The sequence below is a fragment of the Schistocerca gregaria genome, chromosome 1 (genome assembly GCF_023897955.1).
Source record: "Schistocerca gregaria isolate iqSchGreg1 chromosome 1, iqSchGreg1.2, whole genome shotgun sequence".
Lineage (NCBI taxonomy): Eukaryota > Metazoa > Arthropoda > Insecta > Orthoptera > Acrididae > Schistocerca > Schistocerca gregaria.
In genome coordinates this window covers 1,178,142,681-1,178,214,769 of record NC_064920.1, presented here as the reverse complement: position 1 = coordinate 1,178,214,769, position 72,089 = coordinate 1,178,142,681, and positions in this window count along the sequence as shown.

The window sequence follows — 72,089 nt, the reverse complement described above, 5'->3', positions numbered from 1 at the left end:
ATTGCTATTGCAAACTGTTGTGAGAATACACTTTATCTCTTAGCAACAAAAAACCCTGAGTTAATAACGAGCGTCAGAACGGATACAGGGATCAGTGAACACTGTGTTGTCGTAGCGAGACTGTGTATTGTAACACCCAAACGCTCGAAAAATAAACGAAAAATGTATCTTTTCAAAAAGGCGCATAAACAGTCACCTGACGCGTTTCTGAAATAATCTCCACTCCTTCCATATTGACATTGTAAGTTTAGACCAGATATGACTTGAATTCGAAGAAATAGTACCGACAGCAATTGAAAGATTTAAGCAAATAAATTAACAAATGACAGAGTTGATCCGTCTTGGTACACAAAACGGGTTAGAACATTGTTGCAGAAACAACGAAAAAAGCATGCCAAATTTAAACAGACGCAAAATGTCGAAGAGTAGCGGCCTTTTACAGACGCTCGTAATTTAGCGCGGACATCAGTGCGAGATGTTTACAATAGTTTCCACAACCATACTGTACCTCGGATCCTGGCGGAAAATCCAACGAGTTTCTGGTCGTATGTATAATATGCTAGCGGCAAAACACAATCAATGCCTTCCCTGCGAGATAGCAATGGAGATATTATAGACGACAGTACTACCAAAGCAGAGTTACTAAACAAAGCCATTCGAAATTCCTTCACTAAAGAAGACGATGTAAATATTCCAGAAATCTAATCAAAAACAGCTGCCAACATGAATAACTTACAAGTACATATCCTTGGAGTAGTGAAGCAACTTAAAGCACTAAATACAAGCAAGTGTTCTGGTCCAGACTGTATACAAATTAGATTCCTTTAGGAGTATGCTGGTGCAATAGCTCAATACTTATCTAATACAACCCCTCGCTAGACGAAGGATGCGTCCCCAAAGTCTGGAAATTTGTACAGGTCACACCAATATTCAAGAAAGGTAGTAGGAGTAATTCACTAAATTACAGGTCCCTATCACTGACATCGATATGTTCCAGGATTTTTGAACGTATATTATCTTCGAACATTATGAATTACCTCGAAGAAAATTGTATATTGCCATACAGTCAACACGGATTTAGAAAACGTTGTTCTTGTGAAATACAACTAGCTATTTACACACACCGAGTGTTGTGTGCTATTGACAATGGATTTCAATTCAATTCCGTGTTTCTAGATTTCCAAAAGGCTTTTGACACTGAACCACACAAGCGGCTTGTTGTGAAATTGCATCCTCCTGGAATATCGTCTCAGTTGTGTGACTGGGTTCGTGATTTCCTGTCAGAGTTCGTAGTAACTGACGGAAAGTCATCGAGTAAAGCTGAAGTCATTTTTGGTGTTCACTAGTGCCCTCTGTTATTTCCTAACCATATACACGATTTAGGAGACAATCTGAGTAGTCGTGTTATGTTTTTTTTTTTTTTGCAAATGATGCTCTCGTTTATCGTCTAGTAAAGTCACCAGAAGATCAAAACAAACTGCAAAACGATTTAGGAAAGATACTTGAATGGTACAAAAATTTGTAGTTTAGCCTAAGTAATGAAAAGAGTGAGGTCATCCACATGAGTGCTAAAAGGAATCCGTTATACTTGTTACACGACAAATCAGTCTAACGGCTGTAAATTCGACTAAATATGTAGGAATTACGATTACATACATTTTAAATTTGAAATAACAGGTAGACAATGTCGTGAGGACGGCAAACCAAAGGCTGCGTTTTTCTGGCAGGACACTTGAAAAATGTGACAGATCTACTAAAGAGACCGTTTACAGTACACTTGATCGTCCTCTTTTGCAGTACTGCTGAGCTGTCTGTTATATTTACCAGATAGGATTAACGGAGTACATCCCGAAAGTTAAGCGAAGAGCAGCACGCTTTGTATTATCGCGAAATATGGGAGAGAGTGTCACGGACATGATACAGGATTTGGAATGGACACATTAAAACAAAGGCGTTTTTCGTTGCGGCGGAAACTTCTCACGAAATTCCAATTACGAACTTTCTCCTCCGAATGCTAAAATATTTTATTGACGGTAACCGACATTGGGAGAAACGATCGTCATAATGAAGCAAGGGAGATCAGAGCTCGCACGGAAAGATATAGGGGTTCGTTTTCTCCGAGCGCTGTTCGAGAGTGGTATAATGAGAATGATTGTGAAGGAGGTTCGATGAACCCTCTCTCAGACACTTAAGTGTGGTTTGCAGAGTATCCATGTAGATTTAGATGTTTATCGATCATCGCCAAACCACAACTGAATTCACTTATCCTTTGGATCACGAACGGCCGAAGGCGTATGAACCAGAACGGGACGAAGTGCTTCTCGTGCCGCAACCTGTTTTCGGAACGCATTTTCCGAACCACAGTGCTACCGCATTCATTAAGCTGGCGAATGAAGAACTGTGCGCCGATGTAGCCTGGAGCCACGATAATGATCTCACTTTCGATACTTTGACTCCCGTTTAGGGACTGTTGTGACTGATCACCCTTGTTTTGGCCTCTGTACATTGAGGGTTTTCGAACTTCCGTTTGGGGTGCTATGAGAAATTGTGGCGGCCACCTTGGAACCTTACAGCAAACGTTGTCAATTACGTTGGTGAAACTTGGAATACGTCCGAAACCAGAGGATAGACGTGCCTTCCTTTTGGTTATTCCCGGCTGCAGGGCTGTCTTCTACATCTAGATGATTACTCTGCAATTCACATTTAAGTGCTTGGCAGAGGGTTCATCGAACGACAATCATACTATCTCTCTACGATTCCACTCCCGAACAGCGAGCGGGAAAAACGAACACCTCAACCTTTCTGTTCGAGCTCTGATTTCTCTTATTTTATTTTGATGATCATTCCTACCTATGTAGGTTGGGCTGAACAAAATATTTTCGCATTCGGAAGAGAAAGTTGGTGACTGAAATTTCGTAAAAAGATCTAGCCGCGACGAAAAACGTCTTTGCTGTAATGACTTCCATCCCAATTCGCGTATCATATCTGCCACACTCTCTCCCCTATTACGCGATAATACAAAACGAGCTGCCCTTTTTTGCACCCTTTTGATGTCCTCCGTCAATCCCACCTGGTAAGGATCCCACACCTGGCAGCAATATTCTAACAGAGGACGAACGAGTGTAGTGTAAGCTGTCCCTTTAGTGGACTTGTTGCATTTTCTAAGTGTCCTTCCAATGAAACACAACCTTTGGCTCGCCTTCCCCACAATATTATCTATGTGGTCTTTCCAACTGAAGTTGTTCGTAATTTTAACACCCAGGTACTTAGTTGAATTGACAGCCTTGAGAATTGTACTATTTATCGAGTAATCGAATTACAACGGATTTCTTTTGGAACTCATGTGGATCACCTCACACTTTTCTTTATTTAGCTTCAACTGACACCTGCCACACCATACAGCAATCTTTTCTAAATCGCTTTGCAACTGATACTGGTCTTCATATGACCTTACTAGACGGTAAAGTACAGCATCACATGCGACAATCTAAGAGAACTGCTCAGACTGTCACCCAGGTCATTTATACAGATCAGGAACAGCAGAGATCCCAGGACGCTTCCCTGGGGAACACCTGATATCACTTCAGTTTTACTCGATGATTTTCCGTCTATTACTACGAACTGCGACCTTTCTGACAGGAAATCACGAATCCAGTTACACAACTGAGACAATACCCATAGCTCCGCAGCTTGATTAGAAGTCGCTTGTGAGGAACGGTGTCAAAAGCTTTCTGGAAATCTAGAAATACGGAATCAACCTGAGATCCCCTGTCGATAGCGGCCATTAATTCGTGCGAATAAAGAGCTAGTTGCGTTGCACAAGAATGATGTTTTCTGAAACCGTGCTGATTACGTATCAATAGATCGTTCCCTTCGAGGTGATTCATAATGTTTGAATACAGTATACGCTCCAAAACCCTACTGCAAACCGACGTGAATGATATAAGTCTGTAGTTCGATGGATTACTCCTACTACCCTTCCTAAACACTGGTGCGACCTGCGCAATTTTCCAATCTGTAGGTACAGATCTATCGGTGAGCGAGCGGTTGTATATGATTGCTAAGTAGGGAGCTATTGTATCAGCGTAATCTGAAAGGAACCTAATCGGTATACAATCTGGACCTGAAGACTTGCCCGTATCAAGCGATTTGAGTTGCTTCGCAACCCGTAAGATATCTACTTCTAAGAAACTCATGCTAGCAGCTGTTCGTGTTTCAAATTCTGGAATATTCCATTCGTCTTCCCTGGTGAAGGAGTTTCGGAAAATTGCGTTCAATAACTCCGCTTTAGCGGCACAGTCGTCGGAAACAGTACCACCGGCACTTAAAGTACGATGGCCAGTAGCGCACTTGTTTAGGTTGTGGCTGGGAAGGCCGTGCCCGTTCTGGATGTCGCCGACGCAGACTGGTTCAGACGCCAATAGAAGACGTCGCTCTCCCTGCGGCGCACACTGTGTTACCTTTCTCTGCCTTAATCATCCGTGGCGGGGCTGCCTGCTACGCCCACTCTCAATCAGTCGGCACTGGCGCCGACTCCTCTCGACGACGCGATTCACGTTTTGCTGCTTGAGGCAGTACCAATGGACGATGGTCATCATTACACACAAGCCGTCTGTCTCGACCCCGCGATGTACCGCTCTCCGCTTTTGTGCCGTCTGGCCGCCCGCTATCCGACACGCAAAAACATGTTCGGAAGCAACGGTCGTTGAGGAAATGGAAGTGACAACGCCATGCCGCATCTGATGACTGCCTCCATCGGATGTGTGCACAGGATAACGACCCCCCTTCTGATGTGCTGTCCTGTGACGCCCTGGCCCCGGATGACGCGACACCTCTCCCTGCCTCCATCTACAATCAGCACCCACCGATGAACACAGAACTTCCCCCGGCTGTGTCGGATGCCGTTGCCTCCGTTTCTGTATCTGATGCTACCTGCGGGAGCAGCTCTGATAGTGTTCCACTGAAGCGGCCTGGTGAGACGTGTGTCTCCAGGACAGACCGTCGTCTGATGCTGAGGACGAACGTGCTAGAGATGTACAGAACGATGGAACCCCTTGGTGAGATTGCCCCCACCTCCGCCCACGTCAGAGTGATGTACCCTTTCCTGGGGGCCTAACAGGGCGCTCCATGTGCTTCCCTCATACTGTTCTCCTGGCGGTGAACTTATCACATAGCCACGGTCAATGTCGATACCATTTGCGCACACCACGAACTGGCTTTACTGCATGAAATGCTGTGTGCTGTGGGCACTGCCATTGTCGTCTTTCAGGAGGTGCATGATGTAACTTTTTGAGCTCCCACTGGCTTTCTGCACACGTCTGCCATGCTTCTCCTACAGGCAGTAACTTGCCGATCCTCCTACGTAACGGTATCCTCGCTGATATACACTCCTGGAAATTGGAATAAGAACACCGTGAATTCATGGTCCCAGGAAGGGGAAACTTTATTGACACATTCCTGGGGTCAGATACATCACATGGTCACACTGACAGAACCACAGGCACATAGACACAGTCAACAGAGCATGCACAATGTCGGCACTAGTACAGTGTATATCCACCTTTCGCGGCAATGCAGGCTGCTATTCTCCCATGGAGACGATCGTAGAGATGCTGGATGTAGTCCTGTGGAACGGCTTGCCATGCCATTTCCACCTGGCGCCTCAGTTGGACCAGCGTTCGTGCTGGACGTGCAGACCGCGTGAGACGACGCTTCATCCAGTCCCAAACATGCTCAATGGGGGACAGATCCGGGGATCTCTCTAGCCAGGGTAGTTGACTTACACCTTCTAGAGCACGTTGGGTGGCACGGAATACATGCGGACGTGCATTGTCCTGTTGGAACAGCAAGTTCCCTTGCCGGTCTAGGAATGGTAGAACGATGGGTTCGATGACGGTTTGGATGTACCGTGCACTATTCAGTGTCCCCTCGACGATCACCAGACGTGTACGGCCAGTGTAGGAGATCGCTCCCCACACCATGTTGCCGGGTGTTGGCCCTGTGTGCCTCGGTCATATGCAGTCCTGATTGTGGCGCTCACCTGCACGGCGCCAAACACGCATACGACCATCATTGGCACCAAGGCAGAAGCGATTCTCATCGCTGAAGACGACACGTCTCCATTCGTCCCTCCATTCACGCCTGTCGCGACACCACTGGAGGCGGGCTGCACGATGTTGGGGCGTGAGCGGAAGACGGGCTAACGGTGTGCGGGACCGTAGCCCAGCTTCATGGAGACGGTTGCGAATGGTCCTCGCCGATACCCCAGGAGCAACAGTGTCCCTAATTTGCTGGGAAGTGGCGGTGCGGTCCCCTACGGCACTGCGTAGGATCCTACGGTCTTGGCGTGCATCCGTTTGTCGCTGCGGTCCGGTCCCAGGTCGACGGACACGTGCAACTTCCGCCAACCACTGGCGACAACATCGATGTACTGTGGAGACCTCACGCCCCACGTGTTGAGCATTCGGCTTTACGTCCACCCGGCCTCCCGCATGCCCACTATACGCCCTCGCTCAAAGTCCGTCAACTGCACATACGGTACACGTCCACGCTGTCGCGGCATGCTACCAGTGTTGAAGATTGCGATGGAGCTCCGTACGCCACGGGAAACTGGCTGACACTGACGGCGGCGGTGCACAAATGCTGCGCAGCTAGCGCCATTCGACGGCCAACACCGCGGTTCCTGGTGTGTCCGCTGTGCCGTGCGTGTGATCATTGCTTGTTCAGCCCTCTCGCAGTGTCCGGAGCAAGTGTGGTGGGTCTGACACACCGGTGTCAATGTGTTCTTTTTTCCATTTCCAGGAGTGTAGTTATCTCCCTGATGTCAGGGGTATGTCTCTCAGCGACGTCATGATGATCAACGTCTATGCGCAGTCTAGTTCGGGTTGCTTCTGCGAACATTCCACGTTCTTCTCTCCAGTCACGCCTCTTTTCCTGGGTCCGCAGGATGCATTGACCGTGGGAGGCGACCAACTCTGCCCTGGCGCCCAAAGACCAAATGCCACATCACTCTCCATGCGCGAAACTAGCGCCAATTCCCCAGCACTTCAACTTTGTGGATTCCTGGAAGCATGTTCATGGTGACTGTCCGTGGTTTATGCATTTCACTAGCCATTCTTCCAGTTGTCTCGATCGTGTTACCATCTCCCACGGTATTGTCAATGGGGTGCAGGCTGCTGAAGTCTGACCTGTTGCGTTCTCTCACCATGGTGCATATATCTATGCCATCAATCTCTGCCGCCAAAGCTGTGGCGCGACCGGGGACTATGGAAGCTGAACACGATCCATCATACTTCACCCAATAGCCAGCAGCGGATCGAGACCATGTGGAGAGCTTGTTGTCGATGCTATGATGCACATCAAGGTCCTCTGCGTAATGCCTACCATCCGCAAGTACTTGATTGGGTATGGATATGAGATCGCGGCCTGACGGCTACGAACCCAGGATTTCTTCACCATTCTCCGGTAATGTACTATGATGCCGTATTCACCAGAGCGTCAGGTAATGGTCCATTGTGCAAGGAACAGCTCACATCCCTCTCTCGGCGTCACCTTGAAGGAGCTATGGTCAGGTCGCGCAGAAACGCCTGGTTAGCACAGGAGCGTCCATGTATATACCATGTGATAGCAGAACGGCACCACAGTCAGAGAACTTTGGTTAACGTTTTTACGACTGATGTTGGACGGCGCTCTTAGACAATCAACGCGACACACCATCTCCCCTCAATTCAGATTGTGTTATGCTGTACTCTGCACAACGTCATCATCCTGTCAACGTTACAGCAGTCTACTAGGGAGACAACGGTTCCTAGGGATGCAGAGATAGATATGCTTGCCACTGTCACGGTGGACGAAGTCTTTGATGCTACGCAGGCTATTTCTACGAACAAGTCGCCCAGTCGTAACGCCTCCCCCCTACTATTCATCGGAGATTCCTTCCCCTAATAGCGCTGGTGTGGATGAAAATTTCTCGGAACTTTATATCATCTCTCGTACAGATCCCTGATGGTTTCTTCGGCGATCTTCTCATCTCCATCCACAAGCTTCAGAGGACATCACTGACATGCAATTACTGCCTTTTGACGTTGCTCAACAGCGACAAAGATCTTTACCCAGCTCTTGGCTGCAGACAGCACAGTATGGGGTTTCCCCTGATCAAACGTCTTTGGGAGGTACCAATAACGACCCCTCTGCCATCTGTTAATATAAGAACATATCGCTCTTGCTCACAGTCGTCATGTGCTGGACTTTTGGCAGCTCATGCCTTCAGCCAGGAGTTCTATCGCGTCCACAATATGACACACCCTGACACTACCATCATAGCGTGTCTCAGAGCAATGTCCCGCGTGTCCTGCAATGTCGTCTCATTTCTCCCATCTTGGTCAGTCGTGTGATCTGCCGAGGCTGCAATGTTGTATGCTTTCACCATAGAACTGTTGCTCTGTAGTCTCCATTAATGTCTCTCTGAGATGTCACTCGGTGGCCATTTATTCAGCTACGCTGGATATGCAGACAACCTCGACATCTTTCTTTGTAGCGGTGCTGAAGTCAAGTTGTCACTGGCATGGTTGACCATCTATGGTGAAGACTATAGTAGCTACCTTAAAGTCTGCAAATCGGGCGCCATGGCTAGTGGTGCAGAGATTCCTGGGGGAACGGTGCTACATTGCATGTAGCTGTTACTATCCGATGCTTATCTATCGCTTTCGTAAGTGATGTGTGGTGCACGACTGCCCTCAACTGCCGGAGTCTGCTGTCCCATCTACGAGCTGGGCAGCTACATCATAGTTTACCAGTTTACGATCAGTAGATTTCTGGAACGGGCACAATATGTAAAGCAATCTTTTATGTCACGTATCCCGCACGTGACACAGACTCTTACTATTCCGCTGTGCATTTCCCGCAACATACTAGTGGCACTGGATTCATATAGGTGTGACACGGCTTGCTGTTAGAGGAAAGGTACGAAACCCTCAGCCTCCCGCAGTCGATGGGCCGTTTAGGCCTGTATCATGTCTCTGTCACCTCTCAAATTGTGCTGTAGTGCCATTATCCTACGTACCTTACCAGCCTGTTGCCATAGACCTTTGCACCATGATATCTCTTTCTGTCTCTCCCTCAGCCTCCCTCACTCTCTCTTCATCTTCCTCTCTCTTTCTCTCTCTCTCTTACTCAGTCCCTAGCCATCATTTGAACGTTTCGCCGCCATTCTTTTACTTCCGCCATTTTTTCATGCCAGCGCTCTTGACATCCACGGAGGGGATCTATGGCATTCTTCAGCAGCACAGGCCACCGAATGTGGTTGAGGGAAAACATGCCCAAGTCGACTGGATTGCCGCCTGGATTGCCCTCCCTATCTTGTCACTGATATCCAGTCTGCATGGTACCCTTCGATCAATGGGAAGCAAGTCTGCAGTCACGCCTTCACAGAATTCACCTTGCAAACATTCCGCTGCGTGTCACCTTTGATGTTGTGGACAAGGAGGAGCATCACCTATTGTGCGTATACAGTCTGGAACCGCGCGACCGCTACGGTCGCAGGTTCGAATCCTGCCTCAGGCATCGTGTGTTTTGTCCTTAGGTTAGTTAGGTTTAAGTCGTTCTACGTTCTAGGGGACTGATGACCTCAGAAGTTAAGTCACATAGTGCTCAGAGCCATTTGTTGTGCGTATCGGCGACAAGTATCTGGTTCCGACGACTCCAGATCCGTATCTCCTCGCCTGCTATTCTTTCTGGACTCGGAGTATTTCGCATAAATAAAGAAGAACTCTGTAAAGTGGATCCTTGGATACGAGTTCATTACTTGTTTGCCGACGATGAGGAAAATGTCCTCCATTTTCGGCACTTCCTTAATGAACACCATTATGCAGTTGCCAACAGTCCCAAATACAGACCATTTTTCTCCAATTTGCTTTATAGGATCTTCCTTAACCCACCCCAGAGTTGGAGTGTTACTGCAATGACGAGTTGACCCACGCCTTTTTCTACTTTTAGAACAGGTTATTCTTTGGTCATCGGAGTTTTCTCCGAAAATCTATGCGTCTGGCGACTTTTCGCTCCCTCCTCATTGTGCCATCGGTTTCTTGCTTTTTTCGATGGTATCAATAACGATTTAAAAGAAGGAAAATAAATAAACAAATCATTGATGTTCTTTGTACCTTTCTTCCACGTCCCCCGCTCTTTCCCTGGTTCCTGGGGAGAGGGAACAGAACGTGTGGCGAGACTTCGGGTTGCGACCCTGTCCTCACCCCTCCCTTTAGGAGCCAGGAAGATTCCTTTGGTGAAAAAAAAGTAGTCAGAGCATCTGCCTAGTAAGCAACGGAACCCAAATTAGAATTCCCCTCTGGTACAAATTTTCAGCTGTCTACATTGATGTATATCAGTGCCCACTATACAGCTAAATGGTATTAATCATCTGTGTCTTGATTAATAGTGGTTGTAGGATCAAAATTTTATCTGTTCTTTCTGACATCTCCAAAACAACAGACACTGTATATATACGAAAAGAATATTTAAAAACTATGTGTCTTAACATCTGTGGTCAAAAGTCCCCTAGAACTTAGAACTACTTAAACCTAACTAACCTAAGGACATCACACACATCCATGCCGGAGGCAGGATTCGAACCTGCGACCGTAGCAGTCGCGCGGTTCCGGACTGAGCGCCTAGAATCGCTAGACCACCGCGGCCGGCAATATTTAAAAGAGGTTACGAAATTAAGTGACTGTAATTCATACTTAAACAACGTTGTACGACGAAGCAACGAGGTGAATGATGATAAACCAAGTGCCAAAACTTAATTATAGTAATTTAACTTTACTTACATATTCTACTATTTATTCGTCTTCGATAACTGTATATTAGTTTCGTTTATCTCGTGTCGATTTATCGGTAAAGACGTCCGTATCAGAGGCGTTCTTGCAGTAGCTCTGCTGTTCCCTCAGGAGAAATGTGTAGATGAAAGCTTTAAAAATTTATAAATAATCATATCTAAATCTTCCAGCTGTTGGTAAATAAAGCATAAGCTGATAACTCTGCAGAGCGCGAGAACCTAGACAACAATTTCTGAAGCACGTATTACTTACAGTGGCGAGTGTACAACCGTGTGTCACGTTTACTGCTTCACATCATTTTCTTGGCAACTTTAGTAAACGCGGATTACAACAAGGCATAGGTCACTATGAGCTTGCATATAGAGAAACAATAAGTTACGAAACATCGATAAGAAAAAAAGTTCCTGAGACGTGGGACACACGCTCAAGGATACTTCAACTCAGTAAAGACAAGTCAATAATTACCAATCAAACACAAACTCTGGCTTGTATTTTCCAACAGATTTTATTTAATAATTGCATGACAACAGCAAACTGCTGTTACCCCAGAATAACATACTGTCCATAATTGCCCTAGAATTTTAAATACACTCCTGGAAATTGAAATAAGAACACCGTGAAGTCATTGTCCCAGGAAGGGGAAACTTTATTGACACATTCCTGGGGTCAGATACATTACATGATCACACTGACAGAACCACAGGCACATACACACAGGCAACAGAGCATGCACAATTCCGGCAATAGTACAGGGTATATCCACCTTTCGCAGCAATGCAGGCTGCTATTCTCCCATGGAGACGATCGTAGTGATGCTGGATGTAGTCCTGTGGAACGGCTTGCCATGCCATTTCAACCTGGCGCCTCAGTTGGACCAGCGTTCGTGCTGGACGTGCAGACCGCGTGAGACGACGCTTCATCCAGTCCCAAACATGCTCAATGGGGGACAGATCCGGAGATCTTGCTGGCCAGGGTAGTTGACTTACACCTTCTAGAGCACTTTGGGTGGCACGGGATACATGCGGACGTGCATTGTACTGTTGGAACAGCAAGTTCCCTTGCCGGTCTAGGAATGGTAGAACGATGGGTTCGTTGACGGTATGGATGTACCGTGCACTATTCAGTGTCCCCTCGACGATCACCAGAGGTGTACGGCCAGTGTAGGAGATCACTCCCCACACCATGATGCCGGGTGTTGGCCCTGTGTGCCTCGGTCGTATGAAGTCCTGATTGCGGCACTCACCTGCACGGCGCCAAACACGCATACGACCATCATTGGCACCAAGGCAGAAGCGACTCTCATCGCTAAAGACGACACGTCTCCATTCGTCCCTCCATTCACGCCTGTCGCGACACCACTGGAGGCGGGCTGCACGATGTTGGGGCGTGAGCGGAAGACGGCCTAACGGTGTGCGGGACCGTAGCCCAGCTTCATGGAGACGGTTGCGAATGGTCCTCGCCGATACCCCAGGAGCAACAGTGTCCTTAATTTGCTGGGAAGTGGCGGTGCGATCCCCTACGGCACTCCGTAGGATCCTACGGTCTTGGCGTGCATCCGTGCGTCGCTGCGGTCCGGTCCCAGGTCGACGGGCACGCGCACCTTCCGCCGACCACTGGCGACAACATCGATGTGCTGAGGAGACCTCACGCCCCACGTGTTGAGCAATTCGGCGGTACGTCCACCCGGCCTCCCGCATGCCCACTATACGCCCTCGCTCAAAGTCCGTCAACTGCACATACGGTTCACGTCCACGCTGTCGCGGCATGCTACCAGTGTTAGAGACTGCGATAGAGCTCCGTACGCCACGGCAAACTGGCTGACACTGACGGCGGCGGTGCACAAATGCTGCGCAGCTAGCGCCATTCGACGGCCAACACCGCGGTTCCTGGTGTGTCCGCTGTGCCGTGCGTGTGATCATTGCTTGTTCAGCCCTCTCGCAGTGTCCGGAGCAAGTATGGTGGGTCTGACACACCGGTGTCAATGTGTTCTTTTTTCCATTTCGAGGAGTATAATTCTAAACAGATAAAATGTCTACGGACGTCAAAGCCACCCAAACAATAAGTAATTTTAAAAGCCTCTTTACATAAATCCTAACGTCCATAAAAACAATAAATGGTTTAGTGAGAAAAAATTCCAAAGAAGCAGGACACATTTAAAGCTATAAAACAAGAAACAACCCAAAATTTCTCTTTCTGAATAGATATTAAGAACCCAGTACAATGAAAGGCTTCTTTCAGGTATCACAAAATTTCAGTGACAACTAAAGACACGTCAGAGAGGCACGGAAATTACAACTCAGATCGAGCCTGGATGAAAGCTGGAAGGAACAGTGAAGAAAGAAAGACGAATGACTCTGCGTCACCAGGACCAAGCAATAAAGTACTGAACTAAAATTCGCCGAAGAACTGGAGTGTACTGATAAACACAATGTCAGCGCTATCGGTTATTATTCAAATTGGCCGCCTCCAAGGTGTCGTCGCCCAATAAACGAGCTGCTACAACACACGACGCGAACCGCTGATTACACCACTGAAACGACAACATAAAACCACACAGCACCTGGGCAGGATACAGAATAGCCGCCGGGATTAGCCGAGCGGTATATGGCGCTGCAAAAAAATTGTTCAGATGGCTCTGAGCACTATGGGACTTAACTTCTGAGGTCATCAGTCCCCTAGAACGTAGAACGACTTAAACCCAACTAACCTAAGGACATTTCACGCGTCCATGCCCAAGGCAGGATTCGAACCTGCGACCGTAGCTCATGAAGTCTGTGTAAGAAGTCCCATCTTTAGTTCTTTACTTTGTCAGCTGGTCTACAAGTTCAGTGAGCGTATGCGTTCGCGAGCCTTAATCGATACTAGGTTAATGGTACTGCAGCCTGCTTTAACTTACTCGAATAGCACCAAAACATCTTATATATAATTGTTCGTTCATAGACTCCTATTCTGATGTTCTAGATTTTGTAAAATACTTCTTGAATTTGAAAAAAAATAAATTTTTCTCCCTTCAGCTATTCCGTAGGCATAACACTTCAACTGTATGAATACTAGTTTCCATAGGAGGTAGAATTTCATCTGGCAGCCAGTAGTAAGACGTAAAATGCGAAACCTATACCTGTCTAGTTTTGGAGACCTCTAAATAAATCTGTAACTATTTCGGCCAGTTTATCACGGGGAATCGCATGATACTCGTCTTTAGTTTATAAAAACCACATACCTTGTCGCGGTAGGGCGGCTATCGTGGTTCAACAAAATAGATAGCCGCATCGTAGGTAGAGCCACAATGAAGGGAAACCTGTTGAGAGGCCAGACAGACGTGTAGTTTCCGAAGAGGACCTGCAACATTTTCGCTAGTTACCGTAGCAAAAGTATAGATGATTGACTAATCGGGCATTGTAACATCAGCCAATATGGGCATGCTGTGCACTTACTGTAGCAGTTAAAAGCAAGGGAAACTACAGTTGAAGTTGGTATGCTCTTGGGTAAACTATTCTGCAAATAAAATAGTCCCCTATAGGGACCTCCAGAAAGGAATTGTTGAGGAGAAACAAAACTGGCATTCTACGATTCGGGCGTGGAATGTTCAAATGTTCAAATGTGTGTGAAAGCTTATGGGACGTAACTACTAAGGTCATCAGTCCCAAAGCTTACACTTTACTTAACCTAAATTACCCTAGGGACAAACACACACCCATGCCCGAGGGAGGACTCGGACTTTCGCCGGGAGGGCGTGAAATGTTAGATCCATTAGGTATTATCTGTAAGGTAGGTTAGAAAATTTGAAAAAACGGAAAAGGGTAAGCTGATGTTAGATAAAGGGAGAATTAGCAAACTTCCATGGTGTAGCGAGCCGGAGCGGCCGAGCCGTTCTAGGCGCTTCAGTCTGGAACCGAGGGACCGCTACAGTCGCAGGTTCGAACCCTGCCTCGGGCATGGTTGTGTGTGATGTCCTTAGGTTAGTTAGGTCTAAGTAGTTCTACGCTCCAGGAGACGACCTCAGATGTTAAGTCCCATAGTGCTCAGAGCCATTTGAACCATTTGAGAACATTATAAAGGAAATTATTGAGATAGTTACGGGACAGAAAATTTAATTCTGATGAAGGACTGTAGTTTGAAGGTAAGAATACAAAAAAGTAAAGAAAAAGTAGCTGGAGCATATGGCTTTGGGGAAAGGAATAAAAGAGGAAGCCACCTGGTAGAATTTCTCAAAGAGCGTACCCTGGGTTAAGAGTCGTGAAAGAAGATTGTCTACGTGGAATGGACAGGGAGGCACTGAAATATTTCAGAGTGGTAATAGAATGGTAAGGCAGAGATTTAGGAACCAGGTTTTAAGCTATAAAAAACTTCCGTGGGCATAATTGGACCTGACCATAATTTATTGGTTTTTAACTGTAAATTAAAACTGAAGAAACTGCAGAATGGTAGGAAATTAAGAAGATAGGACCTGGATAAGTTGAAAGAACCAGAGATTGTTGAGATTTTCAGAAACAATATTAGGCAACCATTGTCAAACAGTGTAATGGAATAAGCTAGAAGACGAATTAGTGGTTTGGGAGATGAAAGCAGCAGCAGACGATCAAATAGTTAAAAAGACAAGGCGTAGCCTTGGATATCACAAGAGATATTGAACTTTACTTAGGAAAACTATAAAAGTGCAGCAAATGAAACAGGCGAAAGAAAATACAGGCGTCTTAAAAATAAGACGGACTGAAAGAGCAAAATCGCTAAGCAGGAATGGGTAGAGGGCAAAAGGAGGTTTATAGAAGCATGTCTAACTAGAAGAAAAATAGTGCCCATAGGCCTTTGGAGAAAAGACAAGCAGCTGTATGAATATCAAGAGCTCAAATATAAAATCACTAGTAATCATAGAAGGGAAAGCCGTATTGTTGAAAGAAAAGCGGAAGTAGATGAAGATGAGACGATAGGTATGATACTGCGTAAAAAGAGTTTGACAGAATATTGAAAGACATTGAAAGGCCCTTGGATTAGGGGAAATTCCTTCACATCTACTTATACCCTTGGGAGAGCCTGCTATGATGTCACTATTCCACCCGGTGTGCTAAACTTATCAGACTGGCAAAATACCCTCACAGTTCAAAAAGAATGTCATAGTTCCACTTCCAGAGAAAGCAGTTGCAGACAGATGAGAGTATTACCGAATTAACAATTTAAGAATCGTTTTTGCAAAATACTGCCACTGATTATTTACATCAAAATGTAAAACCTAGTGGTAGCTGGAAAGATCAGTTTGGGTTCTGGAGAAATGTAAGAGCTCAACAGTTGGCAGTTGATGGTTGGAGTGATGACACAGTTACTGCGTGCACCAGTTGTGTTGGCCATGATGCAGCATATATATGTATCGAGATAGCACCCTCAGCATCAATTAAGGGCTGAATATGGCGCACGGATGAGCTGAAACTGGTATTTTAAGGAGAGCTGTAAGTGTTTCATGCTCTTACAATAGTGAACGACCGTGGTCCCCAAGACCTCCGGTCAAAAGGAGGGACAGACTAAAATAAAAAGTAGTAAGCAAAATAACTAATGATGACCGAAGTAGAAGGGATATAAAATTTAGACTGTCATTGATAAGAAACGTGTTGGTGAAGAAGAGAAACATCGAACATAAATCAAAGTGTTAGGAAGTCTTTTCTGAAAGTATTTGTATGGCGTATAGCCACGTATGGAAGTGAAACAGGGACCATAAACAGTTTAGACAAGAAGAGGATAGAAGCTTTCGAAATGTGGTGCTACAGAAGAATGCTGAACATTAGATGGATGGATCGCGTACCCAATGAGGAAGCGCTGAACAGGACTGGGAGGAAAAGAAATTTAAATTTATGGCATAACTTCACCCAAAAAAAGAGATCGGTTGGCAGGTCGCACTCTAAGACCTAAAGGAGTCATCAGTTGAGTGCTGTGTATGTGTGAGTGAGAGGGAGGTGGAAATTTTTGCGGGAGACCAAGAGATGAATATAGCAAGCAGATCCAAATGGATGTAGCTGCAGTAATTATCTGGAGATGAAGAGGCTTCCACACTCTCACAGGAGAGAGCAACATGGAGAGCTGCAGCAAATCAGCCTTCGTGTTGAAGGCCACAACGACAACATTGACGGATAAAGTATTAGGGACTTAAAATATGAGTGGCTGAAACTTGATTACCATATATTCTCTACTAAACATGTCTTATATTGTACTTCAGTATTAGAGGAACGTTACACTCCAAGTCACGCTATCTTTTGCCTAGTAACGGTGTTCTCTTGTCAGAGATTTTCTGCATTGACTGTGCTGACGCGACACCTTAATTAAAATAACATTTGTAGCTGTTGCGGAACTTTGCGTCACGAACTTCTTTGTTAGCAATTTTTGAATACTGAATGAGTTTTCCCTCGCTTCGATTAAAAGAGCGAATAGCATAGCTCCCAAACATAAGTTATTTTTCTAAACTGTATTAAGTAAAGAATATTTTGAACTGCCATAATGGTGATTCGAACGGCCTCTGTATAAATGTAATAAAAGTGATGGAACAGATCCCGGGTTATTGCGCGGAGCACTTTAAGCAGATTTCCACTTTTAATAATAAGCCCTTCTTCGTGTCGTGCCCCTCACAGTCGACAATAGGGTTACAGACCTATGAATTTAGCTGAAAACTGAAATGGTGTTTCAAATAGTCCAATCTGTGTAGACGCTGTTGTATAAGTAATGTGCTTACGTGTGAAGGTAACGACGACTGACTGGTCGCTCGATAAGCCGAGCCCATTAGTGTGTATCCATTCTGGAAATGTCTCCGCTGCAACGTTCATTCTTAAATAATTAACGTCTAAACTTGAGGAAAATGTGTACACATCACACATACCCGCGCACGCACACACAGACACACACACACACATATATATACTCCTGGAAATTGAAATAAGAACACTGTGAATTCATTGTCCCAGGAAGGAGAAACTTTATTGACACATTCCTGGGGTCAGATACATCACATGATCACACTGACAGAACCACAGGCACATACACACAGGCAACAGAGAATGCACAATGGCGGCACTAGTACAGTTTATATCCACCTTTCGCAGCAATGCAGGCTGCTATTGTCCCATGGAGACGATCGTAGAGATGCTGGATGTAGTCCTGTGGAACGGCTTGCCATGCCATTTCCACCTGGCGCCTTAGTTGGACCAGCGTTCGTGCTGGACGTGCAGACCGCGTGACACGACGCTTCATCCAGTCCCAAACATGCTCAATGGGGGACAGATCCGGAGATCTTGCTGGCCAGGGTAGTTGACTTACACCTTCTAGAGCACGTTGGGTGGCACGGGATACATGCGGACGTGCATTGTGCTGTTGGAACAGCAAGTTCCCTTGCCGGTCTAGGAATGGTAGAACGATGGGTTCGATGACGGTTTGGATGTACCGTGCACTATTCAGTGTCCCCTCGACGATCACCAGACGTGTACGGCCAGTGTAGGAGATCGCTCCCCACACCATGATGCCGGGTGTTGGCCCTTCGTGCCTCGGTTGTATGCAGTCCTGATTGTGGCGCTCACCTGCACGGCGGCAAAGACGCATACGACCATCATTGGCACCAAGGCAGAAGCGACTCTCATCTCTGAAGACGACACGTCTCCATTCGTCCCTCCATTCACGCCTGTCGCGACACCACTGGAGGCGGGCTGCACGATGTTGGGGCGTGAGCGGAAGACGGTCTAACGGTGTGCGGGACCGTAGCCCAGCTTCATGGAGACGGTTGCGAATGGTCCTCGCCGATACCCCAGGAGCAACAGTGTCCCTAATTTGCTGGGAAGTGACGGTGCGGTCCCCTACGGCACTGCGTAGGATCCTACGGTCTTGGCGTGCATCCGTGCGTCGCTGCGGTTCGGTCCCAGGTCGACGGGCACGTGCACCTTCCGCCGACCACTGGCGACAACATCGATGTACTGAGGAGACCTCACGCCCCACGTGTTGAGCAATTCGGCGGTACGTCCACCCGTCCTCCCGCATGCCCACTATACGCCCTCGCTCAAAGAACCGTCAACTGCACATACGGTTCACGCCCACGTTGTCGCGGCATGCTACCAGTCTTAAAGACTGCGATGGAGCTCCGTATGCCACGGCAAACTGGCTGACACTGACGGCGGCGGTGCACAAATGCTGCGCAGCTAGCGCCATTCGACGGCCAACACCGCGGTTCCTGGTGTGCCCGCTGTGCCGTGCGTGTGATCATTGCTTGTACAGCCCTCTCGCAGTGTCCGGAGCAAGTATGGTGGGTCTAACACACTGGTGTCAATGTGTATATATATATATATATATATATATATATATATATATATATATATATATATATATATATATATATCATGTAGGACATTGATCACCAGTTTCAATACGCTTCCAAGTCATACGTGGGTATACAATATATAGGTTATATGGGTTGATATGGCTTCTAGGACTGACATTGCGTTACATCGCGTGATTCTAGGAAAGAGTTATCTTGACACCGAATGTAAAACCTCACCTGTTCAAAAGCTTGTTGAGGCCACAGATAAAAACAATCGGGGACCGTAAATCTTGCATCTCCTGACTAATCCGCAAATAAAGCATTTATGCAGGATTTCATTGAAAACGTTCACTCTATGTCCAGTGAAATGCGTTAGCAAGCGAGGAACTGGAAGTGATAAGGTGATGTTATTGTCAATTTCTTTTAGCGCGTGAAATCTTACAAACGCCACCAAGAAGATTGCCAATAATCTCTTAATATTCGAAATTGAAATAATTTTCAATTAAGGTTTGCAATCGTGACATCGATTTTTTGTCTCAAATAAATTCAATAAAGCATAGTGTGCTTTCAGGCCGTAAGAAAACAGACAGAAAAGAATTTCAGTTAACACATGTTCCACAGAAAAATGCAGCAATCATCACTAACATTTAGGCAACACATTAGTTCACGTCTGTGAGTCCTGCAGTCTAACAACCAATGGCAATTATAAAATGTTAAATATGAATTTTATCTAATTCAAAGAATTTTTACTTGAAATAGTTATGCAAAGTGAAAATTACTCGTCGGACATACGTGAAAGCGACCAAATTTGTCAAAGGCAGAGGCAAAGGCAAAGGTTCCGAGTTCGAGGCTTGGTCCGGCACACAGTTTTAATCTGCCAGGAAGTTTCATATCAGTGCGCACTCCATTGCAGAGTAAAAATATCATTCTGGAAACATCCCCCAGGCTGTGGCTAAGCCACGTCTCCGCAGTATCTTTTCTTTCAGGAGTGCTAGTGCTGCAAGGTATGCAGGGGAGCTTCTGTGAAGTCTGGAAGGTAGGTGACGAGGTACTGACAGAACTGAAGCTGTGAGAAAGAGTCGTGAGTCGTACTCGGATAGCTCAGATGGTAGAGCACGTGCCGGCGAAAGGCGAAGGTCCCGAGTTCTAGTCTCGGTCCGGCACACAGTTAGATACATACTACACCTAGGTGATGGTGACTCCAGAGCACTGAAAAATGTTGTACTGTACAAATGTCACAATGTGTTGGATTTCGATATTTTGTGCCTGTGTTGTTAATAAGAGTGATGCAATGTCTCTGCTAATATGCAGGAACTGCGGGTACTATAGCCGTCTTGAAATACGTGAGACGTATTTACCATTGCGAATACGAACAGCCATCAGCTGTATAATTGAATGGTGGGTTCGAGTCCTGGTACGGCACAAATTTTTATTGTCTTTCCATTCCACAGCTGATGGTAGTTCGTATTCGCAACTGCGAATGCATCTTATGTAAAATATGTTGGTCATGTTCAAAAACGAATGGGAGACAAATAAATCCATTCTTTACACATGTACTTTGGATACGCCATATGACAAACTTTACACACTTTGTGTCATACCATGGTGCAAATTCAATCGTGATGGTACCAACCACTCACACCAGCATGGTTTACCTACGGCAATATTAAATGCAATAAAACCAATATTTATGTGTTTAGCAGCTCCTCAACAACTCCTAATGATAGTTACGACTCTCTGAAATGGGAACGATGCGCCAAGACATTTGTTTGCATATCTGCTGTAGAAGTTGTGGCCGAGCGGTTCTAGGCGCTTCAGCCTGGAACCGCGCGACCGCTACGGTTGCAGGTTCGAATCCTGCCTCGGGCATGGATGTGTGTGATGTCTTTAGGTTAGTTAGTTTTAAGTAGTTCTAAGGGCTAGGAGACTGATGACCTCTAATGTTATGTCCCATCGCGGTTAGAGCCATTTGTACCATGTTTTGCTGTAGAAGTTGCAGCTTCTGGCGACTGCTTTGTTTTTAACTGTAGTAATGTTGGCAGACTACGAACTCTGAAGTAGCTAGGATTTGATCCAGGAGCTTTCACATTGTCAGTATTGAAGGAAATCGATAACAGGACAATTTCTGCGGTTGACATTGCTACCCAATTTGAAAATTCAGGGTTACGAAAGAGGACAAGCAAAGAAAAAACTGCTTGAGGATGGAGGGGATTATTCATACGGTTTGCATTAATTCACAAGGATAAGGTAAGTCCTAGCACAAACACTGTCAAATCTTTGAATCACATTTCACTCAGCTTACATTTTGGAAATTTTATGCGCATTTTCCTCACAAACAACTGATCTTAGGGCACTTAAATTTAGCATTCAGCTTGTCGATACTATAGTGAAACATTCTGTGAAAGGAATTTTCATGTAATACAATGGTAAGCCTTTTATACATGACAAAAGACCTAAAATTTGGTGCACTTTCGCATATATTTGGAGAACTGTAGAAATTCAACAAAAGAAGATATAAAAATTTTGATATGTAGATATTTATAATAATGTTACATCAAACTTTGTACAATAAAAACATTAATTTCGTTGTGATAGATTTTTCAGAAAAGGAACATTTGAACTCACTTTATTGCAAAAATGTCAGTATTTTATTATCAAAACCGTATAATGTAAATAAGCATGAAAACTTAGGTGTGTGTATTGCACATATTACATTTATTAACAAATGTGCCAAATTTAGTTACATTGTCTTGAGAACTTCGGAATTTTTTTCAAAGTATTGTAATTTCGCTTACGTTCCCCCTTAGCATAATGCCCACAGTGCTTCAGTTAAAACAGTAAGCACCAAAATTAATCACGAGTACAAAACACACTACACAATGCCAGTACAAATAAAAACCATAAATTACGAACAGGGCTCAGACCCGATATTGAAAGTTAGCGGAGTTGGAAGAAGTTGAATCTGAAACTTAAATCGGGATTAACTCAAACCTAAAACACACAATATAAAGACAGACACAGCACAGTGGGTAGCTGTGAATAGCTGTTCATAGAGTCTGCACACTAAGATACTCACCAAACAAGTCCATCATGTTCTGATAACTACCGCTCAATAATCCCACTCTGACAGAAAGTCCTGTAGCCACAAATAGCAGACACTAGAAGCATCAAAACCATAACTTGAACACATGTACGTAGAAAGTGAAGGACAGTGAAACCAAGAGTAGGCGACAAGACTTTTGACGTCCTCACGTCATTACCTAAGATGGATGTAGCAGGCTTATCTATTTTATGAAGTAGGATAGGCGGCGATCTGTGGTAGATCTGGTGGTAGAGTACAGTGCTCTTTCAGGCACAAATGATTCGGAGCACACCGTTCAGCCGACATTGATAAACATGGTGCTCTGTAGCAGGTGACCCTACGTGTTCCCGTGGTGACCCAACGACAGCGTCAGTTGCGATTGAAGGGGGCATGCGATCATCAAGGTTAGACCGTGAATCAATGGAAGCATGTCACCTGTTCGGATGACTCACATTTCGTCTTACACCAGGTCTGGATACGGCATCACCCAAGCGAATGGCTCTTCGAAACGTGCTTCGCGCCACAGATGCACCTGCTGGGGGCAGTATTATGTTATGGCGGACACTCATCTATGCTGGTAGTCGAAGGCGCCGTCACAGCCGCGTACTGCGTAACGTTATTTCAGCTCGTCTGCTTACCTTCAAGACTGATGTTTCACCGACGGCGTTGGCAGTATAGTTCTCCATGTCGAAAGACAACAATCGTGATTCAATTGTTTGAGGAGCACAGCAGGACATCTGGATATGTTCCCCTCAAGTGAATCCTATGAACACGTCTTCGACTCTATCGGGCGCCAACTCCATGCCCACAAATCACCGACCCGTAATTTGCCGAAACCGTGTGACCTGTACGTAGATAGCAGGGAACACATACCCCTGGCAAATTAATACGGACTTTTCGAATCCATGCCATCCTGAATTGCTGCTGTATTACGTTCCAAAAGCGGACCAATACGCTACTTAGGTTTTGGATAACCGCCGTAAATTGACATAAATTAAGATAGATGTTGTGAATCGAAAGTATTTTCACGTGTATTCAATGGTTTTATTTCACGCAATTATTGTGCTTTCACACGTCTGGTTATGCGTCTTATTTTGATTATGACTGGCGAACAAATTGTTTCTCTATGTTCATTTTCCAATACTGAGTCGAATTATTTCCATTCCAGCAATTCCGAGGGCCTGAATGTATGCAGAAAATTTGTTTCTGGAAAATAAGCATGATTCCACTACCTTATTAGTTGGCGGGTCAGTTTTAACGTAATCGCTTTCGCTGTTTTCTCTATAGGATACACATTGTTTACTTAGTGTAAAAATATGCGGCTTGTTTTAATACAGTGGAATGGACGTCTAATTAGCTATGTTCTTGCCTGCGTAAATTATACGCAAATCGTCGAAGAAGTTCATACGTGACACAATTAACAGAACAGAGAGGCGTTGAAATAAGCCTTATAGTTTGTGCATCAGCTACACCTGCTATAAAAACCTGAGAATTTTTGACACTCTTTACCACCTCTTGATTTGTTATATCCTTAAAAATACTGCTTGACTCTCGTACACAATGAAAACTCATCAGAATGAAGCAACGATCCTAGAATTGTAACTGGTTGTATTTACTATTTAAAGGTCGCCTAACTATACTAAAGGTGTAGGATATAGAGGATCTCAAAACGTACGTCGTATGCAGAATAATTTAATCTGATTAAGTGATAAATCCACAATGTATAGTGCAATGTTCTGAAAACTGTTGCAAAATAAAGAAAATAAATCTAAACTCAGTGGGGTTAACGTACAGTTGGAAGAATCCAGGAAGAGAAATGTGATGGACTTTCACATCTGGCCAGCTGCAAAAGAAAGATCATCATCATCATCATTTAAGACTGATTATGCATTTCAGCGTTCAGTGTGGAACATAGCCCCCTTATAAAATTCCTCCATGATCCCCTATTCAGTACTAACATTGGTGCCTCTTCTGGTGTTAAGCCTATTACTTCAAAATCATTATTAACCGAATACAGGTACCTTCTCCTTGGTCTACCCCGACTCCTCCTACCCTCTACTGCTGAACCCATGAGTCTCTAGGGTAACCTTGCTTCTCCCTTGCGTGTAACATGACCTCACCATCTAAGCCTGTTCGCCCTGACTAAGAAAGATAAACGAGAAAAATATTGAACACACACAACTGATCATAAAAGATGCATAAACAGATGAGTTGAATACCAGCTACCGAGAAGATGTATTGCACTGAGAAAAACTTACATTGTTCAAGTCCATCACGAGAGGACGCCCATCAGCACCAGACAAGAGCCAGGAAGCAAATCCACCATCTTATGGAATGTTCTCTCCAGAAACATCACCATTTCCAAGCTCCACGTGTAGGGCAGACTGAACGCTGCTTCCAGTCCAGTTCCAATAAATGGCTCTGAGCACTATGGGACTTAACTACTGAGGTCATCAGTCCCCTAGAACTTAGAACCACTTAAACGTAACTAACCTAAGGACATCACACACATCCATGCCCGAGGCAGGATTCGAACCAGTGACCGTATCTCCAGCGCGGTTCCATTTTATTCTTGTAAATTTGATCCAGTTAAGTTTCCTGAAGGTAATACTTTTTGTTTGTCTTGTCGTATGTCAGGGACTGGTTCTCGGTAGTAAATGAATTTGTTTCTTTTTTTTTTTTTAAAAAGAAAGAAACCTTAATGTGCTGTTTTCTATCAAGAATTAACCAAACTGCCAAATTGTGAATCTTGATTTTTATTGATTAATTAACCACATTACATCGTTTTGAGACTGGTAAAACGTACTTTGAATTAATTGATGGCTTTAAGTAACCTTCTTTAATTGATTAAATTTTCCTTTTTTGTGAATGGCTACAAACTGTGAATGCTGTTGAACAGTCTTGGAGTCAGGCCCTTCTATGTAAGTGTTTTCCTAGATACTGCTTGGTAGCAGTTTGCCCATTCGAGTTGCGATGGCTGGCTTCTTTGCTCTACTAGATGACATATCCCAGTGTATAGGTTGAGAGTCACTTTGCTGGTTAGTCAGAACAGCCCTTGGTTCCCGTCATGACTGTGTGTAGTTCCTCGTCTACCGCCATAGATTGTAACTAAATCTCATACTGTACGGAGAGGCAGGCACTATCGCTGTACGAGGCACTATCCATCGTGCTCCGCCATTCGGAAACGTCAGAGAACCGTGTCCGCACGTCATGCTACACATCTCAGATAAGTATTATTCCGCTCACTTTCGCGAACTGAATTGTGAACTTCAAAATTTTAATAGCAGGGATATTATAATATAGGTCCAATAAGTATTAAGCGTTGATTAAAACTGAAGGGTGGGAATTTAAGGAGATGGGACCTGGATAAACTAAAAGAACCAGAGGTTGTACGGAGTTTCAAGGAGAGCATAAGGGAGCAATTGACAGGACTGGGGGAAAGAAACACAATAGAAGAAGAATGGCTAGCTTTGAGGGATGAAGTAGTGAAGGCAGCAGAGGATCAAGTAGGTAAAAATACGAGGGCTAGTAGAAATCTTTGGGTAACAAAAGAAATATTGAATTTAATTGATGAAAGGAGAAAATATAAAAATGCAGTAAATGAAGCAGGCAAAAAGGAATACAAACGTCTCAAAAATGACATCGACAGGAAGTGCAAAATGGCTAAGCAGGGATGGCTAGAGGACAAATGTAAGGATGTAGAGGCTTATCTCACTAGGGGTAAGGTAGATAGTGCCTACAGGAAAATTAAAGAGACATTTGGAGAAAAGAGGACCACTTGTATGAATATTAAGAGCTCAGATGGGAACCCAGTTCTAACCAAAGAAGGGAAAGCAGAAAGGTGGAAGGAGTATATAGAGGGTCTATACAAGGGCGATGTACTTGAGGACAATATTATGGAAATGGAAGAGGATGTAGATGAAGATGAAATGGGAGATACGATACTGTGTGAAGAGTTTCACAGAGCACTGAAAGACCTGAGTCGAAACAAGGCCCCGGGAGTAGACAACATTCCATTGGAACTACTGACGGCCTTGGGAGAGCCAGTCCTGACAAAACTCTACCATCTGGTGAGCAAGATGTATGAGACAGGCGAAATACCCTCAGACTTCAAGAAGAATATAATAATTCCAATCCCAAAGAAAGCAGGTGTTGACAGATGTGAAAATTACCGAAATATCACTTTAATAAGTCACAGCTGCAAAATACTAACGCGAATTCTTTACTGACGAATGGAAAAACTAGTAGAAGCCGACCTCGGGGAAGATCAGTTTGGATTCCGTAGAAATTTTGGAACACGTGAGGCAATACTGACCCTATGACTTATCTTAGAAGCTAGATTACGGAAGGGCAAACCTACGTTTCTAGCATTTGTAGACTTAGAGAAAGCTTTTGACAATGTTGACTGGAATACTCTCTTTCAAATTCTGAAGGTGGCAGGGGTAAAATACAGGGAGCGAAAGGCTATTTACAATTTGTGCAGAAACCAGATGGCAGTTATAAGAGTCGAGGGACATGAAAGGGAAGCAGTGTTTGGGAAGGGAGTGAGACAGGGCTGTAGCCTATCCCCGATGTTATTCAATCTGTATATTGAGCAAGCAGTGAAGGAAACAAAAGAAAAATTCGGAGTAGGTATTAAAGTCCATGGAGAAGAATAAAAACTTTGAGGTTCGCCGATGACATCGTAATTCTGTCAGAGACAGCGAAGGACTTGGAAGAGCAGTTGAACGGAATGGATAGTGTCTTGAAAGGAGGATATAAGATGACCATCAACAAAAGCAAAACGAGGATAATGTAATGTAGTCGAATTAAGTCGGGTGATGCTGAGGGAATTAGATTAGGAAGTGAGACACTTAAAGTAGTAAAGGAGTTTTGCTATTTGGGGAGCAAAATAACTGATGATGGTCGAAGCAGAGAGGATATAAAATGTAGACTGGCAATGGCAAGGAAAGCGTTTCTGAAGAAGAGAAATTTGTTAACATCGAGCATAGATTTAAGTGTCAGGAAGTCATTTCTGAAAGTATTTGTATGGAGTGTAGCCTTGTATGGAAGTGAATCATGGACGATAAATAGTTTGGACAAGAAGAGAACAGAAGCTTTCGAAATGTGGTACTACAGAAGAATGCTGAAGATTAGATGGGTAGATCACATAACTAATGAGGAAGTATTGAATCGGATTGGGGAGAAGAGAAGTTTGTGGCACAACTTGACCAGAAGAAGGGATCGATTGGTACGACATGTTCTGAGTCATCAAGGGATCACCAATTTAGTATTGGAGGGCAGCGTGGAGGGTAAAAATCGTAGAGGGAGACCAAGAGATGACTACACTAAGCAGATTCAGAAGGATGTAGGTTGCAGTAGGTACTGGGAGATGAAGAAGCTTGCACAGGATAGAGTAGCATGGAGAGCTGCATCAAACCAGTTTCAGGACTGAAGACCACAACAACAACAACAAGTATTAAGCTGACAATACTGTTGGTTACATTGCTAAGCCAAGATACTGTCCTATTCCAAGTCAAGTAAAACGCACATTCGTCGCAGTGAACAAAGCCCTCGGTCGAAGACAAAGAAAATTAAATGTTACAAGCGCCGAGTGTAAACAGAGAGCAGTAGTATATCAATAGTGTCTACCTTTTAAGTGGATATTCATTAAAATCCACAACGAAATTTTCACTCTGTAGTGGAGTCAGCGGTGATATGAAACTTCCTAGCCGATTAAAACTGTGTGCTGGACCGAGATTCTAAGTCGGGACCTTGACTTTTCACAGACAAGTGCTCTACCAATTGAGCTACCCAAGCACGATGAAGAAACTTGTCCTCACAGCTGTACTTCAGAAACTACCTAGTCTCCTATCTTCCAAACGTTACAGAAGCATATCACCGCACTGTGGCTAAGCCACATCTCTGCAGTATCTCTCTTCCAGAAGTTCTAGTCTTGCAAGGTTCGAAGAAGACCTTCCGTGAGGTTTGGAAAGTAGCTGACGAGGTATTGGCGGAAGTAAAGCCGTGAGGACGGGTCGCGAATCGTGCTTGGGTGGCTCAAATGGTGGCACATTTGCCCACCAAGGGCCCTGGGTTCGAGTGTCGCTTCGGCACAATTTTTTTTCAATCTGCCAGGAAGTTAAAATATTAGGCAGATGGTCCAAACAGTGTACTTTCTCAGGTCAGGAAAACGTCAGAATATAGCCTCCTCTATGATGTGCAGACAGAAGCTCCAATTTAACACACAAACGTGCTCAAGGGAAAACTTTGGTGTCTAAGGGCATCAGTGTCTCTGGCAAGCAGATTAGCGCCAGCAGTTGTCCGCAATGAGCAATTTGGAAAACAGGACTATTGCCGCGGAAATTGGCGGTCGTCCAGAAGACACCCATTTCCTGCTACTCAGACACCATGACAAGCCTTCTCACGACCTTACGGGACTGCCTAACGCTCCGAACCCACTCCATTCTGGTGAGAAATCAAATACTAACCTCGCTCAACAAAACAAACCAAGCAGCGAAGCTTCACTCACTCCTTCTTCAGGCCACGAGTGGTCTACCGGGACCATCCGACCGCCGTGTCATCCTCGGTGGAGGATGCCGATAGGAGGAGCGTGGCGTCAGCACACCACATTCCCGGTCGTAGGATGATATTCTTGACGGAAGCCGCTACTACTCGGTCGAGTAACTCCTCAACGAGGCTGAGTGGACACCGAAAAATGGCAACAGCGCATGGCGGTCACCCATACAAGCGCCGACCACGGCCGACAGCGCTTAGCTTCGGGAATCTCACAGGAACCGCCGTATCCACTGCGGCAAGGACGTCGTCAAGCAGCGAAGTTTCAGAACAAATATTCCAAAACGTCGCAAGGGGTCTTGTTTTTAGGAATATTCTATCTGCTGGAAAATAATCACATATGAACTATAGTTTTGAATCGCGGCAGATTAAAACTGTGTGCCCGATGGAGATTCGAACTCGGTACCTTTGCCTTTCGCGGGCAAGTGCTCTACCACCTGAGCTATCCATGCACGACTCACGACCCCCTCCTCACAATTTTACTTCCACCAGTATCTCGTCTCCTACCTGCACAGAAGTTCTCCTGCGAAACTTGAAGGACTAGCACTACTGGTTGAGTACCTGCGCGCAAGAGGCAAAGGTCCCGAGCTCGAGTCTCGGTCAAGCACACAGTTTTAACCTGCCAGGAAGTTCTAAAACAGCGCACACTCCGCTACAGAGTGAATATTTTATTCTGGAAACTATAGTTTTGTTAATTATTATTTCTTAATTTTTACTTGAGAATAGAGTTCATTATTATTATAAATATGAATGAATAATTATTTGTAACGTTAATTCCTCTCTGAGAAACCATTATCTGTGTTAATTATTTCTTTCCGCTGTAAGGTGCGCAGCCATTGATGATAGCGATTTGTATCGCGTTTTTGTCTGTGTTTTCCTTAGAAAAAAATCAAATGTTTGCTTGATGTAGTCTACATAGTGAGCAATACGAAAGTAAAGTTTAATAAGCATTTCAAATACTTATCTTATTTGCTCTAACAATAGAATGTCTCTATCAATTGTCTGCCGACTTCTTAACAATTATCTCAGCGGCAAATTCATATTACGCAACTCTGCAGACATAAATGCCGAAGGTAATACAAATGTGTAAAAATAAATGTACACCGGTGGTCCCGGATTCAATTTTAATGAAAATAATTCGAATCAGATAGGTTCTTTAAAAACAGTGGTCATAGCACGATCGTTGTAACGAACTTTTCTAGCTGATCTATGGAGCCGAAATTATTTAAGCACGAGTTGCGAAGAATATTGTTTCGGGTAACATACGTCAGTGTTGTGCGCGGCTGATATTCGGAGGTTTTAATGGTCATTTTGCTGAAGATAACTGTTTCCAACATAATCAATAGTTGTATACAAACTGCTGTATGAACTGTGATCTAGTGACACCTACACAACTTAAAGACAACACTTTAACAAGGCGTTAGTTTGGAGTTCTTTAGCAACTTGACCAAATCTTTAGCCAGGAGAAAAATTATTTAGTAATTAATGTAATAAAATAAGATTATCATTTTCATTTACAAATTAATAAAATACCAAACCACCGAATAAAACAGCGAACGCCACAGGCAGTTGCATGTAATTAACATGACGAAATGCAAAATTAGGTTGATGAATAACCTCAACAAACAAAGCAGACAGGAGCTTAGTAAGACGAACTCCTTCACTTGACACAGGTATTACGTAAAGAGATCTTTAAACCCATCTACCTGGTAGATCAGAGCCGAGACACCTGACACCTGACACCTGACAATGTCAGCAGGATTCTGCGGTGAAATACCATGGCCGTGTGTACCTCGCATGCGCCGGAGGTATCTTACACAAGAATCTCAGTATACGATCGTCAATCGTCATCATTTTCTTTGCGCCTTTGTCCCACTTCAACGCGGGGTCGACAGTGTTAATATGGAGTTGGCGATGTCAGAGGATGGCCACATGCCCTTCCTGTCGTCACCCCATACCCCTCGCGGCGGAATGAGTGTACCCCAGCTGTCTGCACTAGTGTAACTATGAAAGAGCGCGAACGTTTTTCAAATGTGTGCGAATCGTGTAAATGAGGCAGGACGTGGGGACCAGACCAGTATTCACCTAGTGGTATGTGGAAAACCACCTAAGAACCACATCAATCGTCGTTAATCCGCCGTGCGGATTCGATACTGGGCCAGGGCGCCTATGTGAGTCCAGGAAGCAGCGCATTAGCGCCCGCGGCTAATCTGGCGAGTAGTGTACCATCGTCAATATAAAACTAAACACGACCAGAAGACACCACATAACATTTCCGGGCTGAGATGCCGTGGTCCATACATAAGGCTCTCCCTTTGATTGCGGTAGGCACCTTTCGAGGGACAATCGACGAACTGCAACTAGAGCACTAGTGATCGCCGTATACAAAAAGGTACGGCCAAACGTTCAGGAAACATTTCTCACACACAAAGAAAGAAAATATGTTATGTGGACATGTGTCCGGAAACGCTTACTTTCCATGTTAGAGCTCATTTTATGACTTCTCTTCAAATCACATTAATCATGGAATGGAAAAATACAGCAACAGAATGTACCAGCGTGACTTCAAACACTTTGTTACAGGAAATGTTCAAAATGTCCTCCGTTAGCGAGGATACATGCATCCACCCTCCGTCGGATGGAATCCCTCATGCGCTGATGCAGCCCTGGAGAATGGCGTATTGTATCATAGCCGTCCACAATACGAGCACGAAGAGTCTCTACATTTGGTACCAGGGTTGGGTAGAAAAGAGCTTTCAAATGCCCCCATAAATGAAAGTCAGGAGGTCAGGAGAGCGTGGAGGCCATGTAATTGGTCCGCCTCTACCAATCCATCCATCGGTCACCGTATCTGTTGTTGAGAAGCTTACGAACACTTCGACTGAAATGTGCAGAAGCTCCATCGTGCATGAACCAGTTGTTGCGTCGTCCTTGTAAAGGCACATGTTCTAGCAGCACAGATAGAGTATCTCCCATGAAATCATGATAACGTGCTCCATTGAGCGTAGGTGGAAGAACTAAAATTAGCTCTAACATGGAAATTAAGCGTTTCCGGACACATGTCCACATAACATCTTTCCTTTATTTGTGTTTGATTGTCACGCTGTTGCTGCAATGTTGACATCCATATCTTCTCCAGCTTAATGCCTTCATCTTTTATATTAAAATTATTGCAGTGTTTGGCAATCTGAATGGCCTCTCTGTACATTCGCGCATAAAAATGCGACGTCTTTACTATGACGGTCGTCTCACTACACTTTATTTCATGATCAACTCCTGAAACACATGTTCCGCCACAACCGATTTATCAAAATGTCCTAGGTGGCAATTTCTTTTATGTTCACCCAGACGAGTGTTGACGCTTCTTTTTGTTGTGCCTATATAGACCTTTCCACAACTGCACGGAAGTTTATAGACACATGGTTAGCTAGAGGATGTCTCTTGCCTTTTGCGGATTTTAAACATACTTTTATTTTCGTAGTGGGTCTGAAAACAGTTTAGTTTGGTATCTATCCTCGTCAGTCCTAGGTGTCAGTCTAGGACGTAGTGCACGATCTATCTCTCTGTGGGAATACCCATTCGTCTTGAAGGTTGCTCTAAGGTGTTCAATCTCATCATCTAAGTGAGCTGGTTCACATACTTTGTGCGCCCTGTCTATTAATGTTTTAATCACCCATCCTCGGAGGGTGGTCTATCGAGTACAGTGCTTGACTCCGACCTTGGAAGTCCTACGTTCGGACCCAGATACGAACAGAAACTTTTCCTTGTTCCAGTCGCTCAGGTCCTCTCATCTTGCCATCGAATTGGGTACCTGGGATTTTTCTCTGGATAAAAGCAGCTGGGGCGATGAGCTCGCCAAATTCCCACCTCTAACCCCCCCCCCCCCCCCCCCCGGCGAATGAAGGGTTGCACTCTGCCTGCTGCCAGACGAGAAGCCGCTCATGGATTGAGGGCAGCAGTCTTAACCTTTTTTAATACGGATGCTACCGTAAATTAGATAAGGAGTGAAAGAAAAATCAGTTACTCCATACTACGGAGCCGCAGTCCCTTGTACTAAAGTATTCGTAAGATATGCCTGAACAACATCCAAAAATGTGTCGATCGAATTTGAGTTCAGCCTGTATAAAATTGTCTCTCCTGGTAAGCACTGAGCTATTTATTGACGATATGAATTAGTTTTACGAGCAGAAACATAACCTTTTGATAATGGACTGATTTGTATCAATTACTCTTTTTAATGGAAAAAGTTTGCTTCTGAAGCCGAGATCGCTAAATGTAATATACTTTACGATGACCCGCTTCGACAGAAGCCTGCTGTCATCATCTGATTTACAAATGTGACAAAGGAGAAATGGCATTTAAAGAGAAATTTAATGATGATCAAAAAGGAAAATTTTCCAGATGTTGGGTAATGTACAATAAATAAATTACATACTTTTAGAAATTTAAAGTGCAAAGTAAGTCAGTCGCTTATCGGGAACGCATTCCACTCATATACGCAGTATTTTGTCAGCAATTAGAAGACACAGTTAGCGCCATATTTGTTACTGAAGTGAATGCGTAAGAGTGGAATGTGTTCCCGCAATGAGATTGATCTGTATGCACGTTAAATTTGAGAGAGTGTGTAATTATTTATAGTGTATTCCCCAACTTCTGGAAAATTTTTCTTTTACAACATTATAAAATTCTCATTTCGTGCCATTTATGCTTCGTTACGTTTGTAGGTCACGTGACAGCAAGCTTCTGTCGAAACCGATCATCATGAATTAATTACTATTTAGCAATTTTGGTTTCAGAAGGAAGTTCTTTGGACTAAATCGAAAGATCGATTGTATTACATAAACATGTGTAGCCTATGTAATTCCACTTTTGTCCTCTTCTGTAAGCAAGAAAATCAACATCATACAAAAATGGTTCAAATGGCTCTGAGCACTATGGGACTCAACTTCTGAGGTCATCAGTCCCCTAGAACCTCGAACTACTTAAACCTAACTAACCTAAGGACATCACACACATCCATGCCCGAGGCAGGATTCAAACCTGCGACCCCAGCAGTCTCGCGGTTCCAGACTGTAGTCAACATCATACGAAACGGCCTTTGCCAGTACTGCGGTTGCTTGCAGTTGAGTATCAAATCAAAGTCATATACAGGAAAAACCATGATTAGCAACTACCTTGCTGAATAATATCGCTAAATCCACGTCGTTTCCAGGAGGTCTATAATACACTCTACGGGCACGCCAGAATTTTGTCACGATGAAAATTAGCGCTAAATCTCCTAGCAGTGGTCTTTTATGACTCGACGAGAGTTAAACTGCGTGAAATGACGAGTTGGGTGATACGATGTTAACGACAACAAAATAATTTTCGTAGAAACTGCAATGATAACTAGCAGCGCTAATACAAATTTTTAATGAACGCGCCGCCTTTTGAAGAGCCGTAATCGCATCGGTGAAAGCGTCCAGCTGTACACGGAGAGAGCCTGTAATTGCCAGCGAAGAGAATAACCTGATTTCTCATTCAGCGTTTCCAGTGCGGCTCTTCACGAATCGCTTTGTGGCTCTAAATGAATCTCGAAAGTGCGGTTGCTGAACCACTTTAATCCCGAACAGCGCCGAATTCCAATAAAAGAGCGCGTCCCTCTTTGTGAAAGGTCAAGAGGGGTCGAACTGTACCGTGACGCCGGAATGCAGATTCCTGCCACTTTTTCTCTTATGTCCTCAATTATTTGTTGGGTGTATTCAATTCTTCGTCTTTCCGTACAGATTTTGCCCTCTTCACTCTACAGCTCCCTCTAATTGTTCCCTGAAGTCTTGAAATACGTCCTATCTCCCTGTTCCCTCTTCCTGTCAGTGTTCTCCATATGTTCCTTTGTTCGTCGTTTCTGCTGAAAACCTTCTTGTGCCTTATCAGTCCATCTATTTTTTTTTTTTGACATCCTTCTGTAGAAGCTCATCTCAGATGCTTCAGTTGTCTTTCTTTCCAGGTTTCCCATAGCTCATTAGTCATTACTATAAAATGCCGTGTTCCAAACGTACATGTTCAAAAATTTCCCCCTTAGATTAAGGCTTATGTTTGAGACTACTCGATTTCTCTTGGCCAGGAATGCCCTCTCTACCTGTGTTAAACTACTTTTTATTTCGTCTTGCTTCGTCCGTCATATGTTTTCTGCTTCCATCGTAGGAATCCTTATCTTCGTCTTCTTCGTGGTTATTGTAGTTAGCAGTTTACAAGGTAGCTTAACACCTCAGGCACCTATGAAGCGAATGAAATATTAATAGTTTTATTTACAAAAAAATGGTTCAAATGGCTCTGACCACTATGGGACTTAACTTCCTGAGGTCATTAGTCCCCTAGAACTTAGAACTACTTAAACCTAAGTAACCAAAGGACATCACACATATCCATGCCCGAATCAGGATTCGAACCTGCGGTCGTAACGGTTGCGCGGTTCCGGACTGAAGCGCCTAGAACCGCTCGGCCACACCGGCCGGCTTTTATTTACAATATGTAAAGATGGAAAGATTGGTATGAATAGCTTTGAAAATGCTATGAGACTTCTGTGGTGCTGTGACAGATAAGTTACAAATTGTCCTGTATACAAACTGGTTCAATTGCTAGCAGCTACAACGAGAGTTCAAAAGTAATGCAAAATCTTTGTTTCTCTACAAATTTCCGTTCAAAAATGTGCAACTTGTTGTGGGACATCGCAGGATATTACCGCTTTAGCCCCTGTAGTTTTCTGAAGTTCCGATAAGTGGAGGTGCCATACATAGCCTTGAAAATGGTTTCTCTAACGAAGGTGCAGTCCAAAGGGAGAGCTGTCACTGAGTTTCCTTTGAGGGCTAATCAGGTCGTCGCAAATATTCATAGACGGAACTGCCTGACAGATTAAAATTGTGTGCCGGACCGAGACTCGAACTCGGGACCTTTACCTTTCGCGGGCAAGAGCTCTACCATCTGAGCTGCCCAAACACGACTCACGCCCCGTCCTGTCAGCTTTACTTCCGCCAGTACCTCGTCTCCTAGTTTCCAAACTTCACAGAAGCTCTCCTGTGAACCTTGCAGATCTAGCACTCCTGGAAGAAAGGATATTGCGGAGACATGGCTTAGCCACAGCCTGGGGGATGTTTCCAGAATGAGATTTTCACTCTGCAGTGGAGTGTGCGCTGATATGAAACTTCCTGGCAAATTAAAACTGTATGCCAGCCCGAGACTCGAACTCTGGAGTTCGAGTCTCGGAGTCTCGGAGTTCGAGTCTCGGTCCGGCAAACAGTTTTAATCTGCCAGGATGGGCAGATGGGTGAAGCATCAGCGTTGCTGAGGACACAGAAGGCTGTACGGCAGGTGCAGGGTGGATGTCCGCGACTGCCATTGCAGTGAGGGATGAGTCACATTCTGTTGATTCTGTTACATGACTCGTAGAGGCGATTTGTGATCCTAGGTGTGAATTTAGGGAACCATCGACTATCGTAGAATAGCGCTTTTAGTCTCTTCGTGAGGAGGATGCACCGAACTGACACAAACTGCTATTTTAAATCATTGAGGAAGGAGCCAACAGCTTGAGAAACTAAGAATTGCTAAAGTTTCAAAAACAAACAGGATTAAATTGGCGGTGACATCTATCACTTTTTTAGCGTAGGCCAGGTTAATGGGACTCAAATTAAGCAGCGTAAAAGACTAAATGGCTAATGAAGTCCGATAAGTTCATTGCTATAAAAAAGTAAAATAATAGTTACTTTTTTTAGAAGCTGGATCTATAACTCTTTCATCCGCTACTGATACACCATAACCTTAAAGTTGGGGGCAGTTCGTACAATGAAATTATTTTTATTTAAGCAAAAATGCTATAGAGCAAAAGAGCCGTCACCTTTTGAGATTAATTTCGTTATGTTGACCGTGTTGTGCCTAACGGAGGTGGCTTATCGGAAGTGAAAGTCAAAATTACGTAAATATTTAAATAGTTACAAACAATTTTTTAGCTATTTACACTGTTCAAAGAATAAAGAAAACGGTCGCCAGCCTAATTAGTCAAGAGAATGAGTAACATTCTTATTGAAGAAATGAAAATAAGTATGAGTAACTTTAATGGACAAACACAACCTATACTTTGCCACACACCAGTGCAATGAACTCTGGACCCTGAATACAGTACGTTCACGTTAAGGTTGGAGCTAACAGATCAGAACAAACTATTTACATAAATATGACAGATAACAAAACATACTATTACCTCGAGGACTTAGTCAAGTTGAATGGTCTCAATAACGTTACCATTAATATTTACTGTAGAATCGTAATTTGGACATAGGTTTAGTATTACTTTTCAAACAAATTTCTATCTGGCATGAAATATGGATGTTGTTCAATTTAGTTACTGCACATAGATTAATTCTCTCACTACCAAACACCTTCCTACTTAAAATGAAAATTAAAAGGAGTTCACTAACATATTACTTCTCGCTGTCCTTTCAATAAAGAAGTTACTGTTTTCATAGATAGTGGATTTTCTGTTACTTGTTACCTAGCATAAGCACAACAGACAAACTGTTGATCTTGTTACAATATTAATATGCACTTTTAATACTCAAGAGGAACCAAATATTGTACAAAATTTGACTTGAGTAGCAAGAGTAATTGAAACTTTCTATAATTAAGTAACTGGGTGCTTTTGATCTACTTTCAATGGAGAGGGGCCCTTGCTCTTTACCACTGTAGCAGCTATCACACTTTCAATACACTAGAGAAACAAGCATGGACATATAACTCTCAAAAGCTGCAGTTCTGAACTTTTACTGCAGTGATACACAAATTTGAGATATTTGTAAGATCCTTTCAACAAACAATATTAATTTTAGCACACTCGATTCTCATATTAATTTTAATATGCCGTCAATAAAGGACACTCGGCAAACACTTTAGCGTGGGAGTGACCATAAGTGGATATGTGACTAAGGATAAATCACGGAAGGTACCACAGTTCAGTCAAATTTTACCTTATATTTGGGTACACTATAACACCCTATGAGCTCATCCTTCACTGTACATTACTATAGTGTTCCATTACAGTGATTGCGCAATGTGGTGGCGATTGAATGTTGGTAGGTGGATTTGCAGGTAGAACTGCTGGACTCTGTCATTTCTTGGTGTCGATGATAGATACCAATTCCAGAATGGTTCCAGCTCTTTTTCCATCCATCCGAGGCATTGGATAGCGTCAGAAAAAGCCTCTCTCAGAACCAGCACAATACACAACTTTTACAAGAGCAGTTGATAGTTTGGTAGTGTAACCTCCCCCTTACTTATCAACCTTTATGACAATGAAAAATTAAACCTCATGTACCTAATGGAAGTTTGGGAAAAGCATTCGTCACCGAAGTTAATCTGTCGGTAAAGAGGGTGGAAAGGGTTACTTCTAAATGAAAGGAAAAATGCAAATGAAACTGGTGGAAATTAATACTGAAAAGGGATAAAGTTAATAAAGAAAGTAAATGTGCGGTAGTTTCGTTAACAATTATCTAGCGTTAATTAGATATTTGAGACTTGGGGAAAATTACGGTCGCCAGTCCCATTGTCAACTACTATAATAACTGAAAATGAAAGATTAATGAACATATAATTAGCACTAAAGGCGTGGCAACTGAATGTTGACACGTGTTGTGAGAAAATTGAATGTTTGTCAGAAGAATAAATTTCTCTACACTCTCTCACTTCGCAAAAGAATTAATAAAACCAGAAAATTGAAAATTAATTGACTGAAATTAATAGTGAACTTTGTTTCGGAAGCACTACGAAATTCAAGAAAATAAGGTTAGTCTTGGGCTACCTCAACAATCATTTCAAAAGCTACTTAAATCTACGCATTTTGAAATAAGAGATTTAGCTTTGAACTTGAATTCAATGATTCTGAACAATTAAAAATAGTAAAATTTAGTAGGTACCAAGTTGAGCTGCAATCACTGGTAACCTAAAATATGGTAACAAAACTAGCACTCTTAATTTCTGCTTGTGTAATCTAAATATTGTAGCCAGCTGTGAATACTTTAACTGAACTTTCAAATTAAAGCAGTGAAATGGAATGATATTACTTTAATGCTGGCATATGAATTTCAACGACACTCGGGTTCATTCCAGAAAAGGAAAGGACCCTGCTTGGTAATGCAATTGGGACAATGAGCAAGAAAGGTTCGTGCTAAGTTGCTGTATTTTAGTGATGGAATAGTTCGAAAAGCTGAGGTCTGCTATACAGTTCTAAAACTTTACATGCTTTTAGTCTTCCTTGTTGGTTGATTGAAGGTTTGCAGTCGTCGATCGGGGAGGTGGCGACAGTCACTCATTGTCAGCAGTCGATGTTTGCAGAAGCTGGATGTTGGCGCACCTTCTTCTCGACACGGTCACCAGCCGAAACGCGTTCTTGATGTGTGCCAGCTAATGCTTTCCGTCCACGACACCGTGTCAGAAACTATCATAGTAAGTCGAGTGCAATTACATGCTGCCAAACCCCGAAAACGCGGCAACTCGTGGGAGCTTCACACAATACAACTGCTCCACCGCCCTACTCCAGCCAGACTCTCTCTGCCCCATGCTGCATGCGGCAGAGTTAACACTACCAAAGATCCTAAACACTTTGGTTCCTCACACGACCTATAGATGTAGTCTTTCGATAGCATAGTTTTCTCTAGTCAGACCCAGCGTAAAAATCCTAATAATATTTACAAAACAAACCAATTATACATCGACATAAATGCATATATATATATACACAAATTGTAAAACAATTACAATATATAAAGACACAGAAATGTCACATCTTCAGGTAACAAATAAAGGAAAAGGATTTATAGTACAATAGATAGAAATAGTAGGAATTGCATTTCCGGCGTTACAGTAGCTCGTCTGGGACTGATTCTTCGTTCGACCTTTTCTACCTAGGCCAACGACAATTTGCGCATGCTACACAGTTCCGTTCCTGAGGGGAACCACAACACCTTTTACATACAAAAAACTAAGAACCCTAAGTGAAGGTGAGCAGTTAACATAACAGCAAACAAATATTTTAAATAAAACAGAACATTTGAATATATTGGTAGTTCTACACAAAATTATTTAATTTTAAAGATAACCAAAGGGATTATATGACAAAGAGAAAACATATAATTTGCTCATATTGTACATATTACAGAGACTACATTTCCGACACTCTAAAAGACATCAAAGTTTCTCAAAGAAAGGAGTATACAATTTTGTGTTATCGATTCAATCAAACACATTTACAGAAGCTCAAAGATGTAACATTAAATAAAAAAAGACGAAATAAATCAGTAGAGGATTAGAGCTATGGTGTTACAGATCTATCTAAAATATGGTTTCAATAGTCAACTCTTGTTTGACATTAGTTTTGTCTTGACTTCAAAAGGAAATTTATATTAAAAAATGTAAACAAAAAAGAGGGATCTTAGTCAGATTAAACAATAGGTAATAGAAATTATTTTTGAAAAAACCAAGCAATTGGCTAGTAAAATTTAAAAGTAGCATTCAGAAAAGGAGAATAAATATGTAGTCTTGAATTACGTGGATGTAGAGCAATCTTGAATGAACTGTGACAGGAGCCCGAACAAAAGTGGACTGACATACTAGAATGCGTATTAAAACACTGAAATATTGCAGTGATAATGGGTAGTTACTAGCCGAAAGGTAGATTTGCTTTCATAAAGCCTGAAAGGAATGGACGACTGATTGTTGTGCTCCATCACTGTAATCATATCGCAGTCACTGTGTGCATTCCACATTCGTAACGGAAGGTAACTTGATGTTTTATACGATATTTTCAGTTCGTGGAACTGAGGAATCTCTGACTGACCTTTGTCCTTTTGCTGTGTGTGTAGGAACAAAATAAGGAGCTTTATCCAAATTTTAAAAAGATTTATTGTATGGAAATAAATATTTAACTACAAAAACATATTGATGATAACTGAGGAGTCGTGAGCCACTTCAAAAGAGTGAGAATACACATGGTCATTTGATGTTTTTTTTAGCTAGGAGCTTATATACTATCGCAATATATCGCCAAAATATTCACGTAAGCCTAATGCTTGCGGTGAAGCGTGCCGACTTCTATTAAGAACCTTGCTTTATAATACTGACATATTGAAACTATCTGTTGAAGACAGAAACAGAGCTTTATAAATAATACAATTTAAATGGTTGAAATGTCTCTGAACACTATGAGACTTAACACCTGAGGTCATCAGTCCCCTAAAACGTAGAACTACTTAAACCTAATAAACCTAAGGACATCACACACATCCATGCCCGAGGCAGGATTCTAACCTGCGACCGTAGCGGTCGCACAGTTCCAGACTGAGGCAACTAGAACCGCTCGGCCACAGCGGCCGGCAATAATGCAAGTGACACCTCTAGCTAGTCATAGTCCTGGCGCACAGTAACATAGTTACCACTTCGTTTCACAAACATCTCGCGAAATTACCGTGACGAGAAAATCAAAGCTACTCGAGCTCATACAGGAGTTTACAGATGTCGTTCTTCCCTGCATCAATCGGTAATGTAACAGGAAAAAAATTGAGGAGAGGGGATTTATCGTGGTACTTACTGAATATGGATGTGGAATAAAAAGTCATTATTTAAGTGCAAAACATGATGGAACTTCAGCACAGATAAATCCTTCAGGAACATTTAAGGTTACGATCAAAGGCTTAATTTATGTTTCATTGTGTCCTCCACAGGACGCAAGACGTACTTCCTAACAATATCAAACTCATCCCACACTTATGAGAGCATGTCTGGCATTTCCGCGTCGACTGCAGTTGTTATGTGGCATCGCAGTTCATTCTGTTTTTGTTGGAAAGGGAGGCACATAGATGGACCCTATCCTCAAAAAAAAAAAAAAAATTAAATATTCACATAACGAAAGATCAGGATAGCTTTGAGGGCAGTGATGCTGTGCAAACAAGCCGATTGTGAAGAAAAGGTTGACGCACAGTTAGAACTGAATTGTCTTGTAACTGAATTGCCCCTGCTGAACGGCAAACCGCCTTGTGTTGCTGTGTTGTGGACGTTTCCTCTCGACTCGCAATGGGCAATGAATGAGCAGCGAGCGTGCCAACTAGCTGCACGAAAAGGACTGGGGTAGTACAGAGATGGTTGGGGACTGGAAGGGTAACGGCACCACAAAATAAAGTATTCTTTAAAATCCACTAAAATCTTTATAATCCAATCCTTGAAGTGCAAAGAGTAAAGAGATAATTAAGAAACAACAAATGCCGCCCACAACGGATTGCCCAAATGAAATTATCGGTTATTTCAAGTACTCAGCAGTTGCAACCAAACAGTTAATCACTCTCTGGCGTTCCTCGTTAACAGGAAATTCAAGAAATAAATTGATTATACTTAGCATCTACAAAATCAACGTAAGCTCAATAAAAGGTGTGATTTACTGTAATCCAATATAATGTAAGGTTACAAGCAGGTACACTACAAACACTTACCAAAGTTACAGGTCAAGAAAAAGTTGTTTTTAGCAACCGCGCAAACTGCTTAACACCCAATATTACAGAACTACCACACCAAGGCCAAAAATTTTCTCACTGGAACTGCTTCTTGTACAGGTATTAAGAAATTCAGTTGATGAAAGCAATAATTGCACTTAACAGTCACACAAACGGCTGCAGGCCCAATGATAAAACACTAACCATGATCAAGCAAAAACAAAATGTTAAAGTATTAAATTTTTATATACAAGGAACAAATAACAGAACAATTATCACACCACCGCCTAGTACGGAAAACAGCAAATGACAAGTACCGTAACACGGACATGATGTAATCAACTTCTTTCCTGTCTTATAAATATAAACCCTTTTCTTACAGATGAATTACAAAATCTGTATAGCGAATGAGTCGACTAAAGCGCTACGTGAAGTCCATGATATATAAGGGTAATCCCAAAAGTAAGGTCTCCTATTGTTTTATACGTACAGAACTCTATTTGTGTGGCAGTTGGCCACACTGTTACGAAGAGTGCTTCACGCGCTGTGTGTAAACATAGGCACGCCGCGCTGAGGCTCTCAGTCTAGGCTTGGCAGCCGTTGAGAATTCAGCTCCCGTTGTATGTTACCGCCATGTGCGAATTGCGCTTAGTTATTCGGCTTTTGAACGCAAAGGGCACTGCGTCGATTGAAATCCATCGCCAATTGGCGGAAGTGTATGGTGAGTCGTGCATGGATGTCAAAAATGTTCGTAAGTGGTGTAGAGAGTTTGCAAATTGTCGGACCGAAATTCACGACTCACAAAGGAGCGGGAAACCTGTCAATTGCTGAGGAGTCAGTGTTGAAGGTTGAGCAAAGCACGCGTGAAGATTGGCGGATAATATGTTCATATGTGTGTGAGTTCCTAAGGGACCAAAGTGTTGAGGTCATCGGTCCCTAGACTTATTCACTACTAAAATTAACTTATGCTAAGAACAACACACACACACCCACGCCCGGTGGGAGGGGCCGCGCTGTCTGTGACATGACGCCTCAAACCGCACGGCCACTTCGCGTGGCTTCGGCGGATCACCCTGGATGATCTCTGCACACTGGTTCCTGAGGTTTCCCGAAGTACCACTCACAGGATTTTAATGGAAACATTGAACTACTGGAAAGTGTGCGCAAGATGGGTGCCACGCATGCTGACAGAGGACCACATGCGGCAACGAGTTGATGCTTCCCGCGCATTTCATCACCGCCTTGCAGACGAACAGGAAAACATTCTGGACTCAGTTGTCACAGGTGACTAAACCTGAGCATACCACTTTACACCTGAGACCAAGCAACAGTCACTCCAGTTCATAACATTCTGAACAGCATAGCGGCGAGCTGGTATGTGGTATGACATGGGAAAACAGAAACTGCCAAAGTGTCTACAAAAAATCTAAAACAAACCCATTAAAGAAATGACTTGACAAGGACTGAAAGCATTAACAGCATAGTAACAAAATAAAACCAATTGAGCAAGTACTAAGGCCCAGACAGTATTCTAGTGGAATGCAAACACCATCAGAAGGGTGATGAACGATGAATAAACACTATTATCATAAAATCCAAAATACTGCATAATACGCAAGGCAGGTAGATTATAGTTTATTTTAACAGTAAGTACCTTGAGCAATGCTTTAATAAAATACAAAACACCTTTCATCTACATCTACATCAATACTCCCTAAACCATCGTGAAGTGCATGGCAGAGGGTACGTCTCATTGCACCAGTTACTAGAGTTTCTGCCCGTTCCTTTCACGTACGGAACGCGGGAAGAATGATTGTCTGAATGCCTCTGTGAGCGCAGTTATTACTCAAAACTTTGTAACCCCAGAAATATATATATGCATTTATGTCGATGTATAATTGGTTTGTTTTGTAAATATTATTTGTATAATTGCGCTGGGTCTTGCCAAGGGAAAACTGTTCTATCGAACGATTACATCGATAGGTCGTGTGGAGAACCAAATTGTTTAGGGTCTTTGGTAGTGTTAACTCTGCCGCTTGGAGCTCAGGCAGAGGAGAGTCGTGCAGGAGAAGGGCGGTGGAGCAGGTGTGTTGAGTGACGCTCCCTCGAGTTGCCACGTTTCAGGGGTTTGGCAGCATGTAATTGCGCTCGACTTGCTATGATAGTTTCTGGCACGGTGTCGCGGACGGGAAACATTAGCTGGCACACATCAAGAGCCTATTTCGCCTGGTGACCGTGTCGAGAAAAAGGCGCGCCAACATCCAGATTCTGCAACAGCGACGGCCGACAATGAGTGACTGTCGCCGTCTCCTCGATAGACGACTTCCAACCTTCAGTCAACCGACAAGGAACACTGGAAGCACGTAAAGTTTTAGAACTGTATGGCAGACCTCAGATTTTCAAAGTATTCCATTAGCATCACTAAAATACAGCAACTTAGCATGAACCTTTGTTGCTCATTGTCCCAATTGCATTACCAAGCAGGGACCCTTCCTTTTCCGGAATGAACCCGAGTGTCATTGAAATTCAAACGCCAGCATTAAAGTAATATTCGATTTCACTGCTTTAATTTCAAAGTTCAGTTAAGGTATTCATAGCTGGCTACAACATTTAGATTACACAAGCACAAAATTAAGAGTGCGAGTTTTGTTAGCATATTTTAGTTTACCTGTGACTGCAGCTCAGCTTGGTATATACTACATTTTACTATTGTTAATTGTTCAGAATCATATAATTCAAGTTCAAAGTTAAATGACTTATTTCTAAATTGCGTAGATTCAAGTAGCTTTGAAGTGATTGTTGAGGTAGCCCAAGACTAACCTTATTTTATTAAATTTCATAGCGCTTCCGAAACAAAGTTCACTATTAATTTCAGTCAATTAATTTTCAATTTTCTGGTTTTATTAATTCTTTTGCTAAATTAAGTCAGAGTGTAGCGAAATCTATTACTTCTGACAAACATTCAGTTTTCACACAACACACGTCAGCCTTCAGTTGCCACGCTTTTAGTGCTAATTATATGCACATTTACCTTTCTTTTTCAGTTATTATAGTAGTTGTCCATAGGACTGGCGACCGTAATTTTCCCCAAATCTCAAATATCTAATTAACGCTAGTTAATTGTTAACGAAACGACCGCACATTTACTTCCTTTATTAACCTTACCCATTTTCAATATTAATTTCCACCAGTTTCATTTGCATTTTTCCTTTCATTTAGATGTAACCTTTTCCTCCCTCTTTACCGACAGATTAACTTCGGTAACGATTGCTTTTCCTAAATTTCCATTAGGTACACGCGGTTTAATTTTTACTGTCATGGCCGGCTGGAGTGGCCGTGAGGTTCTAGGCGCTTCAGACTGGAACCGCGCGACCGCTATGGTCGCAGGTTCGAATCCTGCCTCGGCATGGATGTGTGTGATGTCCTTAGGTTAGTTAGGTTTAAGTAGTTCTAAGTTCTAGGCGACTGATGACCTCAGAGGTCAAGTCGCATAGTGCTCAGAGCCATTTGAAGCTTTTTTTTTTTTTTTTACTGTCATTAAGGTCGATAAGTGAGGGGGAACTTACAACTTATCCTCACGACTCTTATGTGAGTGATACACAGAAGATTGTGGTATATTCGTAGAGTCATCCTTTAAAGCCGGTACCGGAAACTTTGTTAATAAACTTTCTAGGGATAGTTTACGTCAATCTTCAAGAGTCTGCCAATTCAGTTTCTTCAGTATCTCGGTGACAGTCTCCCATGGATCAAACATACCTGTGACCATTCGTGCTGCCATTTTTTGATACGTTCAACATCCCCTGTTAGCCCTATTTGCTGCGGGTCCCACTCACTTGAGCAGTATTCTAGAACCGGTCGCACGAGTGATTTGTAAGCAATCGCCTTTGTAGACTGACTGTACTTCCCCAGTATTCTACCAATAAGCCGACGTCTACCACCTGCTTTACCCACGACTGTTTCTAGGTGATCATTCTATTTCATATCCCTACAAAGTGATACACCGAGGTATTTGTATGAGTTGAGCGATTGCAATTGCGACTCGTCTATATTCTAGTCATTGAATACTAAGTTTTTTCTTTCTGTGAAGCGCGCAGTTTTAAATTTTTGAACATTTCTCAACATATAAAGCAAGTTGTCAATCTTCGGACCACTTTAAAATCTTATCAAGATCTGACTGGGTATTTATGCAGCTTCTTTTAAGACGGTACTTTATTATAGATACCTGCATCATCAGCTAAAAGTCTGAGGTTATTATTAATATTGTCTGCAAGGTCTTTACAACATGAACAACCAGGGTCACAACACACTTCCGTGGGGAACACTCGAAGTTACTAACACATCTTACGATGACTGTCCACCCAAGATAACACGCTACGTTCTTTCTGCCAAAAAGTCGTTAATATAGTCACAAATTTCTCTTTGTACCCCGTATGATCGTACTTTTGACAATAAGCCTAGGACCCGTACTGAGTCAAATGTTTTTCGGAAATCAAGAAATACTGCATCTTCTTGACTGCCTTGATCCAAAGCTTTCAGTATGTCATGTGATAAAAGCGTGAGTTGGGTTTCACATGATCGATGTTTTCGGAATCCTTTCTCGGTCGCATTGAGGAATTCATTCTTTTCAAGATGTCTCATTATGTTTGAGCTCAGAATATGTTCTAAGATTTTACATCAAATCGATGTCAAGGATATTGGACGGCAGTTTTGTTGATCACTTCTACCACCCTTCTTATAGACGGGTATTGCCTGTGCTTTTTTCTTTAAAGAAAACTGGCAAGCATGACACAAAAGGAACAGACAGGTAATATAAAAAGTAATGTAACAGAAAGTAGCTTTTGTACACACTGAAAGTCAGCCACACTACTCAGTAACATGTCGAATAGACACCAAAATTTGACATTTAATGCAAATTGGCCACACATAGCGAATATAGGCCTAGATTCAAACTTCACACCACCACAGAGGATGCATATTCTACATCTACATGACTACTCTGCAATTCACATTTAATTGCTTGGCAGAGGGTTCATCGAACCACAATCATACTATCTCTCTACTATTCCACTCCCGAACAGCGAGCGGTAAAAACGAACACCTAAACCTTTCTGTTCGAGCTCTGATTTCTCTTATTTTATTTTTATGATCATTCCTACCTATGTAGGTTGGGCTCAACAAAATATTTTCGCATTCGGAAGAGAAAGTTGGTGACTGAAATTTCGTAAAAAGGTCTCGCCGCGACGAAAAACGTCTATGCTGTAATGACTTCCATCCCAACTCGTGTATCATATCTGCCACACTCTCTCCCCTATAACGCGATAATACAAAACGAGCTGCCCTTCTTTGCACCCTCTCGATGTCCTCCGTCAATCCCACCTGGTAAGGATCCCACACCGCGCAGCAATATTCTAACAGAGGACGAACGAGTGTAGTGTAAGCTGTCTCTTTAGTGGACTTGTTGCATCTTCTAAGTGTCCTGCCAATGAAACGCAACCTTTGGCTCACCTTCCCGACAATATTATCTATGTGGTCCTTCCAACTGAAGTTGTTAGTAATTTTAACACCCAGGTACTTAGTTGAATTGACAGCCTTGAGAATTGTACTATTTATCGAGTAATCGAATTCCAGCGGATTTCTTTTGGAACTCATGTGGATCATCTCACACTTTTCGTTATTTAGCGTCAACTGCCACCTGACACACCATACAGCAATCTTTTCTAAATCGCTTTGCAGCTGATACTGGTCTTCGGATGACCTTACTAGACGGTAAATTACAGCATCATCTGCGAACAGTCTAAGAGAACTGCTCAGATTGTCACCCAGGTCATTTATATAGATCAGGAACAGTAGAGGTCCCAGGACGCTTCCCTGGGGAACACCTGATATCACTTCAGTTTTACTCGATGATTTGCCGTCTATTACTACGAACTGCGACCTTCCTGACAGGAAATCACGAATCCAGTCGCACAACTCAGACGATACCCCATAGCTCCGCAGCTTGATTAGAAGTCTCTTGTGAGGAACGGTGTCAAAAGCTTTCCGGAAATCTAGAAATACGGAATCAACTTGAGATCCCCTGTCGATAGCGGCCATTACTTCGTGCGAATATAGAGCTAGCTGCGTTGCACAAGAGCGATGTTTTCTGAAGCCATGCTGATTACGTGCCAATAGATCGTTCCCTTCGAGGTGATTCATAATGTTTGAATACAGTATATGCTCCAAAACGCTACTGCAAACCGACGTCAATGATATAGGTCCGTAGTTAAATGGATTACTCCTACTACCCTTCTTGAATTTGTAATGGTTCTTTATTTACGTGACCATTACGGTACTCCAACCCCAGTTCTCGATACCAGTAATATCGTACTACTTTTCTGAGAAGTAACAGACATATTTTTGTGACAATATTCACATTTGGTTTTATTAATGTATAGGTACTCATATGTATCGATATATTAGAGAGATATGGTTCTTGTGTGTATTTGTTTCTGTGAGACTGTCATAATCCTTACTTGTAACCGTTTTGGCGCGAATGCGCACAGAGCAGTCTTTGTTTCACTTTGCAGAAGTTAAGCTGTTATTTCGCTTTGTAAAAGAACAGTCAAGTCTTGTGGTTGGTTAAAGTGGAAATTAAATATAAGAAGATTGATACAAAACTGTTTTCTTGATTATGTGCCGATTAAGAAGAAGTATATGTGAATTTACAAGAAGTTTAATAAAAATGTGGATCGTGAACACCAAGTCAACAATTGTTTCTACCATACCATTGTTCTGATCTGGGATTGTTTGATCATTAAGAATTTCCTGAAGAACGCATTTGTTAGGTCTTCAAATATTGCTAAAATACAGATCTGGACCTTCTATCAGTCAAAGTGGAATCACCCTAGAATCAACAAGATGAGCCATAACAACTTCGACGAAATCTACTAAGGAATCCATCCAAGATAAGTGCAAAATTAATGACTTTTTTACAGTGACTTTATTATTTCCATTCTGACGATACCACCCACAGTCAGTAACTTTGTTGTTGCCGATAAAGTGAACATATGCTGCGTGAGCAACATTATTAATCTGATTTCTAACCTACTTTGCAATTTGTGGTATTGTTGGAAGTTGTTTACACATTTGTTACGAACAAAAGTAACGCTTGTTACCAGCACGCTCCATCATAGTCTACAGTAGGAGCAGGCAACAGTTCGCCGAGCAGGCTCGTTTCCTTCAGCCATCAAGTAGCTGGAAGTTAAATTCCCACCCGGCGTGATGGCGCCAATCACAGGCTAGGCCGCCGCCTTCCTACTATTATCGGCCAAACAGAACGTCCATACTTCCTCGGTAAACGCAGACCTCAAATTGCACTCGCCTGCCAGCCAGTTACGTGCCCATAGCTGGCAGGGCCCTACATCCCGCCTGCCGCAAGCTTACCTGTGGCCTCTTCTAGCCAAGGGTCCTCTGGTCTCTCGTTAACCCGGCGGAGGCAAACACAGGGCAAATACAGTCCACACTGGAACCCCATAGACATAGCGCTTACATTGCACAAAGACCTCTGCCGCTGACGATCACATACCTAGAAAATCACAACTAGGGTCGAGGTCAGAAAATAATGTTTTGTTGTTATTACACACACTCCATCAAATCAAGTACTTGTTGCAGAAGCAGATCCGAGCAAAAGAAAAAACTGCAGAGTATATTTTGTCATCCATGATGGTTCCTCTGATTCAAGAATCAGATAAGTATATAATTTCGAAATTCGCTTTTTCGTGTACATGTATGTATTTAATAAAAAATCATTCCTTTCAGAATAAAAATGTACTAAAATTAATTTTTGTTAGCAAATAGAGGACGGATAGTTACAGAGAGCACCTACCAGGGTAGCCGAGAGCGCTATCGCGCTGCTTCCTGGACTCGGGTAGGTGCGCCGGCGCCGGATCGAATCCGCCGACGGATTAACGACGAGTGCCGATGTGCCGGCCAGCCTAGATGTGGTTTTTAGGCGGTTTTACACATCCCGCTAGGTGAATACCGGGCTGGTCCCCATATTCCACCTCAGTTACACTTAAGCACTATTTCATGGATTACGCTCGACGTAGACAGTTGGGGTACACTAATTCTGTCCCGGGGGTACAGGGTGGCGGCAGGAAGGGCATCCGGCCACCACTTAAACATTAACATGCCAAATCCGATTAACGATGGCTGACTCTGCGTAACTGCGGGACAAGGCTCAAGCGATAAATAGAATAGTTACAGAGTGTGTGGTAATCGAATGAAGACCACAGGGTCAGAAGCAGGTATATCCCCTTTTCGGGTCAAAGTAATTTTGTGCTTCATACATATAGCTTAATTTGTAAAGGGAAATATACAATTTTCTTTCAGGAACGAGAGGTTAGTTACAGTAATATTGACTGAAGCAGAAACTACTGGGCTAAGAAACTGCATCACATTAGCAGCTGAAATTTCTCGATTTTGAATTAGCAAACAGAGAGCTATTTCACTCTTCAGTTGTGTACTATTCTTATACCATACGCTAAGTTCAATGATTTAGCAGCAAACTGGTGCTGCGTTGTTATTAGTGGGTGCTGGTGATCAGCCATAGATTTTTCTTTTATTTCTTTTTTCCTGCAAAATGCTCGGCGCCTATTATTTACCTCTGAACAAGTGTGTCTGTGATACATCTCCATCTACACATCATGCTAAAAGACGTAAATCGTATTGAAGGTTAAAAGATCCAAGTTAGAGCCTGAGAGATGAATCTCCTAAGTAAGGTAGCTAATTTAAGTGTTTGGCAACACTTAAGCACCAGAAAACTCGAAGATAATAACAACTCCTCTGTGCCAAAGCCTGCTACTCTGCGTTAGTGACATTTATGTGCTTTTAATCACTATAAAAATTCTCTTATATCAATTGAAACGGATACGATCACCCAGTATTTACTACAAGAAAATAATCAAAGATTTACTGATACAGTACTCGTGTACGAGGCACTGTGTTTCATTTTCTTTAATTAACCCCCTGCAAAATTTCATGGCATGGACTTGACATGTATTTCTCCTGTTATCTTCAAATAGAGTATAATTGTCAACGCCTTGTTGTTGTGGTCTTCAGTCCAGGCAGTGGTTTGATGCAGCTCTCCATGCTAATATATTACGTACAAGCTGCTTTATCTCCCAGAACGGACTGCAGCCTACATCCTACAAATCTGTTTAGTGTATTCATCTCTTGGTTTCCTTCTACGATCTCTCCCCTCCGCGTTGCCCTGCAATACTAAGTTGGTGATCCCTTGATGCTTCAGAATATGTCCTACCAATCGATCCCTTCTTCTAGTCAAGTTGTCCCACAAATTTCTCTTCTTCCCAATTCTATTCAGTGCCTCCTCATTAGTTATTTGATCTACCCATCTAATCTTCAGCATGCTTCTGTAGGACCACATTTTGAAAGCTTCTATTCTCTTCTTGTGTAAAATATTAATCGTCCACGTTTCACTTCTGTACATGGCTACATTCCATACAAATACTTTCAGATAGACTTGATGATACTTAAATCTATACTCAATGTTAACAAATTTCTCTTCCTCAGAAATGCTTTCCTTGCCATTGTCAGTCTACATTTTATATCCTCTCTACTTCGACCATCATCCGTTATTTTGCTCCTCAAATAGCAAAACTCATTTAGTACTCTAAGCGTCTCATTTCCTAATCTAATACGCTCAGAATCACGCGATTTAATTCGACTACACTCCATTATCCTCGTTTTGCTTTTATTGATGTTCAACTTATATCCTCCTTTCAAGACACTCCCTATTCCGTTCAGCTGCTCTTCTAAGACCTTTGCTGTCTCTGACAGAATTACAATGTCATCGGCGAACCCAAAGTATTCCCTTCTCCATGGACTTTAATTCCTACTCCGAATTTTTCTTTTGTTTCCTTTACTGCTTGTTCAATATAGAGATTGAATAACATCGGGGATAGGCTACAACCCTGTCTCACTCCCTTCCCAACCACTGCTTCCCTTTGATGCCCCTCGACTCTTATAACTGCCATCTGGTTTGTGTACAAATTGTAAATAGTCTTTCGCTCACTGTATTTTCCCCTGCCACCTTCAGAATTTGAGAGAGAGTATTCCAGTCGACATTGTCAAAAGGTTTCTCACAGTCTATAAATGCTAGAAACGTAGGTTTGCCTTTCCTTAAATCTATTTTCTAAGATAAGTCCTAGGGTCAGTACTGCGTCACGTGTTCCAACATTTCTACGGAATCCAAACTGATCTTCCCCGAGGTCGGCTTCTGCCAGTTTCCCCATTCGCCTGTAAAGAATTCGTGTTAGTATTATGCAGCCGTGGCTTATTAAACTGATACTTCGGTAATTTGAACATCTGCCAACTCCTTTTTTGTTTGGGATTGGAATTATTATATTCTTCTTGAAGTCTGAAGGTATTTCGCCTGTCTCATACATCTTGCTCACCAGATAGTAGAGTTTTGTCAGGACTGGCTCTCCCAAGGCTGTCAGTAGTTCTAATGGAATGTTGTGTACTCCCAGGGCCTTGTTGGGACTTAGGTCTTTCAGTGCTCTGTCAAACTCTTCACGCAGTATCATATCTCCCATTTCATCTTCATCTACCTCCTCTTACATTTCCATAATATACTCCTTCCACCTTTCTGCTTTCCCTTCTTTGCTTAGAACTGGATTTCCATCTGAGCTCTTGATATTCATGGAAGTGCTATTCTTTTCTCCAAAGGTCTCTTTAATTTTCTTGCAGGCAGTATCTATCTGACCCCTCCTGAGATCTACATCCTTATATTTGTTTTCTAGCCATCCCTGCTTAGCCGTTTTGCACTTCCTGTCGATCTCATTTTTGAGACGTTTGTATTCCTATTTGTCTGCTTCACTTACTGCATTTTTGTATTTTCTCCTTTCATCAATTCAATTCAGTATCTCTTCTGTTACCCAAGGATTTCTACTAGCCCTCTCCATCTACATATCATGCTACATATCATACTAAAAAAATGTAAATCATATGGAAGGTTAAAAGATGCAAGCAAGAGGCTGAGAGATAAATCTCATATTTAAGGTAGCAAATTTAAGTGTTTGGTAACATTCAACCACTAGAAAACTCAAAGATAATAATTCCTCTATTTCCAAAGCCTGCTACTCTGCGTTAGTGTCATTTATGTGGTTGTAATCAGTATAACAATGCTCTTTTACCAATTGAAACAGATACAATCACCCATTAAATATTTACTACAAAAAATAAAAAATAAAGGAAGGTTTACTGATACAGAATTCGTGTACGAGGCACAGTGTTTCATTTTCTTTAATTGGCCTCTATAAAATTTAATCGCATGGACTTATCCTTTTTTTCAACTGTGATCTTCCAATAAAGTATAATTGTCAGCGTCTTATGTTGTGACGAAACGTTGACTGCAAAATCGCGAGTGTTGATTTCCATGCCTTCATAACGGAACTTAGTAGTATACCTGGGAAAGTGCCGGAGCTGGGATGTTGCAGTTTGAGGCGACGCGCTGTCCGCATCTCATTCGTCACTGGACGTGTGGTGCCGGATCGTCCAGCCGACCTCCGACCCTCGCCGGCGCGGGCAGAGTGCAATTTTTTACGTCGCTATCGGACATTATCGGCTTTTCATTGGCTGGCAGCGGCGCAAATAGTTTCCACGTAATGGCTTCCGGCCATTAAGAGCGGACTGAGGAGTCAGCGCAGGTTAAGTGCTCCGCTCAATAGCGGCGCGGGGGCGGAGGGCCGCGCCGCGCGAGGCGGGACTGCCTGCCTGCAGCTCCGAGGCTGCAGCAGAGGCGGCGCCGCTCTGCGCCCCCGCCACCCCCATCACGGCGCTAGGGGTGCCGGCTACTGCCGGTGCCTGCTGCCAGCGCTGCCGGGTTATTACACCTTACGAGTCTCCGCTACAGTAGTTCGTATTGCGACCGGTCGGTAAATAAAGTGCAGGTGAAGAGTTCACACCAATGTGCATATGCAAATGTTCCTTAAAAATGTTAGTTAAAATTTTGGCTCTCATGTAAGAAACAAGGGATGATTTTCACACTTGGCATAATAGTACACTGTTCCATACCCGCGCATTAGTTATAGTTTTTGAATTAATACTCATGAGTATAGTTTATCCTAGGCAACAAAAATTAGGCTATATATATATATATATATATATATATATATATATATATATATATATATATATATATAGGGTGTTACAAAAAAGTACGACCAAACTTTCAGGAAACATTCCTCACACACAAAGAAAGAAAATATGTTATGTGGACATGTGTCCAGAAACGCTTACTTTCTATGTTAGAGCTCATTTTATTACTTCTCTTCAAATCACATTAATCATGGAATGGAAACACACAGCAACAGAACGTACCAGCGTGACTTCAAACACTTTGTTACAGGATATGTTCAAAATGTCCTCCGTTAGAGAGGATACATGCATCCACCCTCCGTCGCATGTAATCCCTGATGCGCTGATGCAGCCCTAGAGAATGGCGTATTGTATCACAGCCGTCCACAATACGAGCACGAAGAGTCTCTACATTTGGTACCGGGGTTGGGTAGAAAAGAGCTTTCAAATGCCTCCATAAATGAAAGTCAAGAGGGTTGTGGTCAGGAGAGAGTGGAGGCCATGGAATTGGTCCGCCTCTACCAATCCATCGGTTACCGAATCTGTTGTTGAGAAGCGTACGAACACTTCGATTGAAGTGTGCAGGAGCTCCATCGTGCATGAACCACATGTTGTGTCTTACTTGTAAAGGCACATGTTCTAGCTGCACAGGTAGAGCATTCCGTATGAAATCATGATAACGTGCTCCATTGAGCGTGGCTGGAAGAACATTGGGCCCAAGCAAGACATCACCAACCATGCCTGCCCAAACGTTCACAGAAAATCTGTGTCGATGACGTTATTGCACAATTGCGTGCGGGCTCGTCAGCCCACACATCTTGATTGTGAAAATTTACAATTTGATCACGTTGGAATGAAGCCTCCTCCGTAAAGAGAACATTTGCACTGATATGAGGATTGACACGTTGTTGGATGAACCATTCGCAGAAGTGTACCCGTGGAGGCCAATCAGCTGCTGATAGTGCCTGCACACGCTGTAAATGGTACGGAAACAACTGGTGCTCCCGTAGCACTCTCCATGCAGTGACGTGGTCAATGTTACCTTGTGCAGCAGCAACTTCTCTGACGCTGACGTTAGGGTTATCGTCAACTGCACGACGAATTGCCTCGACCATTGCAGGTGTTCTCGTAGTTCTAGGTCTTCCCCAGTCGCGAGTCATAGGCTGGAATGTTTCGTGCTTTCTAAGACGCCGATCAATTGCTTCGAACGTCTTCCTGTCGGGACACCTTCGTTCTGGAAATCTGTCTCGATACAAACGTACCGCGCCACGGCTATTGCCCCGTGCTAATCCATACATCAGATCTGCTAACTCCGAATTTGTAAACATTGCACTGACTGTAAAACCGCGTTCGTGAGAAACATTAATCTTTTGATGCTACGTACTGATGTGCTTGATGCTAGTACTATAGAGTAATGAGTCGCATGTCAACACAAGCACCAAAGTTACCATTACCTTCCTTCAATTGGGCCAACTGGCGGTAAATCGAGGAAGTACAGTACATACTGTCGAAACTAAAATGATCTCTAACATGGAAATTAAGCGTTTCCGGACACATGTCCCCGTAACATCTTTTCTATATTTGTGTGTGAGAAATGTTTCCTGAAAGTTTGGCCGTACCTTTTTGTAACATCATATATATTCATTCTCGAGTCACAAACACACAAATTTAAAGTAGCCATACACATCAATAAATATGTACATGTACTATTGTATATATTGTATTTATATTACATGTGCCCAGTGCTTTGCAACCTCCAAGGTGCTTGGAGTGGCTTGCGGGAGGTCAATCTACTTGCAGGATGTAGGGTACAAAAGGCACTGGAGCATGTGGCAAGTGGTTTCTTCTTGTCCACAATCACAGGACGTATCTTCTGTTATGAAGCCCCTTCTCTTCAGGTTGTCTCTGGATCTTCCAACTCCTGATCGTAATCTGTTTAAAGATTTCCACAGCAGCCAGCTCTCGTTGCGTCCAGGTGGTAGTTCTTCAACTTCTGGCGTCTGCAGGTGAGGCGTCGACCAATTCCATAACTCCAGCCTTGCCTTCTCTGGTGAAATGGTGAGCTTCTCGGATGTTCTCAGGAAGCTCTTTCGCGATCTCAGCCGTTGCTGTGGTGGATTATGTCCTTGCAGTGGTTGGGCACTGTCCTGCTCCATTTTCAGTCTCTCCTTGTTGGCAGCCACTGTTCTGCGTATCCATGGTGACGCTATTCCAGCCAGGCAGTAGAGCTAATCAGTTGGGGTAGGTCTTAAGCAACCTGTGATCAACCTGCAGGTTTCGTTGAAAGCAATGTCTACTGGTCTGGCATGAGATGACCTGTACCAGACTGGAGAAACATATTCAGCAGTAGAAAAGCACAGTGACATTGCAGAACAGCGAATAGCTTGTGGTTGTGATAACACTGTGTCCCCGCTAGTTTGCGAATTAGATTGTTTCGAGCGGAGATTTCCATTTTGGTGTTCTTGCAGTGAGTTTTGAATGTCAGAGGTCTATGTAGAGTGACTCCCAAGTATTTAGGTGCGTGATGATGCTGGAGTTGAATGCCTGACCATGCAATATGAAGCCCACGATTAGCTTCCCTGTTCCTTAAATGAAAGGCACCCACTTGTGTCTTGGAAAGGTTTGGTCTGAGTTGGTTCCGATTGTAGTAGCTTGACAGTGTTCTAAGTGCTGTTGTCACGTTCCTTTCCACTCTTTCAAAACATGAGCTCTTCGTAGCAAGGGCTAGGTCATCTGCATAAAAAAATCTCCTTGTGCCTCGGGTCAATGACTGGTCGTTGGTATAAATGTTGAAGAGAAGTAGAGCCAAGACGCTTCCCTGAGGTAGACCATTTTTCTGCGCTCTCCAGCGACGGCGTTCTTCTTGAAATTCAACAAAAAACCTGCATTTTTGGAGGAGGGTGCTGGGTAGTCTAACGAGGTGGGCAGTCTTGATCGGCGATTTTTATAGTAAAATCAGGTTTTCACGACACAGCTCAATCACTATCTATTGGCGTTGTCCTTTTCTTTCATACAATGAAATTATCACTGGTGAGACGCTTTACAGTTTTACTTTAATTATAGTTTGACTCCGAGCCCCCAATAGAAGTAACGTAAGCTGCTATATATGGAAATTACTCAATCAGTTCGAACAGAACCACAAGTCCCATCGTCCTCTTTGTTCTAGCAGTTTTGGCGCGAAATCACAGATCGCCAAATGTTCACTTACGGCGATGTATACCTCATAATTCGTACTGAAACAAATAATCGTAGCACTTCCAGTTCACCAAACATTTGCATGCACACTTGCACTATTAAACAATATTCTTTGTCGAAAGAAATCGGCGTTAAAAAAATTCTTACTCAAACGACCACAAGAGGCACCCAAAAGTGAGGCTTGCTCGCCACCCACCGGTTTTCCGACTGCCGAACGATAGACCAACGACTGACCCATGGGCAAGATGGCCGCTCGCTTATATAGGCTCGGACGTCTATCCTCCCTGTTTATGCAAATACCAATCTCACCAATTAAGGTTACAAATTTTGATACATACATCCCTCGACAGAAATAAGTACACCATCGGAACCGCGCTAAAAAGTACATCTTATTTACTATGTTACATTAATGTCTAGGGTTATTCATCGGCCGTAAATCAAGTATAAGCTTTTGCAAAATTTTGCCAATTAGCGCGAATTTGTTTGTTTACATCTGTGCTGCAACGTTTTAACGTAGAACTGCATGTAGCACCGTGTTTAGACGTAATCTATAGCGAGCTATACATTGCGCTGCTCAAAATCTTAATATCTATAATAATTAATTAATTGTAGGCGATAAATGTTAATAATAATTTGCAAACAATGAAAACTATTGCAAGTTAAGTGTACAGTATAACTTAACTAGTTTAAAATACGTGTGATGCCACCCAAAGTATTATATAGTGCCGTTCTTTACGTCATTAATTTTCTATTGAATTTTATAAACAACTTTCCATCTACTTTTTGTTTATTGCTCTTTACAGGCTTAATTATTTATGAATCTTAATATATGACTACGGCACTCGGTCCTCTATGACGAAACGTTTTTAATGAGTGCTCGCTCATCTCTGTGTTATTTACTACTTTTATTAGTCTTTCAGTATTCGTGATACTAACCGATTTTGAGGTTACTATAACTGTTGCGTCTCGTGACTTGAAATAAAGAAGGTGCATATTGCTGACCACTATTCACTACCGCATCGTTCTCCACTGTAAGTTCAAATGGTTCAAATGGCTCTGAACACTATGGGACTTAACATCTGTGGTCATCAGTCCCCTACAACTTAGAACTAGTTAAACCTAACTAACCTAAGGACATCACATACATCCATGCCCGAGGCAGGATTCGAACCTTCGACCGTAGCAGTCGCGCGGTTCCCACCGTAAGTAACATAGTTTTCGCGTAGTGCGCGAAAAACCAAACAATGCCCCAAGCTGCGGTCCTCGTGGTCGCCTGGCGGCAGAGACCATCCCACCGACCGTTGCAAATCTCGCGCGGGCGGGCCACGCGCTTCCGCGGATGGCTCACCATGTCGCGCGCTCTCTCTCTGTATAACGGAATCCTCGCATACTAGACCTGTTCATCTAGCGACGGGGATTTGTACCGTCACTATGTAGGCGCACTATATGACGGAAAGTATACGGTCACCGCTATGGTAAAAGTAGGCGGCGAGTGTTGTGTTGTCAGTAGAGAAGCAATAACAGAAAAATGGGTCGGTCATAAGAGCTCAGTGACCTCTAATGTTGAACAGTCACTGGATGTCCATCAAGGACATTAATTTAAGCTATTCAAAGCGCTGCCGAAGTCGAAGCAAAAAGGCGTAGGAACCGTTACAGCTGAAGTACAGCCAGGCAGACCTCAAGCTGATGACGGACAGGGACCGTCGAGCATTGTGTAAGATAGTTGTAGCATTCAGGATGAAGTCAAGGGGGAGAACCGCTCATCATTTCCAAAGTGCTACCAGTATCGCAACTAGCACAGTGACTATTCGTAACATACTGAGACTAGGCATGTGACATTAAGAATTATGCGAGGGTTGCCCAGCCGGCCGCGGTGGTCTAGCGGTTCTAGGCGCTCAGTCCGGAACCGCGCGACTGCTACGGCCGCAGGTTCGAATCCTGCCTCGGGCTTGGATGTGTGTGATGTCCTTAGGTTAGTTACGTCTAAGTAGTTCTAAGTTCTAGGGCACTGATGAATACGGATGTTAAGTCCCATAGTGCTCAGAGCCATTTGAACCATTTTTAGGATTGCCCATAATGGTATGCACCGCATTTTTTTCTCAGCCGAAAACGATACTACGAATTCTAAACGTTACTTATGTATTACTTCAAGCCTCCTGAGTGACCGCGCCAAGTTTCCGTCACGTCCAACACACAGTGTAGCTGCAGGATTGTTTGAAAACGTATGTAGCTCATGTACGTTACAAGCAACATGCCACCACTGAATTTCTCACTGCAGAGAAAGAAACTGGGAATCCACAAACACTCATGTAAGGTCAATGGAGCATCTGCTGTTGACAGAAGTACATTTAATCGCTGCGTAAGGAGAGTGAGGTCATCAGAGGGCGGTTCGGCTGAGCTCCACGATTTGCAGAGGTCGAGAAGATCATTCATGGCTGACACGCCTGACACACCTGACCTAGCCCCCTCGGACTTCCACTTGTTTGGGCCATTAAAGGATGCCATTCGTGGAAGACATTTTCAAGACGTGATTAACACAGCGAAGCACTGGCTCCGTCACCAGGACAAGGATTGGTATCAATGGGGCATACACACCCTTGTTTCGCACTGGAGAAAGGCTATAGAGCGGAATGGAGGTTACATGAAAAAAAAGGATCATCATCATCATCATTTAAGACTGATCATGCCTTTCAGCGTTCAGTCTGGAACATAGCCCCCCTTATAAAATTCCTCCATGATCCCCTATTCAGTGCTAACATTGGTGCCTCTTCTGATGTTAAACCTATTACTTCAAAATCATTCTTAACCGAATCCAGGTACCTTCTCCTTGGTCTGCCCCGACTCCTCCTACCCTCTACTGCTGAAACCATGAGTCTCTTGGGTAACCTTGTTTCTCCCATGCGTGTAACATGACCCCACCATCTGAGCCTGTTCGCCCTGACTGCTACATCTATAGAGTTCATTCCCAGTTTTTCTTTGATGTCCTCATTGTGGACACCCTCCTGCCATTGTTCCCATCTACTAGTACCTGCAATCATCCTAGCTACTTTCATATTCGTAACCTCAACCTTGTTGATAAGGTAACCTGAATCCACCCAGCTTTCGCTCCCATACAACAAAGTTGGTCGAAAGATTGAACGGTGCACAGATAACTTAGTCTTGGTACTCACTTCCTTCTTGCAGAAGAGAGTAGATCGTAGCTTAGCGCTCACTGCATTAGCTTTGCTACACCTCGCTTCCAGTTCTTTCACTATGTTGCCATTCTGTGAGAATATGCATCCTAAGTACTTGAAACCGTCCACCTGTTCTAACTTTGTTACTCCTATTTGGCACTCAATCGGTTTATATTTCTTTTCCACTGACATTACTTTCGTTTTGGAGATGCTAATCTTCATACCATATTTCTTACATTTCTGATCTAGCTCTGAAATATTACTTTGCAAACTTTCAATCGAATCTGCCATCACACCTAAGTCATCTGCATATGCAAGACTGCTTATTTTGTGTTCAGATATCTTAATCTCACCCAGCCAGTCTATTGTTTTCAACATCTGATCCGTAAATAAAATGAACAACAGTGGAGACAGGTTGCAGCCTTGTCTTACCCCTGAAACTACTCTGAACCATGGACACAATTTACCGTCAACTCTTACTGCTGCCTGACTATCCATGTAAAGACCTTTAATTGCTTGCAAAAGTTTGCCTCCTATTCCATAATCTCGTAGAACAGACAATAACTTCCTCCTAGGAAACCGGTCATATGCCTTTTCTAGATCTATAAAGCATAGATACAATTCCCTGTTCCACTCATAACACTTCTCCATTATTTGCTGTAAGCTAAAGATCTAGCCTGACAACCTCTAAGAGGCCTAAACCCACACTGATTTTCATCCAATTGGTCCTCAACTAATAGTCGCACTTTCCTTTCAACAATGCCTCAGAAGATTTTACCCACAACGCTGATTAAAGAGATACCTCTGTAGTTGTTACTATCTTTTCTGTTTCCATGTTTAAAGATTGGTGTGATTACTGCTTTTGTCCAGTCTGATGGAACCTGTCCCGACACCCATGCCATTTCAATTATCCTGTGTAGCCATTTAAGACCTGACATTCCACTGTATTTGATGAGTTCCGACTTAATTTCATTCACCCCAGCTGCTTTATTGCACTGTAATCTATTGACCATTTTCTCCACTTCCTCAAATGTGATCCTATTTCCATCATCATTCCTATCCCATTCTACCTCGAAATCTGAAACATTACTGATCGTATTTTCACCTACATTGAGAAACTCTTCAAAATATTCTCTCCACCTGCCCAAGGCATCCACAGGATTCGGCAGCAGTTTTCCTCACCTGTCCAAAATACTTGACATTTCCTTCTTACCTCCGTTTCGAAGACTGCTAATTACACTCCAAAATGGTTTTCCAGCAGCTTGACCCATAGTCTCCAACCTGTTTCCAGTCTTCCCAAGATTTCTTCTTGGATGCTGCAATTATCTGTTTGGCTTTGTTTCTTTCTTCAACATAACTTTCTCTGTCTACCTGAGTTCTAGTGTGTAGCCATTTTTGATACGCCTTCTTTTTCCTTTTACAGGCTGCCTTGACTGTGTCATTCCACCAATCTGTTTGCTTCATCCTACTTTTACGCACTACTGTTCCAAGACATTCTTTAGCCACTTCTAGTACTGAGTGCCTGTACCTTGTCTATTCCTTTTCCAATGACTGTAATTGACTACATTCAACTAACTGGTACCTTTCTGAGATCGCTGTTATGTACTTGTGATTGATTTCCTTACCCTGAAGTTTCTCCACTCTTATCCTCCTACGTATGGACCTGACCTCGTGCACTTTCAGCCTCACAATCACAATTTCACTGCAGATTAAATAATGATCAGTGTCATCAAAGAATCCCCTGAATACACGTGTGTCCCTCACAGCCTTCCTGAATTCCTGATCTGTTATTATATAGTCAATGACAGATCTGGTTGCCCTGCTTTCCCATGTATGCCGGTGAATGTTCTTATGTTTAAAAAAGCAGTTTGTGATTACTAAGCCTATAATGGGACAGAAATCCAAGAGTTGTTTCCCGTTCCTGTTGGCCTCCATATCCTCTCAAAATTTACCCATAACCTTTTCATATCCTTGTGTTCGATTTCCAATCCTGGCGTTAAAATCACCCATGAGCAGGACACTGTCCTTATCCTTTACTCTAACAACTACTTCACTGAGTGCCTCATGAAAACTATCCATCTTACCTTGATCTGTCCCTTCACAATGCGAATATACTGACACAATCCTAATTTTCTTGCTAGGCACTGTCAAATCTATCCACATCAGTCGTTCGTTTACATACCTTATTGCAACTACGCTGGGTTCCATTTATTTCCTGATGTAAAGCCCTACACCCCATTGTGCTATTCCTGCTTTGACTCCTGACAGGTAGACCTTGTATTCCCCCACTTCCTCTTCTTTCTCACCCCTTACCTGAATGTCACTAACAGCTAAAACGTCCAGCCCCATCTTACTTGCAGCCTCTGCCAGCTCTAACGTCTTCCCAGAGTAGCCCCCATTGATATTAATAGCTCCCCATCTCATTACAATTTGTTTGCCAAGTCGTATCTTAGGAGTCACTGGTTTGTCAGTTAGAGGTGGGACTCCGTCACCTCCAAAAGTCCGAGGCATTTTGCTCTGATTGTTGCCAGCATCATATATAAAGTACCAGAGAAGCAGGTTGCTAGCCTTACTTGCCCCGAGTCCCATTGGGTTTTACCCGTAACGGCTGAGGGACTGGCTGATGGATTTAGTAGTCTTTGCCTTATTAGCACAAAGGTGACCACAAGTCAGAATATGTCCGAGATGCCCAGCCTTATTCCAAAGTAACTGGTATCCCGACTGTCGGGACCACTTACTTGGCCACTCATACGTTGCCCGTGGTTCATGAACTAGGACATGACTACAGGAAACCACACCATGAACCAAAAAAAAGGATGTGTAGATAAAACACCATTTTCTCATGTGTATAATTCTCATTATGTTCAATAAAGAATTGTTGAAGAGAAGACAAGTGCGGTGTATTACTTTCTGTGCAATCCTGGTACATAGCAGACAGTGATACAGCTGTAATCTTTGGACAACACTATGTACCTTTAGCCGTTTTAATATTTTGTTAAATCGGTAATGTATATTTCTTCTGTCTGAATTCATTGCTTTATTTCGATGTTTGGAGACCCATAACTTTTGTGTCATTTTTATTTATCATCATCTGTTATGAAAAACTATCAAGAATTAATTTATTGCTCGAAACTTAAAAAAATGCATTTAGTATACTGTGTTATATATTCTACAGAAATATTATTTGTGCTTAAAAATCAGTGTACGTTACACTCCAGGTTGTCGAAGGAAAGCTAATTGTCTTTGGTTTTTGTCTTCTCTGTTGACTATAGTCCGCTTCACATAGGACGGCGCTTCCGCGCAAAGAGACGGAGCGATAAGGAGGCATGGAGAGGATGAGGTCTGCGTCTGTGTGGCGGCAGAGAGTGGGCACACGAAGTCCGTGTCGCCGAACTGTGTTGCTGTAGACAACAATCACGTTCATTTGCTTTCAGTATATCATATTATACTATCAAATATATGAGGGAATAATACGTTTGAAAACCAATTTCGATCATTCGTCTGTATGAGAGAAATCTTACTTCCGAGCCTTGAGGTTGTGACCACTCTTCCACAGCAATTGTCTATGTTACGTCAGAAGGCGCGAACAGCTGATAGAGCTTTATGAAGACATCAAGAATTTTTACCGAAACAACGATTGTCTAACGACAAGATCATCGAAAATACTTGCAGTAATTGCCATTTATTGTGATTTGGGCTGTATTATAAGTAAAAAGGTAATAAATAACAAAATAAACTTCAAACTGAAACTGAAATCATTACATTTTATTGACAACTGCTTCTACTCCATATAATTTTTTAAATCTGTTTAATGTGTATTTCATTGCTTGCATTGTAGATCACTATGCATAAAAAGGAATTGCTGCTATCAAACACTAGTGCAAAAGACTATCATAAAGGTTGTCAGTATGTTATCATATTTTTCGGTGTCAACAGGCTTATGAGTTTAAACTAACTTTCAACATTAGAGTGGGAGGGACCATTTATGATCCATTGAACAAGCTAACAATTAACCATCTTCTGTAAATAACTCGACGGAATGCTGCCCGATAATGTCTAAAACCACCGATACCTCGACAGGTAACCCTCCCTTTAATTTTAAGGCATTTTCCAACTTACTACAAATTTCCCAAATTTTCCAATTCCTGCCATGACAATGACAGGAGTTTACGTGTCGAAATACTGGAGTTTTTGACGACTTTATCCAGTCTCATTGTCGCAAGTAATACAACAGGCTAGAAAAAGCTTAACTTCTCCTTGGGTAATGTGCTGAACATTATGGTCTGAATACTTCACAGGCCACATATTCCTAATCAATAAAAGCTAGGAATTTCTCATGTACAGTGTATGCAATTGATATGCTCATTAAAACGTTTTTAAGCCTTGAGTCTTTAAAACTAAGAAAGATCATTACTTTACTTTGTTACAAAGCCTACATCGTAATACCATCTGCTATCTGAGCCCATGTCCGAACCATCTGTTTGTAAATTTAGAATGATACGTTCGAGGCTTTTATCGATCTTTACCTCCCTGTAAAAGTCTTATTTTTTTAAACTTTTCAGCAAGACACACATAGTGTGCCCACCCTGAAGGGGGATGCTATCTATTGCTACACGCATAAGCCTTTCGGTGTGTGTTATCTCGAATGTTTTGTTTTTCCCCCCACATAGTTTGTAACCTGTGTGCAAATTAATTCTATCGCATTATACTAACAGTAATACGTTGGTAAACACAATTCTGTGTGACCACATTCACATGCAAGAAAGCCAAATTTGTACATTCTGTCACGTAACTTTTGTAAATTAAAGAGCAGCAGGAGTTCTGCACGAGTCTGGCTCATACTGTCCGGAATATTTTTATTTCTCACCCAGAGCACAATGTCCCCTATCCTGGTGCTCGTACTTGGTCATTTCTCTGTAACAGCTGAATGATAACTGGCACGGTAATTACAATGGCCAACTTCGAAGCTAGGTATGGCAAGAATTGTCCAGTGAATCACTTTTTGAGAGTGATAGCGTTCATTTCCGAATGGCAGTCACTATTGTGTTTCTTACAGCTAAATACAAGTTTACTCTCAGGAATCAAATCAGAAGAAGAGCCAGCATGCAGAGTAATTATCCGAGGACCTTTTCCTAATTAAAACCGCCAGGAGCATCATTCATTTTCCAGCAGTTATTCATGGAATGATTCTGATTCACAAATGTTTTATCAAGGTAATACACTGTAGAACTGACTTCTCCTCTTGTATCGTGTATCTTTATAACGGACGCGCTTCGCGCTGCTTCTGTGTCACTTCTTTCAACTGAAAACTCTCTTCTTAACACATTTAAAACCAATGAATTTTAAAATTCTTTACATTTACATTGCGTTACCTTTGAAGACAAGTTGCGCAGGCACAATTATAACACATTTTTGCAATGCCCGGTATTCCCTTCTTGTATCCCTTTCAGACACAGAGCGCTTTAAAATGTGGTTGTCAAAACCATCTATTTGTGTTACAGGTTTCTTGCGATTTTGATGGTTTTCAGGCGAGGTTTCTATAGCTCCGACACTTTTGTTCACTACGCTCTGTACACTTCTGCTGCCGATATGTGCTTCTGCAGTTCGTTCATGAGTCTCCAAAGTGTCAAAAATAGAAGTATCACTTTCATATTGACATTTGAAGAAGTTATATTGGAGTACATAAACCTGCTCGACTGCTTGTGAAGCATCTACATCTACATGATTACTCTGCAATTCACAATTCTCTACCGTTTCCCTCTCGAACAGTGCGTAGGAAATACGAAGGCTTTTTTCTTTCCTTGGAAGCTCTACCTTCTCTTATTTTATTATGTTTATTATGACGAACATTCCTCCCTAAGTTGAGGGTGCCAACAAAGTATTTTCACACTCTGAGGAGAAAGTTTCTTTGAGCTTCTACGATAAATTCTATCTGCTGTGGTTCCCACATCTGAAAGCAATACTCCAGAAGAGGGAGGAAAAGCATAGTGTAAGTAGTCTTCCCAGCACTTTCTAAGTGTTCTACAAAGAAATCGCAGTCTTTGGTTTGCTTTCTACACAACGTTAACCATATGATAGTTGCATTTAAAGTTATTCGTAATAGTAAATCCCTATGTATTTAGTTGAATTTGCAAGCCTTTAGAATCGTGAGTTTTATCCTGTAAACAGAATTTGGCGAATTCCATTTAGTACTCATGTGGATGACTTCAGACGTCTTATTATTTAGAGTCAATCACCATTTTTCTCACGATACAGATATCTTGTTCACGTCGTTTCCTAATTTGTTTTAATCTCTGATGACTTTATGAGACGGTAAATCACAGCATCATCTGCAAACAGTCTAAGAGAGCTGCTGAGATTGTGTTCTAAACCGTTTATTAGATCAGGAACAGAGGAGCGCCTTCCTTGCAAACGCCAGATATCACTTCTGTTTTACTGGATGATTTTCAGTCGATTACTATATACAGTGATCTTTCTGAGAGAAAATCACGAAACTAGTCACACGAATAAGACGATACTCCATAGGCATTCATTTTAATTAAAGTTACTTGTGAGGAACTCTTCATGTTTAATATGACATCGTCATCTGAAAATCACACTACAACTTTTACAGATTCACACTTACAGCTATACTGCTGCAAGAAAGTAACATCGATATCTGAGTGGATAATTCGATTGTTCTGTGAATGAAACTGCACTGTCGCGAAGTACGGCAACAGCGCAGCATGTGAGAGAGAGTTTCTCGCAGTCCAGTTTGTGACTCGCGGCTTGTCGCTCGAAAAGAGAATGAACCTTATTGGCTGCTAACTGTTAATGGTGGAGGATGCGTAGAACGGCTGAAAATAGGGCCGCCTCCCAACATGACGCAAGCTATAATAGTAGTGGAAAGTCGCATGCGAGCTGTGATGGAGAGAAGCTGATATGTAACTCGTCTCTGATGTACTGCAGTGCGTCATGTTGTTAGGGCATAAGTAATATGGAACATTATATTGTGGTTAATTGAAAGTGAAGAATACATACGAAAATGAGCCTAACTGGTGTTTCAATTTATACATGCTACATTTAGTACCTGTTTGCGGCGTTTTGATTGAGATGCATTCTTGATGACTTTACTAAGTGAAGGACTTACGCCACAGTTATGAGAGCAAAAAAAGATTGACATATTGTTCTAAAACACTTTCAAGATCTAGGAAACGTCTCTGTGAAATCATAACCCGTTTATTTCAGCAGAAAGAGCAACAACAACTTCAGCGACAACTACGACATCGAACAGAAGTTCTCAAACAACTACTATTCACAAAATTCAGTGGTATCGCAAAAAGTTATAGGATACAATGTGCTGCAATTGACCTTAATCAATTCTGTATTTGATAACCACAGACATAATTGTAATTCTACTTTCACTATGTCAGTAGTTAACAATATTTCAATTGTAGATAGGACACAGAGTTCCACTGGAGCAGGGAGTTAAAAAGTATGGGATACAAAGAACGAGCAGCTCCTTATAATTCACATGTTTCTGTAGTCACTGCTAAGCAATGCTTGAAGCGGTCTAAATACCGACGCCATTGGAAGCGAGTTATCCTGAGTGATTAATAACGATATCGTCTGTGGCAGTGTGATGGAAGGATTGGTGTCTAGTGAACTCTCGGATATCATTATCTTTGGTCATGTTTCGTACCAACAGTGAAACGTGGAGGAGAAAGTGTTATAGTATGAGGGTGTGTTCTCGTGGTTAGGATGTGTGAGCACTCTTAACTGATTATCTAGGGCACGTACGGAAAAAGCAAAGGTCGCATGGAAGTAGGTAGGCCTGGTTACCCAGAATAAAATCTTTAACATGTACAAAACCACTATTTTAACCCAGAGACGTATTACAAGGAAATTGGCATTTTATCACTGTTAAAACCGAAATACATAACATTAACAAGATAATAAATATTTTCTTTTTTTTAATCAGATGCACTGCTAACAAAATACCCTTTAAAAGAAAAAATTGCTCGATCCATACTTTTTATTTCAAACTTTGACTTGAATTTACAAGATGCTCTGAACTTAAAACCCAGGATGACCTGACGCAGTGCGAGGATTTTATTTCAATCGAAATTTTGTTACAATAACTCTCAAGTATTAAGTTTCAAGAAACAGCGCTCCTACAATAAAATTTCAAAACAAGTCTTAGTCTCCACGTTAAATTCGATTAGTATAAAAAAGGATCGTAGCTAACCCCTAGTGACTTAAAATCTGACAAGTTTAGATACACCTTTTACTACCCCAAAATTATGTGATTTGAGTAAGTTGAAAAATGAAACATATATAATCGAAGGGAGATTCAACTTCTACAGAACAGGATGCAAAATACTTGTCGCAGGTACTTTATCAATTGTCGTGTCTCAATTAAAGGGAATATCGACTTGACATCGATAAAACTGTTCTTGATACTATAACACACCAAAATTCCTGTTACACAAGCGTAGTGGACAGATCTTTCTAACAAAGCAATTGAGTATAATAAGATAACCTCCAACAACATTTTAACTACAACCTTCAGAAATAGTAAGTATTCTGTCAAATACCAGCAAAAATTTAAACATACTTAAACGTATCGCATTCTATTGCCAAATAAATTTGAGTTTACCGTCCACAGACGTAGGCTAAGTCTGCGGCAAATTAACAATTAATCTGAAAACACGGAGCATATTAGCAGACACTAACACCGCTAGTTACGTCACGATAATATGAGAGCGATCAGGAGTTGACGAGGAATCACCTGCGATCACTATTATGAACTTTAACCGGAAATCCTCACCAAAAAGTTAGATGAAAATGCATAATGCAATGCAGAATTTAAAAAAGGCAAGAAATTTGTTTTGATTATTGAAAAATTGAATTGGATTTACTTTAAGCAAACGATTTTACTTTTAAAATAAGAACAATTACCTATGTACCGAGCCACCAGAAGTCACTCGCTAAGCTAAATACAAAGTGAATAAAATTGCGCGCTCTTAATTTGTGCAGAATCTTTAGTTACTTGTCCTGCCAGTGAAATTTTGCGTTACTTTAAATGAGTGAAATTAATACTCAAAATTACAAATCCTTAAGCCTCTGTTATGTAACACAACAATGAACAGTTATGAGGCAGCAAAATTTAGACTGAAACCGGTCATTAGCAAACAAATAGAAGTGGCAGTAAACAGTTAACCAGTTTTCAGATTTTCATGGTACTCGTTCATTGCATGGAAAGGAAAGTGACTCTGCTTAGTAGTAATGTCTGAGGACAATGACAGCATAGATGCCCTACAATATTTAACTATTGTGGGTTATTATTCAAAAAAGTTAGTCAAAGTTTGTGAAAGATATGCCACTGGGTATGTACTGTACAACATTAGTTATACTCTGTCAGTTAACAGTCTTACGATGTTGCTGCTGCTGCTGGTTGAGAACCACGAGTCGTCTCCAGACCCACGGATAATTAGTAGGCAGGTGACAGTTAGAAATGCAGCTTCCTCCGCCTGTTCACTCCTACCGTGCTCTCAATCCTCGTGAGTTAACTAATTAGGTGCGCCTACAGTGGCGCCAGCATGACTACATACCGCGTCTGCGGAAGTGCCCGACCATAACTTCCGCTTCATGACTCAAGCTGCTCTGCTTCCTCTCTGCTCGCAGCGCGGCACATACTCTCTATACGCAAAGATAAACATCGGCACAGCTACCATAGAGTATAAATATCTATGGAGTGAGCATAACCTACAGCGCCTATTCTCAATATCGAAGCGGGCTAGTCACGCGGTATCGGGACTTCTCTGTTTGTCTGCGATTTGTGGCAACAGCGAAACTTTAATATTACACGTAATCACCTGTTTTTACATATGTTTCTACACTTTTAGTTGTAATAACAGCCATGGTGCAGTATTTTTGTTGCTACGGATGTAAAGAAAAGTACGTGAAAGGAGGATCAGTTAGTTTTCATAGGTACGTACAACAAATCTCTTTATAGCGAATATCATATTAATGTGACGCGCTTTATAGGTTTAAAATCATCGAGACGCGGTATTATAATGTTTTGTATTGTAGATAAAATTTCTGAAATTTTTTATTTTTTGCCCATGTTTTTCCTAGAGAAGTCCTCAGCTCGTGGTCTTGCGGTAGCGTTCTCACTTCCCGCTCACGGGGTCCCGAGTTCGATTTCCGGCGGAGTCAGGGATTTTTCCTGCCTCGAGAGGACTGGGTGTTGTTGTGTCGTCATCATCATCATCATCATCATCATCATCATCATCATCATCATTCATCCCATTGCGGTCTGAGGAAGGCAACGGCAAACCACCTCCACTAGGACCTTCCCTAGTACGGCGGTGCGGGTCTCCCGCATCGTACCCCACGCTCCTCGGAGTATGGGACATCATCATCATCATCATTACGAGAGAAATGCTAGATAAATTTGCAAGTGCATTTAAGCTGCCAGTCAGTGTTAACGTATTCGTGCTATATTCATCTGTAGATTTCATTGCTACAAATGCAGTTTTCCCCCTTTCTGTGATGCATCGGCCCCCTATAGTGTGATTGTGACGTAATTATTTAGAACGAAGATTCGGCAACATGAATAAGTACAATAGAAAACCTACAAAGGTATTGCTGGCTGTCACTTCTTTTCCCGCACCCGAAAAAAATGTGAGTAATGTGGAACTGAGTTATGATATTGTGGCAAAAATTTATATCACGCTTGCTCTTCGCAGCTTTAAAACTATTTCCGTTCCAAGCATAAAATTGTTAAGAAGTCTATAAAACGCATATACAATGTTTTAGGATACTTCTGAAGGTGATCTATGTGTTCTAGCGAAGTAAAAACACTCAACATACGCTAAGCGCAACACAGGCTAACATGCGCCGTGCCAATGCCACGGGACATGAGCAGCAAGAGATGTTGCGGACAGATTTCTCCTTCTGCGCATCCCAATGCTCACTCCATAGTTATTTATACTTCATGACAGCTATTGTCATTTCTTCGCTGCTGTCGATACATTAAAATAAAGTACCCTTGGCTATTACCCAGCAATTTACAATATTTACGTTATAATACAATCAATTATATGCATTCAGAAACAAATAGACTATCGCATCCATTACACATTAAACTTAGTTTCTGTATTTATGCTTACAGATTCAGAATTAGAGGTGCAGTGCACGTTATCAACAGATATTAAATGGCGAAAACTATTGGGTGGTGCAGAAGGCAGTTTATCTACATTTTCGGTGTTACAAACTCCACACTACGTCATTTACCTTTTGCGTTCAGCTCAGCCCGCAGAATATTAAATTCAGCTCTTTGAC